This window comes from Capsicum annuum, chromosome 4 (assembly GCF_002878395.1).
Source record: "Capsicum annuum cultivar UCD-10X-F1 chromosome 4, UCD10Xv1.1, whole genome shotgun sequence".
Taxonomy (NCBI): Eukaryota; Viridiplantae; Streptophyta; class Magnoliopsida; order Solanales; family Solanaceae; genus Capsicum; species Capsicum annuum.
In genome coordinates, this window is record NC_061114.1 from 6,238,843 (window position 1) to 6,310,931 (window position 72,089).

Genomic DNA, 72,089 nt, shown 5'->3' on the forward strand with positions numbered 1-72,089 from the left:
TGATATCTAATTCGCAGGGCAGGACTTTTAGAGAACTTTGCCTTGGGCATAGCTTGTGCCACTAAACTTATTCCCCGCAATTTATTTTGGCATTGCAATTGTTTTTGGAAGGAGGGGGTTCTCTTTCAAGGGCATTTTCGGCTACATTAATATTCCTTAAAGTGCTAAAGGGCAAAAATTTGAATATAACCGAAGATAATACATTTGTGCAAATAACTTCTTTGATATGGCTTAGTTGGATTGAGCTAAAATCAGATAATATAAAATTATATTTTGTTTAACCCTTAATATTTTGGGTGAATGGGACAGGTCATCAATTTTTGAGTCATGTTTGACACCCTTACATGTATCTATACAAAAATAATTAATTACTTGGTTTTCTGCTAAAATATTCTACTTACCTTGATGAGAACAAGTAATATGGAGAAACATTTTAAAAACCATCCAATAAGAAGTGTTTAACCAATAGGAAAACTTATAAGAAATTGTACACTTATATCTTGAGCTTCAATTCCAAGTCAAGCACTAACTATATTTATTTCATGGTCTGCCACTTAAATTTTTTTTGTCAAGTCAAACACTAACTATATGTGATTTTTACATTTAATGACATAGGTAGATTCCGGGTTAAAATTTTATGAGTTTAATCTTTAAATGTTTTAGTATTAAACCTATTGTATTTTCAAAATTATGAGTTTAGATTTACTCTTTGGTGCAATATGGCTCTTACTTGCAAGATTCCCGGGATCTTTGAAACCTCTCATTTCTTGTTTCTCTTGAAATGGGAACCAACAAATTCCATGGAAATTTGCCTCAAGAAACGACACACTTTCTTCGTCTTAAGTTTCTTGATATAAGTTTCCACAACTTCCGAGGGGAGATTCCTTCTTGGTTTGGGTTTTTGCACAGACTTCAAGTTCTTAATACTAGAAACAATAGTTTCACTGGTTCCACCCCTTCTTCATTTTCTAATATTTCCACACTTGAGACTTTGAATCTGGATTTCAATTCCATAGAGGGCCAAATACCAAAAGTGATTGGAAACCTTAAGAGTATTAAAATTGAGGGGTAACAATCTCATAGGCTCTATTCCTCTGTCGCTCTCGAATGCCTCAAGGTTGGAGACTTTACATATATCTTATAATTCACTTCAAGGATACATTCCAGAAGGGATTGGCAATCTTCACAACATGAAAGTTCTATCCATACAAGATAATCAACTTACGGGTTCTATACCTTTCACAATTTCCAATATTTCTAGAATCGAAGTCATTGCATTTAGTGGCAATAGCTTATTAGGATATCTTCCCTATGGTTTATGCAATGGTCTCCCAACACTCAAAGGGCTTTATTTATGGAAAAACAAGCTTTGCGGTCATATGCCTACAAGTTTGTCGAATTGTTCACAACTTCAAATTTCGGCTTTACCGAATAATGAGTTTGGTGGACCAATGCACAGTGAATTTGGAAGATTGAGTAACTTACAGATATTAGAACCATTTCACTGGTGCGTTCCATCTAATGAATACTAGCACTATTGTATCTTATAACTTCAGAATTTTATTTTTTTGCACATTAATTTCAGGGATAATTCCACAAGAAATTGAAAATCTTGTTAATTTGGTAGAGTTAGCTATGGAGAAAAACCAGATTACCTGCTCTGTCCAGATCTCCATATTCAATATCTCATTGTTGCAAATTTTGTTTGTGTGGGAGAACAATCTTAGTGGATTCTTACCACGGGAGATAAGCAGTCTCATTGAGTTGGAGGAACTCCATCTTGCATTTAATAGTTTTGGTGGTTCACTCCCAATGGAGATCTTCAACATATCACGGCTGAGAGTAATTGATCTTACAAACAACAATCTATCTGGAAGCCTCCCACCAAACATGGGTTCTATCTTACCCAACATTGAAGAGCTTTATATGGGCAACTTAACCAATCTTGTTGGGAATATTCCTCATTCATCTCCAATTGTTCAAAACTTACTGCTTGATTCCCAACTCACTTGGATATTTGACTCATCTACAGTATCTAAATTTAGGGGGAAACAATTTAACCAGCGACTCATCAGTAAGCTTCCTAACTTCCTTAACCAATTGCAGAAATTTAACAACTCTGGCTCTATATTTGAATCCTCTAAACGGCATGCTTCCTGCCTCCACGGGGAACCTTTCCACATCTTTGAGAACATTTGTTGCCTACAGTTTCAAGATCAAAGGGAGAATTCCAAATGATTTTGGGAACTTAAGTAGCTTATTATACCTTGATCTTTCAGCAAACAGCTTGGCTGGATCGATTCCCACAAGAATTGGAAACTTGAGAAACCTTCAGCGCTTCAACTTGAGTAACAACAAACTTATAGGATTTATTGGTGATCATATATGTAAATTGTAGCATTTGGGTGATATTTACTTGGGTCGAAATCAACTTTCAGGATCTCTTCCTAACTGTTTAGGGAATATTACTATCCTTAGGGAGATACATCTGGGTTCCAATAAATTGAGTTCCAATATACAACCAAGCTTAGGGAACATTCTAGATCTAGTGGTTCTTGACGTATCGTCAAACAACATGGCAGGTTCTTTACCTCTAGAAATTGGAAATCTAAAGGCCGCGACACTGATCGATCTGTCAATGAATAAATTTTCAAATAGAATTCCAAGAGAAATTGGAGGATTGCAGAATCTGGCACACCTTTCTTTGAGACGCAACCAGTTGCAAGGAGCTATGGTAGGTTTGGAATTCCTAGATCTTTCTCATAACAATATTTCTAGAATCAGTCCTAAGTCTTTGGAGAAACTTCAAAACCTGATGTATTTCAATGTTTCTTTCAATAAATTGTATGGTGAAATACCCTCAGGAGGTCCTTTAAAGAACCTCTCGAGTCAGTTTTTCATCTACAATGAAGCATTGTGTGGTTCTTCATGATTTGGTGTCCCTCCATGCCCCACTTCATCAAAGCATAGATCTAATAGGAAAAAAGTGCTTGTTGTTTTTCTTTTGTTGGGAATTGCACTAGTATTTGTTCCTAGCATCTTTGTGTTTTTATGGATAAAGGTATAGAAGAGGTAAAAGAGCTCCTCAACAACCTGATTCATTGTCTTTCATAACAAGAGAAAGAATTTCATACTATGAACTGCTCCAAGCAACTGATGCGTTTAGCGATACTAATTGGATTGGTTCGAGAAGTTTTGGCTCTATTTGTAGTTAAAGTGTTCAATCTGCAACTAGATGCGGCATTCAAGAGCTTTGATACAGAATGTGAAGTTCCACGCAGCCTTCGCCATAGGATAATCTCATAAAAGTCATAACTAGTTGTTCCAACCATTATTTTAAGGCTTTAGTGCTTGAGTATATGCCAAATGGAAGTATTGAGAAGTATTTGTATTCGCACAACTACTTCCTCGACATCAAGAAGAGACTAAGCATAATGATAGATGAGGCATGTGCTTTGTAATATCTTCACCATGTTTTACCAAACGGTATTTACAAGAGCACAAAATAGTCCACAAACTCACAAAAACAGTCCACACATACAAGACACCAAGCGGAAACAACAAACACAAACTTGAAAGATAAAGAAGATAGATAACTTGACACAAAGAGAATACGAAATGTAGCAACTAAAGAGTATCAAACTCTAAAAACTCTACAAATCACATTAACAAGCACCAAGTTCTTACGCAAACACAAGAGGAACTCACTTCACTCAAGCACTCACGTTTCTAGCCATTTCACAACATAAGTGGAACCTTTCGCTTGTGATGTTCAAAGTTGGTGGTCTACTCTCTTCTTGAGAGGAAACTGGAGTTTCAATGTTACAATCTTCATTCCAACAATAAGCTAATGAAGCAAATAAGAATAAGGGATTCTACTTATAGTCTATTACAAAAGAGATGGGAAATGACACCTTTACCCTTAATGAACAGGGTGGGTTTGGAGTGTATAAATGGGGCTGCCTTCTAGTGTTTTTATGACACTCAAGGCATGTCTTCACACTTTAATACATACACTCCGTTGGACAAAATTAAGACATGCTCAAACACATCCATCTTCATGAATGTGCCTTGAAAATGTTGTAGTTCCCGAGCTTGGCTCCTAGGGAACGGTCTTGAGCTCTCGATACCTATTTGCCGCTTTTTTTCAAAGATCTTCACACTCTTCCCTATTGGATATGGTTCGAGTATGGATTCTTGTGCTTATACCCTCTTTGCACTCGTATCACTTGTAATCCTTGTTCTCTTTACGTTTGTATCATCCTCTCCATCTTGAAAGGAATTTGTCCTCAAATTTACACCTTGCAAAACAAAAGAGAGGGACCCAAGCACACAATCCTCATGGTATGAGGGTTAGCATTGGTCTCACAAATTATTTAATCACGTCAAAGGGGTACACTTTTGGAATACATCCAACAATCCTTTGTTATGATCATGAAACACTTACTACAAGAATCATAAAGGACTTAGCTAAGATAGACATCAAGGGAAGAGGAGTGCAACTGGAGACCATCACATATATCAATAAGCCAAGGTTTTTCACATTTGAAATACATTCAAAGGTCCTTTGTGTGTGACAAGAAAATCTTAGCATGAATGGCACAAAGGATGTGGTTTTGGTAGATACCAAGAGATAAGGAAACCACAATGGTCTTGATGGCCTTACTATACCCAAAAGGTAAGACTAACTTTGGCTTAGGAACCATAAGATACTTTTTTTTCATTACCTCCACAAATAACCTCATCAAATATGGTGCCACTATTGATCCTAAGGTCCACCTTACCCACATATCATTATCATTCAAACAAGGAAACCAGCCACCAAACTTACTACCTCTACACAATACACATTCAAAATTAACATGGTTATCATCATAGGTAAAGAGGTAGTATAGGAAGGAATCACGTGTGAAGACTTCATGCTGAGGGGGTACATATTTAAAATACAACCTGCAATCCTTTGTTTTGACAATGAAACATTTAGTATGAGCATTACAAAGAATAGGTATAAGGCAAACATGAAAGTGGAGGCAAACATGAAAGTGGAATGAGCACAAACTGAGGCAATTCCTTTCCCACCCCACCAATGCACCGGGATCAATTGGATGAAGTAGCCAAGGTCATAAGCGAAGGATACTCATTCCTTTTACTAGAGAATCAAGCCCACAATCACCCAAGGCATTACTCATAACTTTGACATACACATGGTCATTATGAACAAGACTAATATCATGGCTTTCAGCCCACAAGTTCAAAGGACCATATTCATTATCTAGATCAACATTACAAGCATCAACAGTAACTTGAAAATTTTTAATCATACCATTTACATGTTCAAGTAGTGAGCTATTCTTAGGATCACATTGATCATTATACACACCCGAAATACTACCAAGGAAGGATACTTGTACTTCTACACTATCTATACCCAAAACCACATCAACTTGGCTACTAATATCCATATCACAACTTTTTAAACTTAAGGGAGTGTAAAGTGTACCAATTTTACCTTGGTTTGTACTAGGGCAGCCTACTTGGATTGAATTCTCGGCCAAGAATGCAATTGGAACACCAACATGTTTGGGATGGATTTCTTTTGGATTCTCCTTTGGGAATATATCATCTTTTATATGCACATAAGAAGAATCAATTCTAGGCAAAATGCTAGCACTTGGATTAGTGAGTAACAAGGGTTCTTTGTGTACAAAATCCACAATCAAGCATTTTTTCCCCTTTCAACTTCACTACCCATGGATTCCCTTTCGCTTTCCCTCTTTTCTTTACATTCTTCTTGTACCTCACCATCAAATTTCTCTCTATCTTGAGGCTTGGCCTCATTCTCCTCGGAGTCTAACTCTTCCTTTTTTTATACTTGGACGGGGTATTTCCGGGTTAGTGTAGCTTGGGAAGGAGACATTCGATTTAGTGGAGTGTAGGGTCTTTGAATTAGAGGATTTTAGAGTAGAGAAATCAGGTTTAGGGATGGAATTTTGGTTCCAAATCCTCTTTGTGGAACTTGGTGGAGTGAGGAACGACTAAGTCCATCTTCTTCTCGGCTTTGGGAGTAAAGATTGACTTGGTTTGTAGCACTTGGTGGATACAATCATTGGTGCAAGGTCTTGGGAGTAATAGTAGGTGAGATGTTTTGAGGGGTATGAGGTTGAGAACTCCTTTGTCTTTCCACCCTCTTCAACCTTTCACTCATTGAGGCCACATCCGACCTAACTTCTCAACATTTTCCTTCATCCTAGCCATACCTTGAGACTAGGTTTCAAGACTAGCAAAGAGGACATTAATAACATTATTTTCCATGGTTGGAGCATTGGAATTTTTTGGCTCCATCTACAATTGTACCTTCAAAAAAAGGAAACATTAGTTCAAAATACGGTCACACATTCTTCACACTCGGCTTCCTCACTTGGTTTTTCAAGTGTTGTAAGCCAGCTATCAACATGTGAGAACTTGGGAATGAGTCTACTCTTGAGTTAGAATGGATTTTGGATTTGAAGACTCAAGGAAGTTTCATACGCACTTGAACCAAGAACAACTACGAATTGTAAACGAGCAAAGCACCACAAAGAATGTTGACACGAAGACGTACTCGAAAACTAGTTCACAACTTAGTAGGTTGTTACTTAGTTGCCAACTAGTGTGGGAGTCAATAGAAAGAAAACTAGAAGAGACAAGGAAAGAAACTTGGAAGGTCCTATGACTTGAGTTTTGTTGTTGATGTGGCCTACAATTTTAATTTTTGGCCGTTTGGTGCTGTTGTTTTGTTGATATTTGATGTTGTCCAACTTGAATGATTCAATTTTGTTTGTTTGGTGAGGCTTTTTCGGTTTTTGGAATGAAATACAAGGCCTTGGACTCTTTTTTCAAAGGCCAAAAAGGTTTCAATAAACTTTTCACCAACTTGCACCAAAATGGCAAACACCTTTTTGCTTTGGCTTTGTCCCTTTCCTCTTTTGGTTCTTCTTGAAAAAGGTTTTGACACTCTTTTGGTAAGGGGAGCTTTTGGGAGGTCTTTTGTTGATTTGCTTCTTTGGGTGTTGTCTTGAAACTATTTTCAAGACAAACACAAGACTGAACCTCTCTCTTCCTCTTTTCAAATCAAACACACTTTTTGTTGAACATTCACCTCAAGAGCATTATGAACAACAATAAGAACACTTATGAACAACAACAATATTCAAGCCGTCCAACCCTTCAATAACACTAAACAAAGGCACAAATCTTGGACCTTAGACTTAAGTGTGATAGGGAAACAACAAGATAACACATGAAACTACTTAAGACAAGCAAAATAACACATAAATCTATGCTTCAAATTTCGTCCAAGGCACACAAACAAGACACAATTTTTCAGCCAACGTACAAAAATGGGGACAACTCTTTTTTTGAGAGATTTTCTATTCTGGACACCTCTTCTAGTGTTAGTAAATAAATATCTAACACTATAACATACAAAACACACAAAATTCAAGACCAAAATTTTGGCCAAGAACCAAAAAAAATGGGATAGCTTCACTATTTTTGAGTTTTCAAGCTTTTCAATACCTTTTTTAAAAACTTTTCAAGTGAACAAGCCCAAGATTGATCTCATGGGAACGAAATCAATGATGGATATGATACCAAATGATACCAAATGGTATCTACAATAGCACAAAATAGTCCACAAACTCACAAAAATAGTCTACACATACAAGACACCAAGCGGAAACAACAAACATAAACTTGAAAGATAAAGAAGATAGATAACTTGACACAAAGAGAATATGAAATGTAGAAAATAAAGAGTGTATCAAACTCTAAATCCTCTACAAATAACATTAACAAGTACCAAGTTCTTATGCAAACACAAGAGGAACTCGCTTCACTCAAGTACTCACGTTTCTAGCCGTTTCACAACATAAGTGGAACATTTCACTTGTGATGTTCAAAGTTGGTGGTCTACTCTCTTATTGAGAAGAAAATGGTGTTTCAATGTTACAATATTCATTCCAAAAATAAGCTAACTAAGCAAATAAAACTAAGTGGTTCTACTTATACTCTATTACAAAAGAGATAGAAAATGACACCTTTACCCTAAATGAACGGGGTGGGTTTGGAGTGTATAAATGGGGCTGCCTTCTAGTGTTTTTATGACACTCAAAGAATGTCTTCACACTTTAATACATACACTCCATTGGACAAAATTAAGACATGCTCAAACACATCCATCTTCATAAATGTTCCTTGAAGACGTTGTAGTTCCCGAGTTTGGCTCCTAGGGAATGGTATTGAGCTCTCTATACCCGTTTGACACTCTTTTTAAATGGTCTTCACACTCTTCCCTCTTCTTGGATATGGTTCGAGTATGGCTGCTTGTGCTTGTACCCTCTTTGTACTCGTATCACTTGTAATCCTTGTGCTCTTTATCTTGTATCACTATGGGTACTCGTTGCCTGTGATTCACTATGACGTAAAGCCTAGTAACGTCTTGCTGGATGAGGATATGGTTGCCCACCTAAGTGATTTTGGCATTTCAAAACTACTTGGTGAAGATCAAGGTGATTTGTACACTAAAACCTTAGCAACATTTGGGTATATTGCACCGGGTTCGTCTCTCTGTTTTGCTAATTATTTGAACATTGATTATTCCTCCTCTTTTCCCTAATAAAGAAAAATTACATCTTTAAATGAATTGTTTGATTGTAGAGTATGGACTGGAAGGACTAGTGTCAACAAAGTGTGATGTCTACAGTTACGAGATTATGTTGTTGGAAACGTTTACTAGGAGAAAGCCTAATGAGTTTGAGGGAGATCTTATCTTGAAACAATGGGTGAGTTATTCACTTCCATATGCTGTAATGGAGGTCGTAGATTCCAACTTGTTAACGTCAATCGGTAATCACTTAAAGAAAGAGCTAGATGTTGTGGCATCAATCATGAAAGTTGCATTAGATTGTTGTAATAAATCTCCAACAAGAAGGACTGACATGTAAGATGTAAATAGGGATGCTACAGAAGATCAAGATTCAACTTCTAGCATGTTGAGGATATTATTGGAATCTGTTGTCCCAAATAATTTTTTTGCTGCAAATATTTGATTAGTTTTAGATTCCTATAATATTTGTTGAAACTTATTATGAAGTTAGTAGGTTCATATTAGTTGGTTATCACATTTTTCTGGTATAAGCAGTTAGTTATCATTGACACTGTTACATTGATTTGTTGGTTTGTTAGTTGAAGTTGTTAGCTGAGTGTAGAGTTAGTTAGTAAGCTGTTAGTGAGCTGTCAGGAAGCTTCTAGATGCTCATGTGCTGAGCATCTGAGTGAGTCTATAAATAGAAGAGATCACCTCACATTGTAACTAACTTTTGATACATACAATTCCCATCTTAGCTAATCTCTCTTCTATTGTCTTCTTCTCTTCTTCTCTTTGAACTCAGTAGCTGCTACAATGGCAGCTCTGTACGAGTGTGTAATTTTATGATAGCTATTTAACATGGTATCAGAGCCACGAAGGTCATGGAACTGGAGAAACAACAATTGATTGTAATTTTATGATAGCTATTTGTCTGTGATTTTTGGTTGTGAGCTAATAAGCTGAGAAGAGATAGATCTTCATTTGTGAGTAATAAATATTTGATTACAAGTTGCAAACTTTGATATTTTGTGATCATTTCTGATTTCTACATAGTCGTAACCTGTAAAGTAGACATGGCACCTAAAATTGATCCTAGTGATCCTCTGTTTCTGGGAGCATCAGATGTAGCAGGAGCTATACTGATTCCTATTCAGTTGACTAGTTCAGAGAATTATGGAATTTGGTGTAGATATATGAAAATTTCCCTTTTGGGAAAGAGGAAATGTGGTTTTATAACTGGTACTTGCAGCAAGGATACATATAAAGAGGAGTTACATGATCAGTGGGAGACATGTAATGAAGTGGTTTTGTCATGGCTGATAAGCTCAGTCAGTGTAGAGTTACTTAGTGGTATTGTGTATGCAACAAATGCCTGTGAGGTGTGGGAAGATCTTAAAGAGAGATTTGACAAAGTGAATCATATGAGATTGTATCAGTTACACAGGGAAATCAACAACTTATACCAAGGCACTGATTCAGTTTCAACCTACTTCACTAAGTTGGAGTGAACATGATGCTGTGATACCAGCTCCCTTATGTAATTGTCCTAAGTCTAAGGGGTATTCAGAAAACTTGTATCAGTTGAGGTTGATACAATTCCTAAGTAGACTAAATGACACTTATTATCAAGCAAAGAGGCAGATACTGATGAAGGGAACAACACCTACACTTAACCAAGCATATAAAATGATCATTGAGGATCAGATCCAACAACTTTCTTGTGCTGCAACTATTAGTGACAGAACTGATCCTATTGCTATGCATGTACATAGAAATTATGCAGACTCCGGACATGAAAGCAGAAATCAGGCATCAACAAGTTATGGAGGACAAGGGTATAAAGGTAAGAGGTCTGATTATTGCAACTTTATTGGGCACACAAGAGAAAACTGCTACAAGCTACATGGATATCCAAGTGATTGGAGAAACAAGAAGAAGAGCAATTATAATAATCCAAGGGGAGTGTCAAACCAAGCTTTCTATAATGGTGTAGGTAAAGGTGATGGATATGGCTATGGACACTAGTCAAAGCAATAGCTAGTTATTAGCTCACAATTTCATTGGATCTCAGGTAGAGAAAACATGTTTGGCTGATCAACCAAGTAACTAGGGAGAGAAAAAAGGACAACAATAATGTTGGTCTGGCAAAGGGACAAGGATTTTTAGAAGATGAATACAAACATATCATAGAATTAATCAACAAAGAAACACATGACTATGAGCTGACTAATATGACAGGTACTGTTACTTGTCTTTCTAGTCATGTTGTTCCACATGAATGGATAGTGAACTCTGGAGCCATACACCATGTGACAGCACACAAGGATGTACTATCACATTATCACAAAATGAGCAACACAGTATGTGATAAAGTAAACCTGCCTACTAGAGATAAGGTTAATATATCACATGTAGGAGAAGAACAGGTGCTAAATAATGAGGTTGTAAGGGATGTATTGTATGTTCCTGATTTCAAACTGAACTTTTTTTCAGTATCTAAGATGACTAAACAACTCTCTTATTTTGTGTCATTCTATCCTAACTTTTGTGTGTCTCAGGACCTTCAGTGTCAAGGTGAAGGAGATTGGTAAGGAAAAGGGAGGATTGTACATCCTCAAGAGTGTAAGTGGAATAAATAGACTGCTTAATAATGTGGCTCATCAAAATCAGGTTGCAGAAGTAGAGATGCATGAGTGCAGTTTGTGGCATATAAGGCTGGGACATCCCTCTTCCCAGGCATTAAGAACACTCAATTTGTTAAGACACAATATTGATGTAGATATTCTGAATAAGTGTAATGTTTGTCCATTAGCTAAACAAACTAGACAAATCTTTCATGTTGAGCTACAAAGTGTTTTGATATTGTGCATATGGATCTATGGAGGCCATATAAGACACCTACTTTTGACAAGAAATACTAATTCTTGACTGTTTTTTATGATCATAGCAGATATACCTAGTTGCATTTGCTATAATTAAAGTCTGAATGTGTTGAAGCCATAAAATCTTTTTCTACTCTAATTCAGAATCAGTTTGGTGCTCAAGTGAAAGTACTGAGGTCAGATAATAGTACAGAGTTCATTAATTCTAAGAGTAAAGAGTTGTTTCAATCTTTAGGTATAATAAATCAAAGTAGATTCCCATACACACCACAACAAAATGGTATAGTTGAGAGAAAACATAGGCAAATATTAAATGTTGCAAGAGCCATCAGGTTTCAATCACAAATGCCTATTAGGTTTTAGGGTTTGAATGTTAAGGCTATTGTGTATCTTATTAACAGGTTACTATCTTCAGCTATTGAGGGTAAAAGTACTTATGAAGTGTTTTTTTCCAAGGTCTCCTCATTGACACACCTGAGAGTTATTGGTTGCAAGTGTTATGCCTCAATACTACCAAAAGCTGATAATCTCTCAGAAAGAGCTAAGGTTACAGTCTTAATGGGTTATTCTACTACTCAGAAGGGTTACATCTTGCTTGATTGGTGTACTAACAAGTTGTTTACCATAAGAGATATAGTGTTCAAAGAAGATTCATTCCCTTTTGTAGAGGAGCCTACCTCATAATCATCTGCAGATTTCCTTAAGATAAATTTACCCATTCATGTTGAGGCAGAAATAGAAGCTTACACAGATGCAGATAATCAATCATATGAACCACAAGAGGAAGATACACTTTCAAATAATACGGATAATAATCATGATGAAGACACTCACAACTTATCCAGTATAAATGAGTTATCCTTATCACCTACAGTTGCTCCAAGAAGATCATCAAGAGTCATCAAATAACCTGCTTGTTTGCTAGACTATACATCACCAGAGAAAAGAAGGGGAACTAGATATCCTATGGAAAACTAAGAAAAGAAGGGGAACTAGATATCCTATGGAAAACTATCTCTCTTATGCAAATACTAGTTCAAAATACCAGAGTTTCGTGTCTAGTTTGTTAGCAGAAGTTGACCAGAATCTTACAATGAGGCTAGTAGAGACAAAAGTTAGATTGAAGCTATGGAACAGGAAGTTAGAGCCCTTGAATACAATCACACTTGGGAAGTATTTGATATTTCTCTAGAAAAGAATATAATTGGATCAAAATGGGTGTACAAGATCAGTACAAAGCCAATGGAGAGATAGAAAGGTTTAAGGAAAGGCTAGTGACCAAAGGTTATAGCCAACAAGAGGGAATGGACTACCATGACACTTTTTCTCCATTGGACAAAATGGTTACAGTGAGAAGTGTCATTGCTTTGGCAGTATCAAGAAGATGGTGCATGTACCAGATGGATGTTAATAATGCATTTCTACAAGGTGATCTAGAAGAGAAAATATATATGGAGATGCCAGATGGTTTCAAGAAGGGAAGGAAACACAAAGTTTGCAGACTGATTAAGTCATTATATGGACTTAAGCAAGCATTAAGGGAGTGGAATATAAAGCTTACTGCAATATTGCTCAAGGTAGGATTTATTCAAAGTAGCTATGACTATTCACTCTCTACCTTAAAGAAGTCAGAAGGAATGGTGATAGTTCTGGTTTATGTGGATGAGCTTCTGATAACAGGTGACAATGCAGAAATGATAAATACAGCAAAAGACACTCTCTATCAACAGTTTAAACTCAAGAATCTAGGTGAGCTTAAGTACTTCTTAGGCATTGAAGTGTTGAGGTCTGCTAGTGGAGTTATATTGAATCAAAGGAAGTATATATTGGAGCTTATATCTAACACAGGACTAGCAGGTGCTAAGCCAGCTCTCACTCCATTAGAGACTAATATCAAGTTAACTTCTGTTGAAATGGATGAGGCTACAGGTGTTAAAGGAGGTGTAGTTTTAAGGGATATCACATATACCAAAGACTGGTTGGAAAGCTGATGCATGCAACTATAACAAGACCTGATATCAGCTATGCAGTATAAACATTTAGTCAGTTTATATAACATCCTTAAAAGTCATATTTGGAAGATGCAAATATGGTGATAAGTTATCTAAAAGGTACTATAGGACAAAGTATATGGCTCAAGGCACATCCCACTGCAGAACTGGTTTGCTGGAGGCTGCATGTCCAAATACTAGGAGATCTGTAATAGGTTATGTAGTAAAATTTGGTGGATCTTTGATATCTTGGAAGTCTAAGAAACAACATACTATTTCAAGAAGCTCAACTGAGGTTGAATATAGGGGCTTGGCCTCAGCTTTGGCAGAAGTAACATGGTTGGAAGGACTATTTGCAGAACTGGGGGGTCCCTATTGCTAAGCCTATTACCATCTATAGTGATAGTAAATCAGCTATCCAACTGGCTGACAATCCTATATTTCATGAGAGGACCAAACATATTGAAGTGGACTGTCACTTTAATAGAGACAAGATCAAGGAGGGGTTGATTCAACCCATGTATGTGCAGAGTACAGAAATTCTCACCAAGAGTTTGAGCCATCATCAGCACTCACATTTACAAAGCAAGCATGGTGTGCTTAATATTTTGCACCATGCAGCTTGAGGGGGAGTGTTAAAACTTATTATGAAGTTAGTAGGTTCATATTAGTTGGTTATCACATTTTTCTGTTATAAGCAGTTAGTTAGCATTGACACTGTTACATTGATTTGTTGGTTTGTTAGTCGAAGTTGTTAGCCGAGTGTAGAGTTAGCGAGCTATCAGGAAGCTTCTATATGCTCATGTGCTGAGCATGTCAGTGAGTTTATAAATAGAAGAGATCACCTCACATTGTAACTAACTTTTGATACATACAATTCCCATCTAAGCTAATCTCTCTCCTCTTCTCTTCTTCTCTTCTTCTCTCTGAACTAAGTAGCTGCTACAATAGAATCTCTGTACGAGTGTGTAAGTTTATCATAGCTATTTCAACAATATTGCTTCTTTCTTTTTTCTTTTAGCACTTTATTTGTGCATGATTATGTTTTCAGAAATTCTAGCTGGTTGAATAAATCTCACTATTTCCTTTTTACAAAAACTAAACTGATCATCAAAATCTTGAAATAGAATGATTTATTTTTGTAAGTCTTAAAGAGATATTAACATGTTGGAGTGTGAAATATCCCAATTTCTGCTTCCTCTCCCGTTATGTTTGTCCCTCAGTGCCAAATTACAAATAAAATGTCTTCGGCACACGATTTACAAGGAGAATGCTCATCTGGAATTTACATCTTGCAGCCTTTTGACAGAACTTCACACAAGTGAGGTCTGGGACCTTGGGAGATTGATATGTTGTTCCCGATAAATCCTCGACTGAAGGAAAAATAAAAGAAATTCAACGGGGGGGGGGGGGGGGGGGGATTAACAGGAGGGAAAAATAATTGCTGAAATAAAGAGACCATTTTGAATAGCCTACAGTATTTGTATATTTCCATGCCTGTTAATAGGGACAAACCTAAAAAGTCGAAGGCAGAGGGATGAAGAAGATAAATCAGGATACTGAAAAAAAAATCTAGCAGAAGTGAACTGCCCTTGGTCGTACGACTTAGCTCTTTCTTTCTAATCAATGACATTTTGAGATGGAGGTCTGTTTTTCTCGATCTTGGTACTTTTTGTAGTAGCTAATTCTTCTTGTATACACAATTTTACTGACAATAAACAGTCTTAGATCATTATTCTCATGAGCAGGATGCTAGCTTAGTCGTCCTTTTGCACGTCTTCATTAACTCTTTAGGAAGCATCTGCCCCTGATAATTTGATAAACGATCCAAGAAATTTGTAATGATTGTTGTAGGATCAGGATTTATCATTGTGTATTATCACTTTTCAACAGTTGTATTTCCTATCAAAATGGCTTATGGACTGTTTCCTAAGACGCAATCATGATTCCATTTCAAAAGCTCCTCTTTACCAGCAGCACAAACTAAAAATATAAGCTAAGTGAAAAGCAGATCAGCAACATAAAAAATGCTGAAATATGATAGCTCAAGAGACAAAAAAATAAAAAGATTAAGCAGAATATCTGACACTTAGAGACATCGGCCAATTTTAATATGGATTAGACAATTAATCAGCGACAAAATCAATAGTTGAGTTTATCTTCATAGTGACCCTATATTCCTGTCAGAGGTTGTCGCATAACTTGAATCTATAACCTCCTTAACAGCTTTACTCGTCTCAGTTCAAAATTACACTACTGATATCTCGAAATTCAAACTATATCACATAAATTGACACAAAACGAGTATATTCAATCCGACCGTGTATTTCTGTCAGAGTGTAGGTCGAATTGATAATCGATCTGTCCATTTATAGGTCGGATCGATAATTGATCTGTCGGATTGTTAATCGATCTGTTCATATATAGGTTAAATCGATAATCGATTTGTCGAATCGACAATCATTTGTCGGATCGATTCTGCTCCACCCCCCAGAAAATAAATAATAAATAAATAAATAAATAAATTATTAACTATTTAATTAAAAAAAAGACTTGAAAAGTCATTTAACAAAGAATCCCAAAATTATAAACAACTTTTAATAAATGATAATCAGGATTATTATATTATAGCATAATAATAAGTTCAAATCAGAAATAATTTTTGTTACAAAAAAAAACCTTAACAATATGATTGGGATCAACAACATTAGCTTTGATGGCAAATAAATCAGCAGTCAAATGCAGCCCCTTCTTAACCAAGTAATCATGCACATACTTGTCAAACCTGAAAATTTCCAATAGAGAATCATAAATTATTTTATTATGTGGCGTAATTGAAATTTCGAGATTTAAACTTAGACATAAAAATTTAAGTTTTACGAAATAAAATTTACATAATTAATAAATTTAAGTATTTAAAAGCTAGATAAAATATTTCAATGAAAAAATAATTTAATTCACTCTCAAAGTTGTGCCGTGCCACGTAATTTGAAATGGAGAAAGTGAAACGATTATTATTAAAATTGGCCCTTGTGTTATTTTAAATTGGTCAATTTTATCATTAATTAGATTTTTATGTCTATTCATTGCCTTGAAATTAATGAATTGTGTCATATTTGATCCTATCATTAATTGAGGTCTTATCCGAATAAGTGGACTTTTAAGTGTCCAAATTATTTTGGGAAAAAGTAGTTACTCCTATTTACTCTTTAAAATTAGATTAAAATTTAATATTATCTCATTACAATGATAATAATAATAACATATATTTAGTGTAATTTTATAGATGGAGTCTGAGAAGAGTAATGTATACTTTATCTTATTTCTTGGTCAAAAATTGAGGAATTAAGATATTTTGGTCACTTATAAATAAATAACATAACATAAAATGATCTTTTCAAATCTCCTTTGAGTAAATATTAAGATCTTTCATAAAAAAGACATAAAATTAAAGAAATTGTAAGTGACCTAAAATATCAATGCACACACAAAACAATTGAACAAGTTTTAATCCTATTCATTTATAAATCCGGCCCAATTTAATCCTTTCAAATGTAACCCAATTTTTTTCTTAAAGACCCCCTACTAAGACTATTTATTCCACTTGTTTCAATCAAAATATATACATTTTCCCTACTTTTACAACTTAAAAATAGCTATCGAAGCAAAAAAATTCTCAAAAAAAAAAAAAATCAAGATAAAGCTTGTTTTTATGTAAGTTTCTTTGATTAAAAAGAACATTTAAGCCTATGAGAACATAAAAAGAGAAAGGAATGCATATCACTAAAGAACCATACAACTATTAGAGTTAAAAATAAAAAAAACTAAAATCATGAGAACAAAAGTAGAAAATAACATTACAAAATTTAATTAGAAAAATACTTTTTTTTAGCAACTTACATCACTTGATTGCTCCACGAACCCATAATAAAAAAGTGAAAGTGAAGAAAAGAAGAAGAGAGCATAGTGGAGAAAGAGGAAAAAAAAAAAAGATAACAAGAAGAGAAAATAAGATTACAATTATATATTGAAGAGAAGTTAGTAGCATGCAAAATCTAAATAAAAGAGAAGATACAATCCAACAAGAAAAATATGACTTGAAAATAATAAGAGCAGATTACAAGTTACAACTAAGATTTTCTCTAAAATTAAACAACTTCATTTATTACTAATTAACTCTAATCACATTTTCTTTTCACACAAAAAAAATAAGAAACTTTCATTCAAAGATATCACTTAAATCAAAAAAGAAGAAAAAAGAAGTGAATTCTACTAAGTATGACTTTTGCATAATTGGACAATTACCTAATTAATTTAAAAAAATCTCTAACACTAGCACTTACCATGCAATATGTTTGGTATTTTAAGCGTGCACTTAAGTTACTAAATTTTTGCTTCAAGCCCATAAACGTTATTGCTTTTTTTGTATTTTTTGCCTTTGAAACATTGTAACCTCATGGGTCTAAGCTTGTTTGATGGTGTGATCACCAAAATGCCGAATCAACAATGATAAAAGTGGGCCAATTAGACTAATGTTTTTATATGGAAGGCTTCGTGCTTAAAGCGCAAGACCTCATCAGATCTAAAAGTATAAGGAAGGTGACTGGCAATCAATCACAACGGCATACAACAAGGAGTTATACAAGTAAAGAAGATCACATCCTCTACATGGACATATCTGATATGAACATGTATGGTTTTGAGCTCGTGTTTGAGAAAAGAAGGATGCCTTGCATGCACGGACATATCAGATATGGACGTATCATATGGTGATGGTGCAATTCCTCAATCAAGAAATCAATTCAAATCCTTGATTGTGAAGAAATCCCTTGGGTTTCCTTATAGAGCAAGAAGCCAAATCAGCTGAAGGCTGTAAAAGAGAAGATTGAAGACCGAAAAACCCACGCAACTTCACGAGAAATTCTTAGTGTGTCAATCTTAGTCTCAATAAAGCTTTGTACTTCTTAGTTTGCAATAGTTACAAAAGAGAAAGATCGAGTCAACTTAGTCATACCATTTGAGGCTCTGTCACAAGATCTGAATCACAAAATAAGCTTCAGAACTTGTTTACTACATTTGTACTCCGGCTCTACTTTGAAAGACTCTAAGGAAATCATTGAAACCCAAGGGGACTGGAAGTAGGCACCACATCGGTGTTCCGAACCACGATAAATCTTTGTTATTTACTTATTTATCTGCTTACAAATTTAATCATAATCTGTTGTGTTCAGTACTCTCTTCTGTAGGGAGTTGACTGTCAAGGTGAATCAGTCGACTCACCCACCCCCACCCCCACCCCCCGGTCACTTGAATTTCAATGAGGCAAATTTCTAATAATTCGTGATACGAATCTTGTTGTGTTGGTCTTTGTTTTTCGAGCTTCAGTAGGGATGGGCTAGTAGGTGATAAGGAACTCAAAAATTAATTGGGCTAACATTCTTTTCCCCTTTACCGATATGGGATCCCCTTCCTCGTTTACTCTCCCTCCTATACACTCTACTATACACTCTACTCTTGAGAAAATCTCTGCAGGAAAAGCAGGCACAGTCCCTTTCCATTTTTATCATTTTGACGGTAAGAAGGGGAGCCTTGAAGCAACTGTAAAGTTGCCTCCGTGGTTTCAGCCATTAATGTTTGCATCAAGACGGCGGCCCACCTACATTGATGGAGAAAGGCCCTTGCCTGGATCCAACAGAAATGCAAGACGCTGCTGCATGCATCAGGCTGCCCTCATCATTTCGACACTAAATCTGTAGATTTGATTGATTACGCTCCTCGCTAATCTAATAACAGCTTATTAACGAACTAAATATAAGCCTAATAATGGACTTGAATACAAGTACCATCAACATATGTTTCTTCAAACACTAAGGATCTTTAAAAACTATTTGGCGTCTAATTTGCGAAAGCTTAACAATCATTAGTATAATGTTACTTCAAGCATGTACGATCAAGGCCGCTAATATGAATACCAAAAGTTGCAGGTGACCTTAACCTTTTACTGAATCACTAATGCCTAAAGCCATCAACGTTATAACCTTATCCTAAATCACTAATTCTTAAAGCCATCAACGTTATGTTCTCTCAGCATTGAAACCTAAACCCTCTATGCCTCATCTCAATGTATTAGCAGCTTAACATTCACCATCAAGACACTGAACTTCAAGGCTGCGTACACATCACCCCTACCTGGACACCACTTCGGGGATTACACCGGGGATGTTGGGGTTGTTGTACACTGCACTTTAACTTGTGCACTATAATGATATTCTCATTCTTCCCACTTGTAGGAGAAGTAACAGGATGATTCTTAAAGAACCATTTATCCTAAATCTCCGTGTTGATTAAAAAAAAAAATGCAACAAAAACGGATATGGCCTCCACTCATGATCGGTACTCATGAGTAAATCTTGGATAACAAAAAAATAAAATTCTTAAAACTATCAAGAAGTAATATGACTCATATTAATAGCAACGAATTTGTAAACTTTCTCAGGATATCACCTTCTTAATTCTACGCCAAGAGGAAGATCTTGTTTTGATAACGGAGTTTGATGTATCGCAGAGCAGGAGCCGGTGGAAGAGCCTAATAGAAAGATTAGCAGAGAATCTGGTATGAGTTTCCCCTATAATAGAGAACTGTTTAATCTTCCTTGAAGGACTAGTAACCGACCAAGATTTCCATACACTAGCAAAAATGAACATTCTTATTATAGGTCAAAAGACGTTCTCGGAAAAGCAATTCTTTTATTCACTTCCGCAATTATTAGATAATCTAGGCTGTAGATACATTCCGTTACGTATCAAGAGATGTATATGTTATTTTATTTCTTGGTCAAAAATTGAGGAATTAAGATTTCTTGGTCACTTATAAATAAATAAATAGCATAAAATGACCTTTTCAAATCTCATTTGAGTAAATATTAAGATCTTTAATAAAAAAGACATAAAATTAAAGAAATTGTAAGTGACCTAAAACATCAATGTACACAAAAAAAATTGAACAAGTTTTAGTCCTATTCATTTATTAATCCGGTCCGATTTAATCCTTTCAAATGTAACCCAATTTTTTTCTTAAAGACCCCTAGTAAGACTTTATTTATTCGACACTCATCTCATATCACTTGTTTCAATCAAAATATATACATTTTCCCTACTTTTACAACTTAAAAATAGCTATCGAAGCAAAAAATATTCTCAAAAAAAATATCAACATAAAGCATGTTTTTATGTAAGTTTCTTTGATTAAAAACAACATTTAAGTCTATGAGAACATAAAAAGAGAAAGGAATGCATATCACTAAAGAATCATACAAGTATTAGAGTTAAAAATTAAAAAATTAAAATCATGAGAACAAAAGGAGAAAACAACATTACAAAATTTAATTAGAAAAATAATATTTTTTTTTTAGCAACTTACATCACTTGATTGCTCCACGAACTCATAACCACTAAAGAAGAATACAAGAAAAGAGAACTAAAAAGTGAAAGTGAAGAAAAGAAGAAGAGAGAATAGTGGAGAAAGAGAAAAAAAAAAAAAAGATAACAAGAACAAAAAATAAGATTACAATTATATATTGAAGAGAAGTTAGTAGCATGCAAAATCTAAATAAAACAGAAGATAGAAATCAACAAGAAAAATTTGACTTGAAAATAATAAGAGCAGATTACAAGTTACAACTAAGATTTTCTCTAAAATTAAACAACTTCATTTATTACTAATTAACTCTAATCACACATTTTTTTCCAAAAAAAAAAAAAAAGAGAGAAACTTTCATTCAAAGATATCACTTAAATCAAAAAATAAGAAGAAAGAAGTGAATTCTATTAAGTATGACTTTTGCATAATTGGACAATTACCTAATTAATTTAAAAAAATCTCTAACACAATCACTTACTATGCAATATGTTTGGTATCTTAAGCGTGCACTTAAGTTACTAAATTTTTTCTTCAAGCCCATAGACCTTATTGTTTTGGGAAAAGGATATGGAGTGACCATTTTTTAAAAAAATTGACACAATTTGAAAAGGTGGACAAATATAACTGTCGGCTAAATTTAATTTCTTTTTTAGCCATTTAGCCCAATTGGGTACATGCAGTCTCTATACTCAATTGATATACTTTTATACCAAATTGATACACTTTTATATTATATTGAAAACACTTTTTAAAAAAGAGAAAGGAAATTCTATGCAAGCACATGCAGTCCCTATATCCAATTGATACTCTTTTATACCACATTAATACACTTTTATACTACATTGATACACTTTTATACTACATTAATATACTTTGATACCGCATTGATACACTTTTATATTAGATTGATATTCTTTTATATCACGTTGATACAATATATATACCATATAAAGACAGCCTTTACAAAGAAAATTTGTGCAAGCATATATAGTAATTCATTATTCATGAATTTGTAACTTCACCTATATTTTTGTGAAAATTTGTGCAAGCATATACAAAATTTATTAAACCCTATACCTTTATTGTCCAAACATTTTTTAATTTTTTTGATTAAAAAGCGAGAGATAGAGAAAAAAAATAAGTCAGTGTCACTGTTAACTCATATGAAAAGAGATAGAATAATTATGGGTGGACTTGTATTTTATGTTATTATTTTCGTGATCGCATCTGAAAAAATAAATGAATGGACAGAGTGGACTTTTTCACAACAAAAAAAATAAATTAACAACATTAAAAGAAAAATTAGTGAAAATCGAACAAAAAAAAGTTAGGAAGAAAGAGAACATAACATGTAAAATAATTGACATTAAAAGTTAAGCAATAAATAAAGAAAAGACAAAAAAAAAAAGAAAAGAAAGAGGTAGTAGCAACAGAAAAGCCTAAATAACTATTTATTGGAATTGCCAAATCAATGACTATATTAGTGGAAATATTTTGAGTGAACTGACATTTGTGTCCTTTCCCCATTGCTTATTTTGTATTTTTTGCCTTTGAAAAATTGTATCCTCATGGGTCTAAGCTTGTTTGATGGTGTGATCACCGAATCAACAATGATAAAAGTGGGCCAATTAGACTAATGTTTTTATATGGAAGGCTTCGTGCTTAAAGCGCAAGACCTCATCAGATCTAAAAGTATAAGGAAGGTGACTGGCAATCAATCACAATGGCATACAACAAGGAGTTATACAAGTAAAGAAGATCACATCCTCTACATGGACATATCTGATGTGAACATGTATGGTTTTGAGCTCGTGTTCGAGAAAAGAAGGATGCCTTGCATGCACGAACATATCTGATATGGACGTATCATATGGTGATGGTGCAATTCCTCAATCAAGGAATCAATTCAAATCCTTGATTGAGAAAAAATATCTTGGGTTTCCTTATAGACCAAGAAGCCAAATCAGCTGAACGCTGTAAAAGAGAAGATTGAAGACCGAAGGATATTGTTTTGATAACGGAGTTTGCTGTATCGCAGAGCAGGAGCCGGTGGAAGAGCCTAACAGGAACTGTTTATTAGAGAACTGTTTAATCGTCCTTAAAGGACTAGTAGCCGACCAAGATTTCCATACACTAGCAAAAATGGACACTCTTATAGTAGGTCAAAAGACGGTCTCGGACAAGCAATTCTTTTATTCACTTCCACAATTATTAAATAATCTAGGCTGTAGATACATTCCGTTACGTATCGAGAGATCTTCTATACACCAAACAAAACCTCAACTTAGGGGAAATATTTCATATCCTCAAAGCTGGACAGAAACGAGGCTGTAACCTACTCCATATAAGTACTTGGTGTTCAGGATCGGAGATACAACGTTAAACTGAAATTCATTTAGTGTTGGTAATTGCAATACCCATACAAGAATGAGTATACAACTGATTCCTCCATCAAAGAAGCTTTTCTTGCAGAATTTAGTTACGATGTTAAAGCATGTTAAGTCAACATATACAAGTAGTACTTAAATGAGCTTACATGTGTTATCAAGACCAAAGACGAGACATTCTGAAACATAAAGGTAAGTTATTTGAAATCAATACAAACGAACCTGCTTCAGAAGGATCTGGCATTGGAAACATGGCGTTTAGCTCCATCTCCACAGTTTGTTCAAAGTAAATACCATGTCCCGCTCCCTCATCCTGGAAACAATTAAATATTGTCAGTTATGTCACAACTTAAAATAAACAAAATTTTGTCGTCTCGGAAATGTAAGCATACTCTGGCCTCCCTCTGTTGACGCATACTAGGAATCTGCTCCATCAAGCGGCTGTATGACACATGAAAATCAAAACGAGTTATATAGCTTCTCATCCGAACTTCAACAACCAAATTGATGCTTTCACTAATGCAATATCATAGAAATAACTAGTTATCCAAGGAAATTAACACAACGAATAGGATAAATTCAATTTTACAGTCATAACTGTGTCGGACAAAAGCTAATGGAAACATTATTTTGTTCAGAACAAAGCAGCATAATATAACATTAAGTTAAGTTAAAAAGGAAACACTATAAAATACATCAAGATGTTACCTAGAATTGGTAACAAAATTCGATGTCACTTCGCCCTCATCCGTCCTTGAATGACATTACTCTTGCAATCTCTCAGGACGAAATGCCGGCACCACGGGAAGATTTATAAGTTAAATTTAGCTTCTTTCTTTTTTCAATTGAGACTGCTATAATATAAATGAATGAGTTTTAAAAAAAAAATCTCAGGCTGCACAAACTATGGACAATGTGGTACCTCAAGTCCCATATGCTATGCCAGTTAGCTCTCTTACTATGCATCGTTTGGTCCTTATTTTATAAATTACAATGTCTCCATTATGATGTCACTCTTTTGTCACAAATATAGGCACATAACATATCACCTACGGTGCCGGCCTTTAGACCTGAGAGATCGCAAGACCAATGCCCTATCGATCAAATTGTGGAGATGGAACCAAATCCTCGTGCCCTTAAAAAGATTAAGCTTACGGTGCTAGAACCTTCAGAAGCAGGTTCGTTGTATTGGTTTCAAATACGTTGCGTTCATATTTTAGAATCTTTTATCTTTGATCTTGATAACACATGTGAGCTCACCTAAGAAGTTTGTGCTCTTATACATCGACTTATCATGCATTTCGAACCAGAATACCAATGTCAATTTTTGTTAGTTTCTGAAAATGTCATGACTGTGTGGATGATCTGTTTGTCAATTATATGCTGTTCAAGGACAATTAAATAGTTCTCCATTGTAATGTAAACTCATATTAGATTCTTTGTTGATGATCGTTATCAGTTGTTCCGACGTCTCCAGCTCTGGGATGCAACAAACTCCCTAGTCTATTCAATATCTCGCGATTTTCCGATCTTCCTCTTGGCATAGCATTAAGAAGGTGATAAGTTTGAGAAAGATCATAATTCGTTAGCTGTTAAACCATATATGTAGGCTATGTGCGTCATGAACTAAGACAGATGAATTTCTTTTACTTAATCTTGATGGTACTACCATCAATATATTGTTGCTTCAAATTAAGTAAAAGAAATTCATCTGTCTTAGTTCATGACACATATAGCCTACATATAAGGTTTAACCACTAACGAAATATGATCTTTCTCAAACTTATGACCTTGTTAATGCCATGCCAAGAGGAAGATCGGAAAATCGCGAGATATTGATTAGACTAGGGAGTTTGTTGCATCCCAGAGCTGGAGACGATAGAACAACTGATAACAATCATCAACAAAGAATCTAATATGAGTTTCCGTTACAACAGAGAACTATTTAACTGTCCATAAAAAACTTATAATTGACAAACAGATCATCCATACAGCCATAACATTTTCATACACTAACAGAAATTGACATTAGTATTCTGGTTCAAAAATGCAAGTTAAGTTGACATATAAGATTGTAAAATTCTTAGGTGAGCTCACATGTGTTATCAAGATCAAAGACAAAGATTATGAAACATAAACGCAAAGTATTTGAAACCAATACAACGAACCTACTTCCGAAGGTTCTAACACTATAAGCTTAATCTTTTAAAGGGCACGGGGATTTGGTTCCATCTCCACAATTTGATCGATAGGGCATTGCTCTTGCGATCTCTCAAGACTAAAGGCCGGCACCTTAGGTGATATATCATGCCTATAATTAGGACAAAAGAGTGACATCATAATGGAGACATTGTAATCTATTAAATATGGACCAAATGATGCATAATAAGTGAGATAACTGGCACAACATATGGGACTTGAGGTACCACATTGTCCATACTTTGTGCAGACTGAGAATTTCAAAAAAATCATTCATTTAGATTATAGTAATCTCAAAAAATTAAAAAAATAAGAAGCTAAATTTAACTTATAGAAGTCTAGAAAACACCTTAGCATAGGGCTCTTCGGCATGCTCGACCCAATTCAAATTGAACATACTGAAGAACTCATACCACCAATCTTCTAGGAATACCTCCTGAGATTCGACAACCGAAAGAAATTGCAGAATTAAATAATTGTACATTAGCACAACACCACAAAAAAAATGATTAGCTACTATGTTTTGAACATCCTTCCAAAATAAAGATTAGCAATTAATGCAAATTTAGAAACACATATCAATCATTCCATTCAATCTCTTTTCTATGGGCAGTCTTTTCTTTTATACCGTTTAAAAAATAATAATAAGAACAAGAACAACAAAATTCTATATCTAAATTTTTTAATAATATTTTCATTTTAATGATATGGTAATATAAGAATTGACATGGCATGTTGAAACCTACTACTATATATCAAGGATACTTTTAGTATGTTAACACTCCTTTTATTCTATGTAAACTTTCCTTATTAGTTTGCCCTCATCAAAATGAGTCAATTATATATTTCAGAATAATTTAACTTTAAAATTCTCATTTTACTATAATAATTTATAGTCACATGTCTAAAGTTTATTTTAGCCGTCATGTTTCAAAAACTTCCTTTATTTCTTAATATCACTCCCTATGACACATAGATTTTAAATAAAGAATCAATAAATTTGTGGTGAAAGACTTCCTTTTTTCCTTAAACGCACGACATTTGAAACCAATACAAACAAACCTACTTTAGAAGAATCTGGCATCGGAAGCATAGCTGTAGTAGGAGCATCGGAGTTTGATTCCATTAGTGTAGTTTGTTCAGTGTAAATACCAAGTCCCTCTCCTTCATCCTGGAAGGAATAAAACCAACAGTTATGTCGAAACTTTAAAAAAAAATGTTGTTGTCTCGGAAATGTAAACACATTCGCTGGCCTCCCACTATTGAGGCATATATGGAATCAATATCGTCGGATGGCTGTATGACACATGAACATTAAAAAGAGTTTGAAATCCAGAGATTCGAGAACTTCAACAATCAAATCGATGCTTTCACTATGTAATATCTAAGTAATAACTAATTATCAATATGCAATATAAGTAATAACTATTATAATTAGAAAAGGAAAAAAAAAAGCAACTTCGTGGACTATATTTATTTGATCTTGCCAGCATAGAGACGATAGTCATGGACAAACAAGCAAGACAACTTCTTTTTTGGACCAAGAAGACCGATAACAAACACGTATTGTCTTTCATATTGTTTTGGAACATACACGGCTGCCTATTCCATTGATGTGTAATACTAAAAGGAGTAGGTGTTCAACTAGTTAGTAGCATATTGCTGAGTTAGCTGTATAACTTGTTAGAGGTTGTTAGACAATGATTAGTTAGTGGAAATGAGATGTCAAATAGAGTGTTCTAGAACAATGGTAGTTATTAGATATTTTGGTGTCTATATAAGGCACAACAATCAGATTGTAACACAAGTTGAAAAAAGGCAGCTATAATTTTGATATTTCTTCTCTTCTTATCTCCATCAATGGAGTCTTAGCAAGTATTTTCACATGGTATCAAAGGCATGAGTTCAATAATAAGTGTTTTTGATCAACACTAAGTGGTTTTCGATCACTTTTCACTAAGTTTTCTACGCATTTTGAATCACTAAGTTCAGTTTTTTTTGTTTTGCAATTCCAATTTACATTGTAGATACATTCTATCAATCATGGCGCCTAAAATAGATCAAAGTGATCCACTTTTCATTGGTGCATCTGAGAGCTCCAGTGCTGTACTTGTTTTAATCAAGTTAACTGGTTCAGAAAATTATAGCTTATGGAGTCGATCGATGAGTATTGCTCTCTTAGGGAAGAGGAAGTTTGGATTTTTCACAGGTGCCTACAACAAGGAATCATATAGATAGGAACTTCATGAGCAGTGGGAAACATGTAATGCAATTGTACTTTCCTAGATCATGAACACTGTGAGTGAAAGATATGGCATTATTTATGCCACGAATGATTGTGCTGTTTGGGAGGATTTGAAGGAAAAGTATGACAAGGTCAATCGTATGCGTATATACCAATGGCATCGTGATATTAATCTGCACTCTCAAGGTACAAATTCTATCTCAGCCTATTTTACAAAATTGAAGAATCTATGGAGTAAGTATGATGTACTAGTGCCAAATCCTAGTTGTGCTTTGCCTACGTCTAGAGAGTACTCAGATCTTATGTGTCAACTTAGACTTTTATAGTTTTTAAGTGGCCGAGTCCTATGACCAAGCTAGAAGACACATATTGCTCAAAGGAGTGACTCCTACTCTTAATCAAGTGTATGCTATGCTTATAGAGGATGATCCAACATTCAGCATATATGATGACTGTGAATGATAGATCAGAACCACTTGCTATGCAAGTGAATCGAAATTATGTTTTTAAACAAAGTAACTCTAACTATAGAGGCAGAAAGTATGATTATTGTCATCCATTGGGTCAGACCAAGGAAACTTGATATAAATTGGTAGGGTATCCAAATGACTGGAAGAACAAGAAGAAACAAGGCTACAACTCTAATTTAAGATCACAGTATATTAGCGGTAACAACCTATCCGCAAACAATGGTGGTAACAACTTTGCCAACACTGGTCATAGGTCTATATCTCAGGCTTCAGCTATGTTAGTTGGTCAAGTTGATGCTGATAGTTCTAGTCATGAAGTAACTCACACACCAAAGGCCAAGCCTCACACACTCACTGAGGAAGAGTATACTCAAATTATAACTATGTTGAACAAAGACACAACAGACATGAAACAAGTCAATACGACAGGTTTTGTTTCTTGTCCAAAGAATATTCTGACAGTTGGATTGTAGAGTCAGGTGCTACATATCATGTGTCTTCACATAGACACTTATTCAAATAAGGTACTATATTAGACCCCAAGCATGTGGATAATTTGCACCTTCCAATAGGTGATGAAGTGAAAATCTCACACACAGGAGAAGCCCACATTTTTGCAGATGATGAGATCAAAGATGTTCTACATGCTCCAGACTTCAAATTCAATTTGTTTTTTGTTGCCAAGATAACCAAGGAACTTTCATGTTTTGTATCCTTTTATCCTGATTTTTGTATATTTCAAGACCTCTTCAATGACAAGGTAAAGGGGATTGGTAGAAAAAAGGGTGGACTATATGTTCTTAAAGGTGGTTGGACAAGAGTACTAATCAATCAAGATCAGAAGCTAGCAGATTCATTGCAAGTCTCCACTTCCAATTGCAGCTTATGACACCAAAGGATTGGACACCCTGCTGCTCAGGTTCTCAAGTGTTTAGACATTATGATGAACCCTAGTAATGTAAATGTGTTGAATAAATGTTCTGTTTCCACTAGCTAAACAGACAAGGTTGTCATTCCCATTAAGTACTACTAGATGGTCTACATGTTTTGAACTTGTACACATGGATTTATGGGGTCCATATAAATCTTCTAATTTTGAAAACAAGTACTATTTCTTGACTATGGTAGATGACCATAGTAGATACACTTAAGTGCACCTGTTGCAACTAAAGTCTGAGGCCATAGTGGCCATTAAGACATTTTTTTCCATGATTAAGACTCAGTTTGGCATAATGGTCAAAATCATTAGATCTAATAATGACACTAAATTTATCAACTCTCAGTGTAAGACATTGTTCCAGTCCCTGGGCATACTACATCAGACCAGCTATCCTCACACTCCTCAACAGAATGGAGTTGTGAAGAGGAAGCACATACACATATTAAACATAGCTAGATCACTTAAGTTTCAGTTTCATTTGCCCATTAAGTATTGGGGAATATGTGTAAAGGTTGCAGTATATCTAATGAACAAGTTGCCATCTTCCATTCGAAGTGGTAAGAGCCCATTTCAGTTGATGTTTTCCAAGGATCCCAAGTTATCACATCTCAGGGTATTTGGATGTTTATGCTATGTCACTATTCTCCCAAGAGGTGATAAGTTCACAGAAAGGGCAAAACCTACAGTCTTGGAGGGATATTCTGAATCTCAGAAGGGGTATTTACTGCTGGATATCACCTCAAAGAAACTATCAGTCAGTAGAGATGTTGTGATTCACGAAGATGCATTTCTTTTTGCTTCCTCACCAGCACAAAATACACAAGCTTCCTCATCTGTAAAAAATGTTATTGAATTTTTGTTGATCCCCACAGATGAAGAAATACTTTATGAAACAAATACTGAGAGTGTTATTGAAGTAGATCCAGTTGAAGATGGTGGAATTTCTGATGCTGCAGTCCCTGGTACAGCTTCCCCTGGCACCAACCATGAAGAAACATGTCAAGATGAATGCTCCCTGCCTCAACCCTCTTCCAGTAGACAAATAAGAACAAGAAAACCACCAGTTTGGATTCATTATTATGTTGATACTTACAGAAACTAGAGATGCAAACATCTATTAGCCAACAACTTATCTTACAAAAATCTGAGTCCTAATTATCAGTGCTATTTAACCAAATTCTCCACCTTGATTGAACCTCAGCACTATAAGCAAGCCATAAAAGATGAAAGATGGGTGGAAGCTATGAAGTCAGAGATTCAAGCCTTGGAAGTTAACAACACATAGATCATTGTTGATCTACCTAAAGGGAAGAATACTGTTAGTTCCAAGTGGATTTAAAAAATCAAATATCTAGAAAATGGTGATGTGGAGAGGTTCAAAGTAAGGTTAGTAGCCAAAGGCTATATCCAACAGGAGGGGTTAGATTATAATAAAACCTTTTTACTAGTGGCTAAGATGGTGACCGTTAGGTATGTGATTTCAATAGCTGTATCTAAGGTTGGAATCTTTATCAAATGGATATGCATAATGCATTCCTCCAAGGGGATCTTAAGGAGGAAGTCTACATGGAAATGCCAGAAGGATTTAGAAGACACGGGGAGCACAAGGTATGTAAGTTGATCAAATCCTAGTATGGTCTTAAGCAGGACTCCAGGCAGTGGAATCTTAAGCTCACTTATGCCTTACTTGATGCTAGTTTTACCCAAAGTGCACATGATTATTCCCTATTCACTCTAAATCAAGGTAATGATACTATTATAGTTCTTGTTTATGTTGATGATTTTCTAATCACTGGAAGCAGTGCCTCTTTGATCAATGCTACCAAAATCAAATTGCATCAGCAATTTAAGATGAAGGACTTGGGGGATCTCAAGTATTTTTTGGGCATTGAAGTTTTAAGATCAACATTAGGGATCATTCTGAACCAAAGGAAGTATATTCTAGAGTTAATTGCTAAAACATGTCTTAGTGGTGCTAAGCCTGCTATTACTCCCTTAGATTCTAATGCCAGGATCACCTCCATTAAGTATGATCAAACCACAGGTGCACAAGGTGATGAACTGTTGTCTGACATTTCCTCTTACCAAAGACTAGTTGGTAAGCTTATGTATGCCACTATTACAAGTCCAGACATTAACTTTGCTGTCCAGACTCTTAGCAAATTCATGCAACATCCCAAGAATTCTCACTGGGAAGCAGCTACTAAGGTAGTCAGGTACCTTAAAAATTCTGTTGGCCAAGGTGTCTGGTTAAAGGCTGGACCTGTTAATACTTTGACTTGTTGATGTGACTCTGATTGGGCTGCTTGTCCAAACACCAGAAGATCAGTTATTGGTTATGAAATTCACTTTGGTGAATCACTCATATAATGGAGGTACAAGAAGCAACACACTGTTTCCAGGAGTTCTGCTGAAGCTGAGTACAGAAGCATGGCTTCAGCAGTTTCAGAACTTACTTGGTTGGTTGGGTTATTTCAGGAACTTAAGGTCACTGTCACTCTCCCCATTTCATTTTATAGTGACAGTAATTCAGCCATCCAGTTGGCCAACAACCCTGTGTTCCATGAGAGAACCAAACACATTAAGATTGACAGTCATTTCATTAGGGATAAAACCAATGATGGCTTGATTAAGGCTCTATATATTCAGTCTCATGATCAACTTGATGATCTGCTTACCAAGGGCCTAAGTCTTTCTCAAGATGATCACTTACTTAGCAAGCTTGATGTGCTAAACATTTTGCGCCCTGCAGCTTGAGGGGGAGTGTTTTGGAACAGACACGGCTACTTGTTCCATTGATATGTAATACTGATAGTAGTAGGTGTTCAAATAGTTAGTAGCATATTTTTGAGTCAGCTGTATAAGTTGTTAGAGGTTGTTAGAGAATGATTAGTTTGTGGCAATGATCTGTCAAATAGAGTGTTCTAGAACAAAGGTAGTTATTAGATATTTTGTTGCCTATATAAGGCACAGTAATGAGATTGTAACACAAGTTGGAAAAAGGCAGTTATAATTTTGATATTTCTTCTCTTCTTAGCTCCATCAATGGAGTCGTAGCAAGTATTTTCACACATAAACTTCTTATCTTGAAAATAAGCAGTAGCAAAAACGCCCTTGATATTCGTCTCCATTGTCCTTAGCTTAGTTACAACATGGAACCTCAGTAATCACAGTTTCACTTTAAGTCATCCCGATAGCCTATTATCCCCATATTCCTCCACAATCATAGAGTTCCAAAACATATCTATCATAGGGTCTATGTTGCTCAGAATCTTCCAAAAATGTCATTGGGTGCGTGTCGGATCCTTCAAAAGTAGTGCATTTTTGAAGGATCCGACATCGGTACAACCACAATTTTTGAGAGTCCGAGCAACTTAGCATAGGGTTAATCAACCCCTAATTTTGCGTTACTTTCATAGCCCTAAACTCTATTCTACTATGATTTATATATACTTTGGATGGAGAGGAAGTTCATCAGCTGATGGCACCATGTTACTAGTCTTACCACCCTTTTGTCCTAGCCGTGTCACTTAAATATACCCTCTGCTATGTCATCATATAATCTTGAATTTATGCCATTATCGGTAAGCATTGTACAATTATCTGTTTAATCATGCAGAAGGAATGAACTATTCAACGCATGGTTATTTAGTTGCCATTTCTATCAAATACTCAAATCAGACAAGAAGTAGCATTCGTTTTACTGTTTCTTGAAATGAACGAAACGGATCATATGAGACTTTTGTCATGTCAATCATCAGCAAACAGAAACCCAATGAGCAAAGTCGATGGTCAAAAAGTGCATATTTTAAGCATCAGCTTAAGATTCAATTTCAGCTCCTAATAACCACAGTTCTTCACCTACTTATAGGAGAAAACTAAGTGTATATGCACATCGATGGCTCACTCTCTTTTTTTTCCGATAATTGTGGAGTTTGGGCTAGCTTTCACGTACCTCGATTAAATCCATGGGATACCTCCCACCTCCCACTAGCAATAGATATTAGGTGACTCTGTCCACCAGGACAGATGGGAAGAATTAGCTTCTTGTGGTGCGAAGGTATTTGCCCGGAAAGTGGTATATCTATGATGCGATACCACAGTTTATAGTAATTATTGCAGGCACTCGTATAATAACTTGACAAACCTGAAGCACCTGTAAAAAATGAAAAGAAGCACATTAAAATTCTCAGTATAGCAGTAAGATCTTTTAATTTTTTTGGAAGAATTACACAACGAGAATGAAACAGTTCATTCAAATTGTTGTGCGTAATTTAAATTTGGTAAACAACAAATATGGAGGAACATATTTTTTCCCTGGTCGGATACAATGGTATTTTTAACTAATCCACCCTTATGTTGGCAAGGGATGACGTAGACCATAATATAAGCATGAAAACAGTGTGCCACAAGATATGTTTAAATGTATATTATTTCTTATAGGATTTTGTAGAAAGTAATCAGAAAGCATGATAGGGAAAGTACTGGGTGCAGATGAACCCAGGGCCACAACACTATACCTGCCTCTTATGGAAAGACACACTTTGTATTCGAACAACCTTGCCCAACAACCACCCATTCATTAGAAAATAAAATGAGATTTGAGCCTTTATTGTTTATGCATTTATGATGATTTGTTGAATTGAAAACTGTAAAAAAAAAAAAAAAGGTTTCTATTTTATTATATATTTATATCTTTAATTTATGCTCTACCCTATGATGATTTTAAGGGAAAAGAGAAAGGAAATCGCAAATAGAATATTTCTATTTAGTTTATAACATTCTCGAATACAACAGCCTCTGGTATTAACTTGCGGAAATTGGAATGTTCGAGGTAGAATTGTTTTAGACTACTTACAAAGATAGGGTAGTTTAAAATATATTCAATTTATAGGTAGCTACTTGAAGGATATAGAAACCGATCAATGTAAAGGGAAACGAATTTCAGACATGTTATGATGGCAAGATTTTTTATACAATCTTAGGAGAATCACACCCCGAAATCTAGCTATTAAGGTGGGAGAGCTCATGGTTATATAAGCCCAACATCCATTCCCTATATAACTAATGTGGGAATTTTAGCAATAGGATCATAATAAACCACCACACTCCGCATCTGTCGTCCTTAACGGTTCCACTCGTGGTATTTTTCACTTTATTTGTGTACGTAGCTCTTTCCCAAATAGCCCTTTTTGAGTGAGGTGCCAGGCGCCTTGACGGTTGTGCTCTAGACATTGCTAGCTCTGGCCGAATAGTGCCACACCAGTTTCACCATCCAAGGCATGGTGTGCATGGAGGGTGATGGGTGGCTCTGATACCATTGATACAAACTTAGGAGAGCCACACTGCAAAAGTTAGCTATTAAGGTGGGAAAGCGCATGGTTATATAAAACCCACATCAGTTCCCTATATAACCGATGTGGGACTTTTGTAACAGGACTATAACAACGAAAAGCAATCCACGCAAGGATTTTTTGCTTTATGAGCGAAACAATGCGCTTCAGATGAAGACACACAAAAAATCCTTACCATAACTTAATTATAGCATTAAATTCATACATGTATTGTTCTTATTTTATTTTCCATAACTTGTGCGTTTTACTTAATTGTGTACTTTATATTCTATATTATGAAAATTATAAGGAAAAGAGAAAGGAAGTCACAAATGGAATGTTTCTATTTAATTTATACCATTCTCCAGCACTATTTGTACTAGGTCGGGACCCCCTAGTAATAACTTGTTGAAATTGGAATGGCCTAGATAAAAAGGTTATAGACTACTTGCAAAGACAAAGTTGTCTAAAATATGTTTGTTTTATACCAAGCTATTTGCACAAGAGATCAAAGTAAATAACAACTTTCGGACATGTTATGATGGCAAGATCAGCTAAGACACATAGTACTATTAAGGATCAGGGTTTTGCTGTTTAAAACGATAAATCAAGCCAAGGGAGGAGTTATCCCTTCATGAGCGAAGCAACGAAGCTTAGAGAAGTGTGCGTGCGCTCCAATGATAAATGGTTATATTTGGCTTAACTATGACGAGTTGGATTGATATTAGCTTTAGTGTAGCATTAACTTCATATATATATATATATATTAGCTACTTTTTTTTTTGTTTTGCATAACTCGTGTGCTTTAGTTCACCAAAGCATGCGCTTTAGCTCTCACTTTTTGCTTAAAGCCATAGATCTTATTGCTTCTTTGTGTGATTTACTTCAAAGAAGTATGCTCTTTAATTCTATCTTTTCACTTCACGCCCATAGATCTGGTTTCTTTTTTATGCTTTTCGCTTTTCAAAACATTGGAGCCTAATGGTCTAAGCTTGCTTGACACCGTGATCATTACATCAATAATGACGAGAGTGGGCTAATCAAACTAGTGTTCCCATAGGGAAGGCTTCGCGCTCAAAGTGCACGGGCTAGGAAACGATCAAGGCTCTACTCTTTAAATGGAGTTCATCCTTTTCTTATTCCAAGAAAGAATTCTCGATCTTCTCCAATGAGGAAAGGCAGTGAGGTGAATTTCCAATACATAAACGAAACAAATCTTATGGAACTCAATAATTGAACTAACATTCATTTCCTTTTTCACTTCCCCTCCTACCATATCCGCCTGATGATGCACAATGAGAATGTCTTCCCCCTTCCATATGTGAAATGGATATCACAATTTAAAAACTTTCCTAAATCTATGCCCTCTACTCCTGAGGTAATTTCAAGAGATCACAGATACAAATCATATGTTATAGAAAATTTTAGCAAGAATGGTAAAGTTTTCTGTGTGACCTCCAGAACATAGGTTCGAGACGTGAAAGCAACCATTAATGCTTGCATTAGTGTAGCTTGTCTACATCACAACCCTTGCAATGCAGCCTTTCCCTAGACCCTTCTAACATGGAATGCTTGGTGCACCAGTTGCCGCTGTGTCACTTTTAGGTCACAACTTCGAGCAATGGAATCAGCTATTGATGCTCGCATCAAGGTAGGCTGCCTACATTGTATCCCTTGGGATATGGCCCTTTACCGAACCTTGCATAAACACAAGGTTTGATCACAATCTTCACCCCTTGGGATAGGCACGGGAACTTGGTTCCATCTGCACAGTTTGATAGAAAGGCCATTGCTCTTGCGATCTCTCAGGACTAAACGCCAGCACCGCAGATGATATGTTATGTGCCTATTGTTAGTACAAAAGATTTGACATCGTAAGGGAGACATTTTAATCTATAAAATAAGGACCAAACGATGCATAGTAAGAGAGCTAACTGGCATAACGTATGGGACTTGAGGTAGCACGTTGTCCATAGTTTGTGCAACCTTCGAATTTATAAAAAATCAATAATTTAGATTATAGTTGTCTCAAAAAAAACATCAAATTTAACTTAGAAAAGTCTAGAGAACACCACAGCATAGGGTCTTCGGCATGCTCGGCCTGATTAGAGCTTAACGTACTGTAGAACTCATACCACCAATCTTGTAGAAATAAATCACAGAATTAAATAATTGTATATTAGCACAACACCACAAACAAAATGATCAGTAAGGACGTTGTGAACATCCTTCCAAAATAAAGAATAGAAATTAATGCAAATTTTGAAACACAAAAACCACTTTCCAGAAAAAACTAACTTCCGATAAGTGCACCAAAAACTTCAAAGAATGACATTATCAATCATTCCATCCAATCTTTTTTCTATGGATAGTCTTTTCTTTTTAGACCGTTTTAAAAGAAAATAATAAGAACAACAAAATTCTATATCTAAATTTTTTAAATAGTATTTTCATTTTAATGATATGTTAGTATGAGAATTGACATGGCATGTTGAAACCTACTACAATATATCAAGTTTACTTTTTGTATGTTACACTCCGTTTATCTTAATTTATATGGCAAACATTCCTTATTAGTTTGTCCTCAACAAAATGACTCAATTATATATTTAAGAATATTTTAACTTTAAAATTCTCATTTTACTATAATAAAAAGTTTATTTTAGCCATCATGTTTCAAAAGATTCCCTTTCTTAAATAAAATCGCTCCCTATGACACATAAATTTAAATAAAGAATTAGAAATTTAATTTGTGGTAAAAGACATTCTTTTTTTCTAAAACGCAAGGCATTTGAAACCAATACAAACAAACCTGCCTCAGAAGTATCTGGCATTGGAAGCATAGCCGTAGCAAGAGCATCGGAGTAATTTGGTTCCATCTGCATAGTTTGATCGGTGAAAATACCAAGCCCCTCTCCTTCATCCTGAAAGGAATAAAACCGACAGTTATGTCGCAACTTAAAAAAATATGTTTCTGTCTCGAAAATGTAAACACATACTCTTGCCTCCCATTGTTGAGGCATATCTGGTATCAGCTCCATCGGGTAGCTGTATGACACATGAACATCAAAAAGAGTTAGAAATCTACAGATTCACGAACTTCAACAACAAAATTGATGCTTTCACTATGCAACACAGAATTGGATAAATTCAATTTTACAGTCATAATTGCATTGCACAAAACCCAATGGAAATGTGATTTTGTTCAAGAACGAAGCAGAATAGATATAACATGAAGTTAAGTGAAGAGTGCAAATAATATAAAATATATCAAGAGCAGAAATGTTGGTACGGAGAAGCAATAAATACATGTTACCTAAAATTAGTTTCAAATGGCACCAGCTAAGTTGGATGATGCATATCAACAAAGCTTAAATCATACATCAACGCATAGTCAGGTGTCGTCAGGTGGAAGACTAGCACCATAGGAGATATATTATGCTCAAACGATAGCATGGTAGAATGAGGAGAAATCGCTGGCAGAGCAGAGGGGATATTAGATACAATATTGTCAATAGTATGTGCTGCCTGAGAGTTCAAAAAAATCATACATTTAGATTTTAATAGTCTTTGAAAAAGATGAACTTAACTTGGAAAAGTTTAGGCAACACCTCATTCTTGGGCACGCTCAGCCTGTGAAATGTGTATGTATCATAGAAAAAATTCCACCACTCCTTTAGAAACCCCTCCGGGGATTTGATTGCTGAAACAAATCGCAGAAATCAAATAATTGTACATTAGCACATCACCACAAATAAAAGTATCAGTCTGTACATGGTCCACATCCCTCCAAAATAACAAATAGCTATTAATGCAATTTAGAAACTCGAAAAGTACTTTCAAGAAAAATTGATATGGCACACTTTCCTTATTAGCCACATAAATAAAACTAGTCGGGGGTCTATCGGAAAAAACCTTTCTACTTCTTCTTAGGTTGTGGTATGTAGTGCGTACACTCTACCCTCCTAGAACCCATTCTATGGGATTACACTTGATATGATGTTGTTGATGTAATCATACGTAAAAAAAAAAAAAAGGACTACCCAGTGCACTAAAGCTATCGCTATGTGCGGTGTCCGGGGAAGGGCCCCACCACAAGGGTGTATCATATGCAGCCTTACCTTACATATCTGCTAGAGGCTATTTCCAAGGCTTGAACCCGTGATCTCCTGGTCACATGACAACAACTTTACCAATTATTCCAAGGCTCCCCTTCGATGTACTCATACGTATAAAACTAAAATGACATCAAAGTAATAAACAGAGTTCTTAAATTAGTTATTGATGCTTGAGTTAGAGTAGGTTGTCTAGGTCACTTTGGGTTAATGTAGGATGCTTAGTGCCTCGAGATTATCATTCATTTGAAGTTGACTATTGATTCACATCCCTTTTTTCGAAGACTTAGGATGAATGCATGATGCTCCGTGCCTCGAGATTAACATTCATTTGGAGTTATCTATTGATGCTTGGGTTGGTGTAGCCTACCTAGGTCACATCCCCTTGGGCTATAGGCCTTTCTTCAAGACTTTGATGAATGCACGATGCTTCATGCCTCAAGATTCTCACTGATTTGAAGTTAGCTATGATGCTTGGGTTAGGATAGGATACCTAGGTTACATCCACTTGGGCAGGGGGGGGGGGTCTTTATCCCGGACATTGCGTGAATGCACAATGGTTTGTTCCTCGAGGTTACCATTCATTTGAAGTTAGATATTGATGCTTGAGTTAGGGTAGCCAGCCTAAGATATATCCCCTTGGGTTGCAAGCCCATTTCCTTATTTGAGTGAATGCAGGATGCTTCGTGCATCCAGATTATCATTTATTTGGAGTTAGCTAATGATGCTTGGGTTAGTGCAGGTTGAATTGATAATCGACCTGTCCACATATAGGTCGAATTGATAATCGATCTATCGGAATGATAATTGATCTGTCCATATATAGGTCGAATCGATAATCAATTTGTCAAATCGACAATCGATTTGTTGGATCGATAATCATTCTGTTTATATATCATCGGATAGATAATAGATAATAGATCTGTCTCAAAAATGGGTCATTTCCCCCATAAGAAAAGCTTATATTCTATTTAATTAAAAAGAAGACTTGAAAAAATCATTTAACAAAGAATCCCAAGATTATAAACAACTTTTAATAAATGATAATCAGGATTATTATATTATAGCATAATAATAAGTTCAGATATGTAATAATTTTTATTAAATAAAAAAACATACCAACATGATTGGGATAAAAAAACATTATCTTCGATGGCAAGTAAATCAGCAGTCAAATACAGCCCCTTCTTAACCAAGTAATCATGCATATACTTGTCAAACCTGAAAAATTCCAATAGAGAGTCATAAATTATATTATTATGTGGCGTAACTGAAATTTCGAGATTTAAAATTAGAAATAAAAAATTTAAGTTTTATGTATTTAAAAGCTAGATAAAAAATTTCAGTTAGGAAAAATAATTTAATTGACTCTCAAAGTTGTACCGTTCCACGTAATTTAAAACGGAGAAAGTGAAACGATTATTATTAAAATTTTTCCTTGTGTTATTTTAAATTGGTCAATTTTATCATTAATTAGATTTTTGTGCCTATTCATTGCCTTGGAAATAATGAATTGGGTCATATATGATCCTATCATTAATTGATGTCTTATCTGAATAAGTGGACTTTTAAGTGTCCAAATTATTTGGGAAAAAAGTAGTTACTCTTATTTACTCTTTAAAATTGGATTAAAATTTAATATTAGATCATTATAATGATAATAATAATAATAATAACATATATTCAGCGTAATTTTATAGATGGAGTCTTAGAAGAGTGATATATACGTTATTTTATTTCTTGGTCAAAAATTGAGGAATTAAGATTTCTTGGTCAATTATAAATAAATATATAACATAAAATAATCTTTCCAAATCTCCTTTGAGTAAATATTAAGATCGTTAGTAAAAAAGACATATTATTAAAGAAGTTGTAAGTTCCCTAAAATATCAATGCACACACAAAAGAATTGAACAAGTTTTAATCCAATTCATTTATTAATCATGCCCGATTTAATTCTTTCAAATGTAACCCAATTTTTTTCTTAAGACCCCCTGGTAAGACATTTTATTTATTCCACACTCATCTCATATAACTTGGTTCAATCAAAATATATACATTTCCCTACTTTTATAACTTAAAAATAACTATCAAAACATAAGCAAAAAAAAAAAATTCCAAAAAATCATCAAGATATAACATGTCTTATATAAGTTACTTTGACTAAAAAAGAAAATTTAAACTTAAAATTATGAGAACATAAAAAGAGAAAAGAATGAATATAACCAAAGAATCATTAAAAAAAAATAGAGTTAACAACAACAACAAAAAACTAAAATCATGAGAACACATATGGGGAAAACATTAAAAATTTAATTAGAAAAATAGTTTTTATTCAAAAGCTTACATCACTTGATTGCTCCACAAACCCATAATCACTAAAGAAGAAAAAAAAAGAGAATAAAAAAGTGAAAGTGAAAAAAGGAAGAAGAGAGAATAGTGGAGAAAGAGAAAAAAAAAGATAACAAGAAGAGAAAATAAGATTATAATTATATATTTAAGAGAAGTTAATAGTATTGTAAAATCTAAACATAAGAAAAGATAGAAACCAACAAGAAAAATTTGACTTGAAAATAATAAGAAAAGATTACAAATTACAATTTAGATATTCTCTAAAATTAAAAAACTTCATTTATTACTAATTAACTCCAATCACACTTTTTCTCAAAAAGAAGAAAGAAAAAAAAATTTCATTCAAGGATGTCACTTCAATAAAAAAAAATTAAAAAAGAGGAAAAAGAGGTGAATTTTATTAATATGGCTTTTGAATTATGGACAATTACCTAATTAATTTAAGCAAATATCTAACACTAACACTTAATAATAAATTTCATTATTTATTTTTACACTTAGTTTCATAATAACATCACTCACCTTAATTGGGTAGGATGTGGGTTGGATTTTATTTATTAGGTTAGATTTTAATTTTAATTAATATTGATTAATTTAGATTTGGTGACGTATATTTCTAATAAGAGGTCATGTGGCAAAAATGAATTTGCAAAACCATCTCTAGAAAGTAATAGCATGAATAAACCTTTTCTATAACGTCAATGATATCGACGAGTTAGACTTTTTATGACGGAGACATAAATGAGCCAAACTTTTAATAGATGACATAGATGAGTCATTTCTAATAATTCAATAACATATTTAATATTTTTTTTTAAACATATACTATAATTTCAATGAACTTGCTCTCCACTTTATGAATTAGTCAAAAGTGTCAAAACATAAAAAATTATCTCAGGAAAATTGAATTAAATTAAAAGGTAAGTTTGTTATGAGTAGAAAAAACAGAATTAATGCATGTGAGTGAGAAAATGCAAAAATCTTTTAGGAAAAATGTAATACACTAAATAATTAAAAAAAACTTATCTTAATGTACTCATCGGTTCAAATAATTTGAATCATATTTCTAAAGAAAAAACTATAACTCATATATATATATATATATATATATATATATTTACTCCCACCGTCTTATATATGTGGCACTCTTTCATTTTAGTTCTTCACGAATTACATATATTCGTTCAGGAAAGGAATTTGCAAAGTGAAGTTGTCTATTTATTGGATGATTTTTATTTATGTTTTTATCATACATAACGTAGTTTCATTTGATATCAGATTTGGGAGTTTCCAAATCATTATGGTATATGTATGATCGTGAAGTAAACAAGTACCAATTAGTAGAATTGAAGGATAAGTTGTACAACCAAATCGAAAGATTACACTGTGTTTGTAGATTTCCTGAGATACTGATGAAATGTAGGGATCCATCCACCAAGTAACATATGACCAGGTCCCTTAACGGACAAACACAGTATTACAATTATAAAAAAAGACAACGCAAAAGATAAAATATAAGTGATGTTTACTTGGAAACCTTCTTTCTCAAGAAGAAAAACTACAACCCTTGACACAGGATTTTTCAACTCTCCACTAACTTCAAGCAACAAAGTGATTACAAATTCAAATAATCACAAATGATTAAACTCTCAATCCTAGCCTTTTGTAATAACTCTACTACAAGACTGATGTATCAACTCTATCACACTCCTTGTCGACTAACTCTAGCCGACAGTCCTAAGTAACTCTACCCAAGTGACTCGATCAATTAACTCTAATTGAGGCAACTCAAGCTAAGACTTAGATAAGCCATTGATTTACTATTCTTTATAATTCAGGAGTATATTTACTAGGTAAGAACAAATACATAACAATACTTAGTCAACACTCGATCAGGTCCCTTGTTGGTGGAGTATGAGTAGTGTTCTTGTGAAATGACTTTTTGCTTTTGAGAGTAATCATCATTGAAAAAATAGGGTTTCGTTCCTTGTCAATGTTCCCTTCTATAAAAGGGAACGAAACATAGAACGCATGTCATTGGTTGAGGTTGGCTACCTCTACTGCAACGCCACCAACTCTCTGCAAAAAGTGCAGTCTCCAGACTCCAGTTGTACTCAGTTGTCATCTTCTAAAGTCAACTTCCTATGGGAACAGGTCCCATATATACTAATTTAGCAACTAATCAAGTCCTTTATGGTATAGTTTGTAGATCATCAAAATTCCAGTAATACCATCAAAACTCCAGTAGTACGACTGATACACATCATATTGCAAAAAGATGAAAGGCATATACGTCTCCCAATCTGCTATAAATCCCTCTCAAGAACTGATAGTTTTTTAAAATATCAAGAACCCCCAGCAATGCTAAATTACATTTGAAATTTTTTTCAACAATCAATTTCCAGGGGATAGCTAATGGAGTAGTAGGACAAGTTCTATGATATATTCAAGGCATACTACATAAATATGACCCTAAACTTGACACCAAATTATAACATTAACCTTAAACTTTGACAGTGCACGAATAGGACCTTTAGCTATTCAAAACCTGAACAAATAAATACCCCGATCCTATGTGGCAAAACGCGTGATGTACATGCAAAACGGTGCGCTTCTGAGTTGGAATTGAAGGGTTTTTTTTGTTCAACTCTTTGTATAGTTAAAGGGCCTATTTGTGCACCGACAAAGTTAAAGGTCATACTTATAATGTTTTTTTTTCATTAGGTGGTACCATATGAGTGGACTAGTAATCCACGTCAGAGCAAGTGAGGTACACGCGTGTAGTTGCAAAATCAGATTATTTTTTTGTTCAGGTTTTGTATATTTAAAGGGCATATTTGTGCTCTATCAAAGTTTAAGGTCAATGTTATAATTTGATGTCAAGTTTAGGGTCAAATATTTATGTATTATGAGTGTTGTTGAGGGATAAGGTATACCATGAGATACACATGAAAACGACACAATTCCAAAAGCCTTCAATTGCATAAGTTTGATTAAATCATGTCAACTGAAAAGTTGATATTCGTAGTTACATTTTCTTGTGTTACCACCTTCCACTAAGACTCGGTCAAATGGGAAGAAATTACCTAGCATTATTCGTCTATGCTTGAACTCAAATCCTAGTATTCTATGATTTTCACTCACTTTATTGACTGCTAGACTACACCCTTGGGCGTAGAATGATGAAAGTGTAACATGGCTTGAGTTCATTATAATGTAGCATCCATTTAGTCTATATGTATATTACTTCTTATGGGATTTTGTAAAAAATAATTAAAAAGGCATGATGGAGAACTATGAGATTTTAATGAAAAGGAGAGGCAAATCCAGAATTTAAACCCTATAAGTTCAACCTTTAAGGTTCGTCGTATTGAACCTATTGTATTGTTGAAACTATTTATCCCTACATACTAGAGATCGAAATTTTAGTAGATTTTTACACATAAATTCATATTTTGCATTGAAAGTACTGAGTGCAGTAGGTCTACGACGCTATACTCGCCTCTTATGGAAAGCCACACTTGCTATTAAGACCAAGTCTTCAATCAATCGTGTGCAACATATTACACCCTTGGAGTTTTGATAAATCACAAACTATTCCACAAAGGACCTTATTGAAGCTTAAGTCAGTATCCATAGGTGTCATATGAAGTTTCTCTTTGAAGATGACAAGCCTACTACAGCTGGAAGATGTACTTTCCTGCAGAAAGTTGGTAGCACAGCAATAGAGCTATTCAACCTCGATCTATGGGAGAAGTTCTAGGCTTTGTTGTCTCAAATGAAAGGAATAGTTAAACACAATAAAAGCCAAGTTTTTCAAAATCAATATTTCTTCTTCATAGCAATAGCCGTCTCTTTGAACACAACTCATACATCATCAAGGGACCTGATTAAGTGCTCATTTAGTCATATGGTGTCTTGAGTTGTTTGCGTTTTTCTCTCATATTGTAAATCTACTCTTGATATATAAAGGATAATAATATTTTAGCTTGTCTAGGTCTTAGTTCGAGTCGCATTAGTTATAGGTAATTGATTGAGTCGTTTGTAAGTTGGTCAAGTTTAACTTACCATTTTGGACGTGTTGAGTCCTGGGTAGAGTTACTATACTTGTATTATAGTAGAGTTTTTGCAAGAGGTAGTGATTATAGGAGCTTGTCATAACTTGGTTGCTTGAAGATTAGTGGAGATTTGGGAAATCCCGTGAGACGGCTCGTATTTTATTCCTCCCTTGAGCAAGGAGGTTTGCATGTAAAACATTGTGTGTGCTTTACATTATTGCATCATTTTTCTTTCAATTGTTATCCTATTACATCTGGGGGAATAGGGACCTGGTCCCAATGTACTTGGTGGACTCATACATTTCATCACAACAACTACCCATTCATTAGAAAATAATATGAGATTTGATCCTTTATTGGTTATGCATTTGTGACGACTTGTAGAATTGAAACCTAATACCTCAATGTTGCATCTAACATTCATCATCAAGACACTGCACTATAACATATTTCCTACTTGTATCGATTATTTTTTCTACGTTGATTAACAAACATGCAAAAACCATTAAGAATTGGAGAAAGCAAAAACATCAACTAGAAAAAGTTAAAATTCCTAAAATGAACAAGAAGTAACAAAAATTCATCTGTGTTTGTTCATGGCATATATAGCCTACATATACTGTATAACAGCTAATGAATTATGATATTTCTAAAGTTTATCACCTTCTTAATGCCATGCCCAGAGGAAGATTGTAAAATTGCAAGATCTTGATTAAACTAGGGAGGTTACTGCATCACAGAGCTAGAGCTGGTGAAACAACCTGATAACGATCCCCAACAAAGAATCTGATATGAGTTTCCGTAATAACAGAGAACCATTTAATCATCCTTGAAGATCTTATAATTGACAAATATATCATTCAAACAACCATAACATTTTCATACGCTAACAAAAGTTGATATTGGTATCAGGTTCAAAATGCATATTAAGTCGACGTATAAGACTCTAAACTAACTTAGGTAGTCTCACATGAGTTATCAAGATCAATGATAAAATATTCTAAAAAATGAAAAGCTAAGTATTTGAAACCAATAATAATACAACAAACCTACTTCAGAAGGTTCTGGCACTGAAAGCCTAATCTTTTTAAGGGGACTAGAGTTTGTTTCCATCTGCATAGTTCGTTCAAAGATAATATTATCTCCCTCTCCCCCTTCCTAGAAGGATAAAACCTTGTCCGTTATGTCGCAACTTTAAAAAACAAAACATAAAAAAATTACTATTGTCTCAGAAATCTAAACATACTTTGCCCTCCGACTATTGAGGCATACTTCTGATTGTAGACACGTAATTTTGTGCCTCCGAAAGATATTTTTTGCCTATTTACCTTATTGTACCGTGTATTCTCATCCGTATGATAATCCCTCTGCAAAAATACAAAACTAACCAACCAACAACCTACCCTATCAAATGGCAACACCTCACCACCCCTCCATTTCTTGTCCACAAAGGCAAAAAGGATAAACATACACTAAAAAGAGGGTCCCATGAAGGAACCAAGAACCCTTGTGTTTTCATTTTTTTATATATACAGAGATCACACCACAAAGCGGGAAGGGGGGGGGGGGACAATTTTTTTCATTTTTAAACAAACACACAGAACCCCATTTTCTTTTTTTTCTTCATCACTCACATCTCACACACAGGAGAAGACACAGAAAGACGGCACGCTATTTTTTTTGAACACTCCATTTTTGCTTCTTTTTCTTATTTTTCTTCTTCTCACATAGAGCACACAATTTACTCCCTCACAGATACATGCCCACTTGAAAGGAAAAATAAAGCACGCACGCACACACAGAGAGCTGCGAGGGAGAGAAATCTGCGAGATAGAGAAATCTGCGAGAGAGAGACAGTTATGAGAGGTCGAGGGAGGAGAAAATAAATTGTCTCTGTTCGTCTACTATTCCGGTGACCTTTGTTGTCATCGAAAAATGGCGTAAACCCATCAAAAAACTAAGTAAATCGGTCAAAATTAGTGAAATCAGTCCCAAATCATCTAAAACTGATTGTTTACGGTCTGGTGACCTTGGACAGAAATAAATGAGATAGGGCCAGGTTTACGGTTCTCTATTTCAAGCTGGTTTGGTTAATTTTTGAGTTTTTTCCGATTGGTTTTAAATCTGTCCCGATTGCATTTCCCGATATCGAGCTGGTGTTGTTGAAATTGAGGTTATAGATTTGAGTTGGTGGATTTTTGCATTGAGGTTCGATTCAGGGTCTTTCGAGATGCAGCTCTATCTTTGATATATTAAAAAGAGACATCAAGTTTTGGGTTCCATATTGAGGTCTGTTCGGGAGTTGTATTTAAGTTGGGTTTGTTCGATTGAGTTTCGATTCGAGGTTCTAGGTGCGGACTCTCTTTATTCGAATAGCATTGAGTTTGAAAGCTTCAAATTGAGGTCTAATTCTGCTCTCTTTCACTTTTATTTAATTTTTTATTATATTTGGTATTGAATTGAATATTGATGTTATTTGGTCCTTGTTGGTGATGAATGCGTGTTTATTTTGACTCGCGGTTGGTTTGCTTGATTGTGGTTGTGTGAAATGGTATCTCGTTTGAGAATTAAAAACTTGACATAATGGTAGAATTTTGGTTAGTTTGATTCATTGGTTGTTTGACTTTCAAATGAAAGTTATTTGAATTTGGTAGTATCATAATACGTTGATTGGTTTAGGTGAACATAGGTTGGGTAGGCAAAGTTTAGAATTTGTGTCTTTCGTTGAATGGTGAAAATTCCATGGAATTTTTGAAATTTTATTGAATAGTTTTATTTTCCCGCACTAAAAATTTATTCATTTGGTCGGGGAATGCCTCAAGGGATTTGTATTGATTTGGCCGGGGAATGCCCCGAAGTATCTGTATATATTTCTTTGTCGGGGAATGCCCCAAAGTATTTTGTACCCAAAGGACGTTCATGACGAAGGCCCGAGGCAGCGGGTTGGAGTTTAGTTTAGGACTAGCTTAGAATAGAATAGATTTTACCTTTCCGTATGTTTTTATTTTTGGACTGTATAATTGGACTGAACATTATTATTTTGGTTTTGGATTGTTTTTTGACGTGTTTGTTGCTTGTTTATGTGTTTTAATGGTTTATACATTCTTAGTGTCAAAGTTAGCCGATATGTTCCACCAATCGATCTTGGTCGAACATGGGATCGAGGGGTGCCTAACACCTTCTCCTCGGTCAACAAAATTCCTTAGCCAGAATCTTTGTTGGCAAATTAGTCTTAAAGAGTCAAATACTTTTGAAAAGGATTTTTCAAAGGTGACTTGGCACACCGGATTATGCGAAGTGGCGACTCTGAATAAAAAATGTAAATAATATTTTTTCAAAATAAATTTTCATTTTTCGTCACTTTGATAATAAAAACCCTTTCGAACGTAAAATCAAAACTTTCTAGTCGAAAAAGGGGTGTGATAGCTCTAGCGACTCTGCTGGGGATCTTTACAGAATTCGGTCTTATTTTTGGAGTCGTATCAGCTTTGTTTGACATTATGGGTGTATAAACATTGTTTGTGATTATTGTTTGTGTTATTATTATCACTATTGTGCGTTTTCGTGCTCTTTGTGTACAATATTTATTCTATATGTTACCGCTTTTATATCTTGCATCATGTGTCTACCCCCAGGCCTTCTTTCTGCAATAAGTCCATAGTACACGTGTTGTACATGACCTCTAGTTGAGTCACCCTTATTTTAGGGAGGAGCCGTTGGTGTTATGGAGTAGGTGGAAAGCAAAGCAGCCACTATCGACCATACGCTCCTCCGAACATCCTTTTTAGTGAACCACAACGTAGGTCAACCTTTAGGTCCAACATGGAATCCCTACATGGCCCTTTTTCGGAGACTCACCTCTAAAGCATGCCTATGTGCTAACTGCTGCATATTTAAGGGTAACGTGGTCATTTGACGGACTGATTTGAAAAAAAACATTTGTTAGGAGTAAGGTGCGTGAATGAATCAAAAGGAGTGTCGTAGTTTATTTTAGAATGGCTTTTGTTCTTCACTATCCAAAAACTCAAAAAGATTTTTTTTACATTTTGCATTTATCTTCTCAAAGTACCGTAAGTTCAACAAAAAAAGAAAAAAAAAGGGTTTTGTTTGCCTTTTCTACTTATTTGTCAAAAGCAAAAATACCAAAAAGATTTTTTTCATAATTGGTGGTGTCAATCTTAGTTGAAGTGTCTCGTTGAAAATCCAAAAAGTTTTTATTCGTTTGTTTTTGGTTGTGTCTCTTATGTTAGGGTCAATTTATTAGTTAATCATTAATTGTCCAATCTAGATGAACTACGCATACCTGATTCCCTTCCCTTAGGTTGGGATACGTAGGCAACCCTTGGTGGATTCGATAATCTTTGTGTTGACCTTTGTCTTATTATTAGCCTAGGTCTCTCTCCCCATAATCTAGAGTTGTTAACCAAGTAGACTGATTTTCCTTAGTACTTATGTTCGACAAATTGGAGTCATGAAGTGGTCTGTCCCATCGACATATATTTATGTCAAAAATCCCAAGGGTTGGGAATCTTCTACTCCTGTCGAATTTTTGACATAACGTCTTATGTGTTATTATAGGATGGATTTGTCCACCAAGTTTAGAGTCCTGATGGTTGTCAAGGTGCCCAAAAAGTAAATCAAGTGGTGGGAAATGTGTAACTATGTTGATCAGCAGAAACTGATTAAAATATTAGGTGATCTTACAGAACTTCTGCATGTTACCCCTCGTCCAAATTTAATAGAGGCTGTGTTGACCTTTTTGGATCCATTTAGTTTGGTGTTCAGGTTTACGGAATGTGAAATGACTCCTACTTTGGCAGAAATATCCGGTTTGTTGCATTTGCCCTATATCGAGAAGGATATGATTCGAGCATGAAATCATACTGGCGTGAGGTTTTTGCAGTCTTGTGGTTTAAAAAGTTAAGGTATGTATTTGGGTTATTTAAGTGATTCATGGGTTTCCTTAGATTTTTTGTTCGCTAGATTCGGGCCCTCGCAAGGTTTTGATTGCTTTTGGGATGAATTTCACGTGACTAAGGAGAAGTGGGAGAGAAAGCGTCTTGAAGTCTTCACCCTCGCTTTGTTAGGTACTTTAGTGTTTCCACTAAAAGAAAGACGTATTAATACACGTTTGCAATCTGTGGTGATGGCTCTATTTCACAAGGATCAAAATGACAAAGGCACTAATCAAAAGGGAAAGGTCGTTAATTAAAAGGGAAGGTTCACTCTCATACCCATGATCTTAACAGAAATATATAAGGCATTAACCGAAGTGAAGGGGGGGATGAGTTTTTTTAGGGAAGTAACCTGATAGTGCAGTTATGAATGAGGGAGAATTTTCATGCACCTTCTTTAGTTAGACCAGACGTAGTTGATCGTTGTATTCCCAATCGAGTGAAAGCCATTGACCTCAAGTTGCGTTTTGATAAATTCTTGCTACCTGTGGGAGTCGACGCTTGGATTGAATTTCTTGAGTCAAGAACTGGGGATAACATTTTATGGACTTGTCTGTGGCTTCAACCAAAGATAATCTTGTTTGGTTGTCAAATGCAGCTCCTTCTAGTTATGTTAGGGCTCAATTGCACTAGACCATACAGTCCTTCTAGGGTAATGCGCTAGTTGGGTAGGCCGTAGGACGTTCCACCAGTAGTGGATCTTCTAAAGGATGTTGAGTACTTCAAGGACCAAGTCTTAGGTGAAAGAAAATACGAGCAGTTCTGGAACCATGAAACAAAGCTAGGTGTGGACACTCTCAAATAATGTTTGGATAATCCGGGGTACACTTAGTGATATGGGGTCTGGCTTTAATCTATCCCTCGGGGTATCAGCCAACCCTTACCAGCGCGGCTTAGGGGAAGAGTACAGGAAGAATTCATAGTTGACGATCATCAAGATGAAAGTTTGGGGTCCAAAGTGGAGACACTGAGAGTTTAGTTAGAAGATTTGTTCAAAATGGTAGAAAGGTGTCAGAATAATCTTTCCAAGTGCACTCCTCATGAGGAAGGAATACGGGCTCGAAGCTTCTTCCCTAATATCAGGGTGTCTTTACAGGATATGCTACAAAGGTTGAATGGGAGAAAGAGAACTTCACAGGCAGGTCCATCTCAGTCTGAAAGAGTATTCCTTATCTTTATTCAGTTTGAGTCTTTTATGTTTCTGTCATTGTAGGGTGGTGTCTTCTTTAAGTCGAAGTCGAGTTTTTTTTTATATTAGGGTCTTTATTAGTAATTTCACGTATGTTGTATTAGGGGTCTAGAATGTTGTTTTGTATTTTTTGTTTAGTTTTAAAGTGGTCCTAAATTCTTTGTATGTTTTTGTTGTTTCTTCCATCAAATGTTATGATGTTACATCTTTCTTTTGTTTTTTTTTTTTCATTTTTCACAAAAAAAAAACCTTCAATTATGTGATGTTTATGCATATGTAGCCCGAACTACGCAAGATCTGATTCATGTACAACATGATACGTAGGCAACCTACTTTTGGGTTTGATCTAATCATTTTGTTTGGTTGTTTGTCATTATTTTTCCTCAAAAAACAAAAGCCATAAAGAATGATAAAATGAAGGTAGATAGCGAGAGAAGAAAAGAAAGAAATGATGATGAGACAATAAAGGAAAAGAATAGAGACTTATATGAAAAAATAAGAAGAAAGAAGGAAAGGAGGGCGAAAAAAATAAAAGAAAAATAAGTGTAGATAAAAATTAGGATGATGTTAAAATGACCTCGCTACCCTCAAAAGATGGTAAAAATGAACATGAATTTAGGACAATTTTACCAATGTGATTCCCATGCTTGTTGTGTGCCCTAATCCTAACAAATGTCATCTTTGACGAGCATGTTCTTTCAAATAACAATAGTAGGTTTGCAGCACTCTGGCTAGTCACCCATACTTTACTAGATCTAAAGCAAAGCTCACCATGGATAGAAGGGAGATTAAAAATTCGCTCATTGACCCGGATCAGGATCAAAGGGAAGAAAGTTCATAACACAATGATGAGATAGTAAGGCTCAGGCAACAATTGATAGATTTGCACCGGGCATGGTCTAGCGGAATGCCTCCTCCTCCACTCCATGAAGGTCTTGGGAATATTTTTAATTGCCCACCACTCTCTTAGGCACAATTCTCTACTCCTACTAAGTCACCTGAGTACGTGACAGGATTCACTCCATGACATTATTATCCTGGCAGTTCTAATGTGCCCTTGGCAGCTCCCTAATCAAGACCCGCTGCTCAGCCGGCGCCACCGATCACACTAGTATTTATGGCTCTACAACCACCTAAAGATCCCACATATGTTGTCCGTCCGGCAATGGGGCTTCCTCGGTCTGCCAGTGAGCCAGTATTGAAGGTTCCAGATAGTCAGTATTATGGCCCGAAGCTTACTTTGAGAATGAATGAACCGTATGGGTACACTTAGCCACCTGCATTTCCATTTGATACGGAGAAACCTGTCGCAACAGAGGAACAGGAAGTCACAGCACGAAAGTTGAAAAGTTTAGAATAGGCCATGTGGAATTTGCAGGGAATCAGAGGTTATAAGAGTGTTTCCTATAAAGATCTTTGCATGTTCTCAGACATCAAACTTCCCCTCTGTTTTAAAATGCCCATGTTCGAGAAATATGCAGGGCACGGTGATCCCGTGGCATACTTGAGATGTTATTTAAACCAATTGAGGGCTGCAGGAGGAAGAGAAGAGTTGCTCATGGCTTTCTTTGGCGAGAGTCTTTCTGATCTGGCTTCAGAATGGTTTATTGATCAAGATATCGACAAGTAGAATAGATGGGATGACTTAGCTTCTGAGTTTGTGCAACATTTTCAGTATAACATCGACCTAATTCCAATTGAAAAATTCCTGGTCAACATGAAGAAGAGAAGCACTGAAGGATTTAGGGAATCGCGATAAGGTGGCGTGAATAGGCTGCTAGGGTAAAGCCTCTAATGAAAGTAAGTAAGTTGGTAGATCTTTTCATTTAGGCACAGGATGAGACCTATTTTCAACATTTACTTTCGACAATGGGAAAGTCTTTTATTGATGTCTCAAAATGGGGGAAATGATAGAGGACGGAATCAAGACCGACCGAATAGTGAGTTTTGCCGTATTGAAAGCCACCACACAAACGATTCAACGTGGATCTAGTGCATTCAAAGGTAAAAAGAAGAAAGAGGACATGGCGACTATCATACCTAGAACCCATTCCTATCCCAAAAGACCATATCGCCCCTATTCCCAAGCCCAAGCCCAAGTCTATGCCCAAGCTCCATATATTCCTCCCCACCATTACTACCCTCCATAAAACCCTTTATATTCCATTCCACCCCCTCCCCTCCCCCCGTACCCAGTATATAGCACACAACCATATGCCCAAACCTCTCCTTACCTGCAATAGCACACATAAGCTCCATAAAATTTCCCATCCGCTCCACTGAATTACCAAAACCGCTTCAGACCTGATTTTCAACCTATGCCCGAGTATAATAAAGAGAATGTGATCAAAAATCAATTAACACCTCTTGGGGAGTCATATGCTAGCTTGTTTGATAGGTTGAGAAAGTTGAAGGTCTTAAGCCCAATTCAAGAAAGGCTTTCAAATCCACTACTGAGGAATCTCGATTATTCTTTAAGGTGTGTGTACTATTCTTACATACCAGGCCATGATATCGAGAAATGCTGGCATTTAAAAAGAGCTATCCAAGATTTAATTGACACAAATCAGATGTTGGTCCAGGCCCCGAAAAGTCAAAACATTAACCAGAATCCGCTGCCAACCCATGCTGAAACCAATATGTTAGAATTGATATATGACGGTAAAGAGTCATCAAGGTGTTATAAGACTATAGTCAAGATACAGAACATTAAGGAGAAATTGGTGAATATAGCAGAGTCTTTGAAATCCATGACATTGAGCCAGGGAGGAATGGGAGAAGATAAAGGCCAAGAAAGCACAAAGAAACCCCTGATCACGGTGCAAGGTGCTAGAAGGTATGTTGATTTAAGTCAGGATAAACCTAAGTTGAAAGTGGTAGGAGCTCTGAGTAAGCCCATCTTGACGGTGAAAGGAGCACTGGCAGCGCCTATTATCCTCAAACCGATGATCCAACCTACAATAGTTTATATCAAAAGGGTTCCCTAGAATTATGGGCGGACTGTGATGACCTATCACGGGAAAGAAGTAGTGGAAAATGTAGATGAGGTAGGGGGTTTGACTAGGTCAAGAAGATGCTTCATGCCTGAAAGTTTAAGAAAGTCCAAGCCAATTGTGAGTGGACCTTCATCTATCAAAAGCCTATTACCGAAGAAGAAGCTGAAGAATTTTTAAAAAAGATAAAATTGCCAGAGTATTCAATAATAGACCAGTTAAAGAAAACCCCTGCTCAAATTTCCCTCTTATCTTTGTTGTTGCACTCCAAGGAGCATCGTGATATTTTACTGAAGGTATTAAATGAATCATATTTTCCTAGGGAGATTACAGTAAATCAGCTTGAGAAAATGGTTGGAAAAATCTTTGAGGTCAATAGAATTAGCTTTTCTGACAATGAATTGCCTATTGAAGGTACAGGGCATACCCGGGGCCTTTATATTAGAGTGAAACATGAAGAGTTCTATGTCACTCATGTCATGATTGACGAAGGTTCAGGTGCAAATATTTGCCCTATTTCTACTTTGCAAAAGTTGAATATTGGTGCTGAGAGGATCAGGCCCAACAATGTATGTGTCAGGGATTTCGATGGTGCAAAATTAAAATCCATTGGCGAAATAGAATTAGTGTTGATCATAGGGCCTATTGAGTTCACCATAGAGTTTCAAGTATTGAATATAGACTTCTCTTATAATCTATTGTTGGGAAGGCCGTGGATCCACAAGGCCAAGGCATTTGCATCTACACTACGCCAAATGATTAAGTTTGAGCATGACAGGCAAGAAGTGGTTATTCACAGTGAAGGAGATTTGTTCACCTGCGAAGATTCTCCCTTGTCTCTTATTGAAGAAACTAACGTAGAGGAGATATTCGTCTATCAAATTTTTGATACAGTACTAGTAAATCGTTTCCTTGAATGATAGGTTATACCGGGACCACAATTGTCTTCTGCTTCTATCATGATGGTGAGTGAACTTTGGAAATACAGATTTGAGCTAGGAAAGGGTTTGGGAGCATCTCTGCACGGTATAGTTTGTCCCATATGTACGAGTGAGAACATGGGCACGTTTGGTCTTGGATTTGAGCCTATGGCTGAAGATCTGAAGAAAGCCAAGGGAAGGAAAAAGGAAACATAGTCTCTCCCTCGCCCAATGCCACTACTCAGTGAATCATTTGTTAAGAGCGGTGTCACGAAGCATGTGGAATTTGAAGCTGAATTGGTTGATGACTGCTAGAACCTTTTTATTGAAGTTGATATGGTCGAAGTAGGAGAAGGTACCAGTATGGCAGACGTGAAATTCATAGGTCCAGCTGTCCGGCTCAATAATTGGGAAGTCACTCCTGTCCCCGGGGAGTTTTGGTAGTTTATTTTGTTTTTCTTTCTATTTATTCGAGTTATTTCAGGGTTGTAATTCAGATTTTAGTTTGTTTATGTTATGTTGGCATCTATGTTTAAACCCTTCTATCTTTTTATTTAATGAAATGCAATGTCCTTTTTGTTTCGTGTCTAATATATTTTGTTTTTCTTTTTTTATATACAGTTCTCTTTATGCTAATTCTAATGACTTGACATGCATGCGGAATTTTCAGCCTGATCTTAAAATCCAAACTAATCAACATGTAATGAAGCAGGATGAGGAATATGATGAAGAAGAAGCACTAGAAGAAATAAGCAAAGAGTTCGAACAGTTTAAAGACAACCCGAATCCTAATTTAAATGAGACTGAGCCAATAAGACTAGGGAATCAAGAAGATGTTAGGGAAACTAAAATCAGTGTACATGTTTGTCCATAGCTATAAGATGGAATGATTCAAGTATTAATTGATTATAGGGTTTTTTTTGCATGGTCTTATGATGATATGCCTGGTTTAAGCACTAAATTAGTGGCTCACAAATTGCCAACTGATCCCGTATTCCCTCCAGTCAAACTTCTTGAGGAATTTTAAAACTGATGTAAGTATTATAATCAAAGAGCAAATCATATAACAACTTAAAGCCAAAGTAATTCGAGTGGCTCGTTATCCCATCTGGTTATCCAATGTTGTTCCCGTACCAAAGAAAGATGGAAAAATTCGAATATGTGTTGATTACCTTGATTTGAACAGAGCAAGTCCGAAAGATGATTTTCCACTGCCCATTATCCATATTTGGCTAGACAACTATGCTAAACATGAGGTATCTCTTTTATGGATTGCTATGTCGGATATCACCAGATCATTATGGATAATGAAAATACGGAGAAAACGTCTTTCATCACACCATGGGGGACCTATTGTTATCGAGTGATGCCGTTTGATTTGAAGAATGCTGGAGCAACATACATGAGAGACATGACCACTATGTTTCATGATATGATGCATAAAGAGATTGAGGTATACGTGGATGATGTGATTATTAAGTCAAAAAGTAGGGCCGACCATGTTAAAGATTTAAGAAAGTTCTTTGAAAGGCTTTGCAGGTATAATCTCAAGCTCAACCCAGCAAAATGTGTCTTTGGAGTTCTTTCTAGAAAGCTGTTGGGGTTTGTGGTAAGGCGTCAGGGGATTGAATTAGATCCCTCGAAAATCAAAGTCATTCATGATTTGTACCCGCTCAAGAATAGGATAGAGGTGATGAGTTTGCTTGGTAGACTGAACTAGATTATCAGGTTTATTGCTTAACTCACAACCACTTATGATCACATATTCAAGTTTCTGAAAAAGAGTGTTACGGTAGAATGCATTGAAAAATGTTAGGAAGCATTCAACAAAATCAAAAGATCTTTGTCAAACCCACCCGTGCTGGTACCACCGGAGCCTGGTACGCCTTTGATCTTATATTTATCAGTCATGGACAATTCTTTCAGTCTGGTCCTGGGTCAATATGATGTCACAGGCAAAAAAAAGTAGGCTACTTATTATCTTAGCAAGAAGTTCATCGTATATGAGGCCCAGTATGCTCTTCTTGAAAGGACGTATTGTTCCCAGACTTGGGTAGCACAGAATTTGAAGCATTATCTCTCATCCTATACTACTTATCTCATATCCCACATGGATCCTTTGAAGTATATCTTTCAGAAGCCTATGCCAACAGGTCAATTAGCAAAGTGGCAAATATTTCTTATCGAGTTCGACATTGTATATGTGACTCGAACCGCCATGAAATCCCAAGCCTTGGCAGATCATCTTGCTAAGAATCCCATCGATGAAGAGTACAAGCCATTAAAGACATATTTTCTGATGAAGAAGTGTCGTGTGTCGATGAAGTCACTATAGATGCTGATCCAGGTTGGAAGTTGTTCTTCGATGGAGTTGTCAATATGAAAAGAGTCAGAGTAGGTGCGGTTCTTATCTCTGAATTGGGATAACATTTCCCGATAATAGTACAACTTTAACTTTACTGTACTAACAACATGGCAGAGTATGAAGCTTGCATTCTTGGTTCGAGGTTAGCTATTGATATGGGAATCCAGGAATTAATAGTGTTGGGGGATTTGGATTTGCTCGTCCATCAAATTCAAGGTGATTGGGAGACGCGATATTTGAAGCTCATCCCGTATCGACAATGCTTGCAGGATCTATGCCAACAGTTTGTGTTAGTAAAATTTAGGCATATTCCAAGGATTCATAATAAAATTGCTGATGCTTTAGCCACTCTATCTTCAATGCTCTAATATCCTGATAAAGCCTACATCGATCCAATGCATATACAGAGTTGTGATCAGCGTGCTTACTATAATGCAGTTGAAGAAGAGCTCGATGGAGAACCCTGGTTCTTGGATATCAACCGATACATTCAGTCAGGAGAATACCCAACATATGCCACCAACGATCAAAAGAGGACTATTAGGCGTTTGGCTAGTGGATTTTTCTTAAGTGGGGGGATCTTATATAAGAGAACCCCAGATCTGGAACTTTTGAGGTGTGTAGATAAAAGAGAAGCCTCGTCAATTATGGTTGAAATACACTCTAGAGTATGCGGGTCGCATATGAGCGGTCATGTCATGTCAAAGATAATTATTTGAGCAGGTTATTACTGGTTTACTATGGAGAGGGATTCTATTCGATTTGTTCGAAAGTGTCATCAATGTCATGTACACGGTGTTCTGATACATTCTCCTCCTACTGAGTTGCATGTAATGGCCGCTCTGGCCGTTTATGGCTTGGGGGATGGATGTCATTGGACCGATTCAGCCGAAGGCATCAAATGGATATAGATTCATTTTGGTAGCCATTGATTACTTTACAAAGTGGGTAGAAGCAGTAACTTTCAAGTCAATGACAAAGAAGACTGTTGTAGATTTTGCTCATGCCAACATCATTTGTACATTTGGAATTCCTAAGATGATCATTACAGACAATTCTGCCAATCTCAATAGTCATTTGATACAAGAAGTGTGTCAACAGTTTAAGATCGTACATCGAAATTGTACTCCATATCGCCCAAAGGCCAATGGTGGTGTAGAACCCGCCAATAAGAATATAAAAAAGATACTATAAAAAATGGTACGAAGTTCTAGATAGTGGCATGAAAAGTTGCCGTTTGCATTGCTAGGTTATCGCACCACTGCTCGCACTTCAACAAGGGCAACTCCATATTTATTGGTGTATGGGACAGAAGCAGTCATCCCAACAGAAATTGAAATTCCCTCTCTTTGAGTCATTGTATAAGTAGAGATTGATGATGAAGAATGGGTCAAAAACCAACTGGAATATTTGAGTTTGATTAAGGGAAAAAGGCTAACATCTGAGTGTCATGGCCAATTGTATCAAAGAAGGATGGCTCGAGCGTATAACAAAAAGGTCCTTCCAAAGAATTTTGAAGTTGGTCATTTGGTATTGAGATGTATCCTTCCTCACTAGGTTGAAGCGAAAGGCAAGTTCTCTCCTAATTGGCAAGGACCCTTCGTTGTGAAGAAAGTGTTGCCCAATGGAGCCTTATATTTGACAGATATTGAAGGCAAAATGGCAGAAATGACTATCAATGCTGATGCAGTCAAAAGATATTATGTATGATATTTTTTCCTTTGTTGATTTTATTGCATGTTTAGTACTTGCATTTTTGAAGATTGATATGATAAAGGAATTTTATTCTTCTATCCAAACATTGTGTCATCCTTTGTATACCCGTTTTATTTTTTCTTTCATATCCCTCTTTTGGAATCAAAATAGAGTCAAATATAAATGTCAAGAAAATAAGAATAAAAGAAAGAGTTTGAGAAAAAAAAACAAAGAACAAGCTTATGGAATTACGTGCGACCTGATTCTCCTCTCTCGGGAGTGAGATATGTAGGCTGCCCTATTTTTGGATCGATCCAACCAAATAAAGATTTTAGAGTCATCCAGTCAACAAAAACTAGGGCATGAGTTAATTTGTTGTTTGAGTCGATTCCAAAAATTGTAAGTCCCACCCCCACTTCAAGTGTCGTGTGAACCTCTTGCCTTCCTTTTCTAACCTTATCCGAAAGCCAAGTTACAACCAAAGAAAATCCTTTAGATAAATTTTTGATAATGTTAAGGCTAAGAAAACCCCCGTGGGCATCATAAGGCGATGGTGAGTTGAGACAAATGGAAATGAGAGAGTCTTATTGGTGAAAACCCTCACGGACACCGTAAGGCGATGGCGAGTTGAGGAGAAAAGTAAAAAATGAAAAGAAAGAGATTTGTTGGCGAAAGTCTTTTAAGATGTCGACAATTGAATATGATGTATGAGTCCAATGGATTTTAAGAAACGGCTCAGCGGCAAAGGCACGAACTCAACAACAAATGGGGAGTTTGGATAGGAAGATCAGGTAGCTTAATCCAAAATGCATGTCATACTCATTGGAGTGGGATGCCATTTCAGATAAGTTTTCTTTTTGAATATGGGACATTGCCCTTTTCTTTTATTTACATATTCATGCTTTTTGTCTTTTTATGTCATTAATCAAAATAAAAGTCACCATCATTTCTTTAACTTTTTAGTCAAGTCTGTGTCAAAACAAGTGAGAAAGGATTTCAAAATTTACTACCAGTCTTTCCAATTATATGAGGAAAAGCCAAGGACCAGTACATGAAAGAAATATGATTGTAATTCTACATGAAGCAAAGAAAGTTTAACAACTGACAGGCTGTTGGATTTGTAGAAACATTCGGATTTGGGAAAAGGGTGCACCTCAGAGGCATGGTAAGATGGAAACCCATTGTTCGAGTCAAAACTCATTTCCATCAATCTGGATCCGGTCAACGATGCGGAAAGACAGGGCAAGGGTCAGCGATTTGAAACAAACATGAAAGGAACGAGTGCTGGGGCAGATACCTGAGAAGCCAAGATCTGCAAGCCACCACTAAGTTTTTAACTGACTAATTTTCTTTGTTGAAATAGGGGCAAATTCTCTTTCACTTAATTCAGCTACCATTCGAAATGCACATTCGTGGAATTTTAATTTCTCTTCAGGACCCTCCTGAAAAATGGGACTTTACTTTCATTTCAGGACACTTCTGAAAAATGAGAATTTTACTTTCTGTTCATTGGATTTGGGCGTATTTATACGTCTAAGCACCATAATTTACCCATGTTTTAGCTAAGTTTTGAGGATAAAATACAAGCTTCTTGCACTTTTAGTCCATTTTTAGTTAAGTGAGCTGACCTATGTGATTAGCATGCTTTTCAGGTACTAATGAGGAAAATTTCAGCACTTTGGGGACCTATAGACAGCAAAGGAAAACTTCACATAAAAAGGAAAGCAGCTCTTGGACTGAATGTGATGCATGGGAACTTTTTCCCGGGCAAACTCAATATTTTTAAATAGTTAAGGATGCAGTAGCAATTTATTAGAGAAGGATGTTATTAAAAACCTTATTGCTGAATTTTTAGGAGGATTCACGTTCTGTATTATTTTTGAACACGAGGAAAAGCAGCTTAGCTTGAGGATGGAGAGAGAGAAACGTATTTCTCTCTTGTTGTCGCTAGTCATCTTTATAACCAAGATTGTTCTAAGTTTTGGTAGGACGAATATGTCTATTTTGATTTCCCTTTTATTCATGCGTAGCTAAGTTTATTTGTTAGGGTTATGGAAACCTTGTAGTATACTCTCTATTGCTATGGGCTTTTGAATTTATGATGTGTTAATCTACTTATATCATTACTCTCTTCATTTTGATTGAATTCTTGTGGTTGCAAACATAGGGAATGCGCCATTATAGCAATAACTTGTTCGATAGAAAATTTACTGCTTGGAAAAGAGAGTGTGACAAGAAAATAGGGTTTCCAACCTCTATTTTACACGTTAATGCCTTAGCAGGATTAACTTCTTGGAGAGTTCGTACAATTGGTTTTACACTTTGGATTCGAGAGAAATAAGGTGAATAAATCCTTGATGGTTGAAAAACACTTGGATTTAGAATTAGAATACGTCTCTCTATAAGTGCATGCATGTACAAAATCCATATTACTCATAGTTAATAGAGAATTAGAAGATAAAAGGTGGACATAACCCTAAATTGTCATTCTCTGTGATCAAATATAATTACACATATCATCTCATCGTTACACTGATAATATTACTGTGCACTTAAACCAAACCCTCCTTTCCTTGGAACCTTCGATCAACAGTCTAATAATAATCGCAATACTTAGTGATCATAGAAGATGCGCAAGTAAATCAACAAAATGCTGATAACCCAGGTCGGGTACCAAATCTTGATGATGAGGACCTGGGTGATGATGAGTTATTAAATCCAAGGCGTGTAGATGATGTGGCTGCACCAGTGAAAAGGAATGTCAACAGAGATCATCAAGATAGAATGTGACCCGAACACCTAGCTGTGCAATTCGCTTTTGATGATGATGATGATGACTTGTATGGGGCTGGTGCCACAGGGGCTATTATTTCTCCGCCCTTGGCACCCGGAGCCAAGTTCAATATCACTAGCACTATGATCCAGCTATTGTAACTCAAAGGTTTATTTGGTGGACTTGCAGGCGACGATCCGAATATGCATCTGATTAATTTTATATCAACATGCAAATCATTTGACAATCCAGGGGTTGGACAGAATACGATCTGGCTGCGCTTATTTCCATTGTCTCTATCTGAAGAGGCAACTCTATGGTTAAACGGGTTAACTACTGACTCTATTACCAATTGGAGGCAACTGAGAGAAGCTTCCCTAGAAAGATTCGTTTTTTCATCCAAGAGAGCACAATTAAGAGGTGAGATAAGCAACTTCAGATAGATTCTAACTGAATCTCTCCACGAGACATGGGAGAGGTTTAATAAGAAGCTTATGCAGTGCCCAAATCATCAGATGACCAATGTCCACTTGATGGAAATATTATATAGGGCTTTTAACTCGGTGACTAAGCCAGTGGTTGATAATGCTGCGGTGGGTCATTCATGGACCTTACTTTTATTGAGGCATGTGATATGCTGGATCATATGAAAAAGCATAGTAGAGCTTGGCATACCAGGGATTCTGAGGTAGCAAGCTCTACTGTATCTATTGGCATGACGGCAGAACAGAGACGAAGAGAAGAGAAACGTGACCAGGATATGGCTCACATAAAAATGCAGATGGACCTTCTTACCAAGCATTTATTATCAGGGAAGACAAAAAAGGTCAAGGCTGTTGTATCACAAGGAAGAGATGACTCCAATTCTGAGGAGGAATGAAATTACTTGAATAATCAGGGGGTTTCTGAGGCAATGTCCAAGGAAACCAAGGTCGGAACTATTATGAAAAATATGGATACAAGGACCGAGACCAAGGGAATTGGAAGAATAAGAATGACAGAAGCGGTTTGTATGTCCCTCCTAGAAATTGTGAAGCTACTGCACCTAGCTCTGGGAAGATGTCCATGGAGGAAATAATGGATAAGCTGTTAAAAGGGGTGGAGGCAACCAACACGGGAGTAGTTGAGGTAAAAATGATTTGTCCTCAATGAATCAATTGGTTGACTCGTATTCCACTTCAATAAAACAGCTGGAATAACAAATGAGTCAACTATCGGTGGCATTCAATCAAAGAAAAGCTGGCACTTTATCCAGTGACACTGTCCAAAATCCAAGAAAATATGGATCATGTTTGGCTATTATAACCAGGAGTGGTAAGATGTTGGAAATCTATCCAAGGGAAAGCCTGTGGTTGATAGTATAGAGGAGAATGTTATTGAAGCAGATTGTGATGATTCTATAGAATTTGAAAATCAGAATGAGAACGTTCATGATACTAATTATAGATGCCAACAGTCTGAAAAGATTGATAATGGGAAGCACAATAAAAAGGAAGTGGTGGAGAAAACTCTTCCAAATCCACCACCACCTTTTCCTCAGAGACTGAAGAAGAAGGCGGATGACACCAGGTTCAGTAAATTCATGACCATGCTGAAGCAGCTGACTATTAATGTGCCTTTGGTGGAGGCACTGGAGCAAATGCCAGGGTACGCCAAATTCATGAAGGACCTTTTGACAAAGAAAAGGTTAGCGAGCTATGAACTGGCAGATAATTTTCATCATTGCAGTGCAATTGCCACAAGGTCTTTAGTACAGAAGAAGGTAGATATGGGAGCTTTCACTATTCCTTGCACGGTTAGATTTGTAGACTTTGCTAAGGCTTTATGTGATTTAGGGGCTAGCATTAATTTGATGCCACTAGCTATTTATAGACAGTTGGGGTTGGGCGATCCTACACCAACCAACACGCGGCTTGTAATGGCAGATAGGTCGGTAAAATGACCTGTTGGTATCTTGTATGATGTATTAGTAAAGGTTTCTACCTTTATTTTTCCTATAGACTTTGTTATTTTTGATTGCGAGGTGGATTTTGAGGTGCCCATAATCTTGGGTTGACCTTTCCTCGCAACAGGAAGTGTGCTTATTGATTTGCGAGCAAATGAGATTTTATTTCGGATGAATGACGTAGTGGTACATTTTGATGTATGCAAATCAATGAAGCAACCCAAGGATATGAATGTGTTCTTTAAAGTTGATGTTTATTATGAGGATGAGAAGGAATTATCCTTAGAGAAGCAGCTTACTGTTGAGCCATTGGCTGTTGTGCTTTTGAACTTTGATCATGAGGATGTTAAAGAGTATGAAGAAACTATCTGTGCTTTGATAGGAAGGGGGTCGTATTCGTATACCCCCAAGAAGCTGGACGATGCCTTATGGGCATATAGGACCGCATTTAAGACACCAATTGACATGTCACCATACCAACTAGTTTATGGAAAGGCTTGTAATTTTCCAATTGAGCTAGAACATAAAGCAATATGGGCACTGAAGCAGCTTAACCTAAACTAGGATGAGGCTATAAATATGAGATTGGAACAGCTGAACGAGATGGATGAATTCCATCTATGCATATGAAAGAGTAAATCTTTACAAGGAAAGGATGAAGAAGTACCATGATCGGAGGATTATCCAATGAAACTTTCAGAAAGCCGATTTGGTACTCTTTTTCAACTCCCGACTAAAGCTATTTCGAGGTAAGTTAAAGTCTAAATGGTCTGGTCCAATCAGAATCAACAAAGTTTACTCATCTAGAGTAGTGGAGTTAGAAAACGATGATGGTAGTGTCTTTAACATGAATAGCCAAAGAGTGAATCTATATATCGGTCCAACCGACTCGATAAAATTTATAGCCACCATATATCTTGATGAAGTCTGAGTAATCGAGATAACTATGTCGTGCCGCGACAATAAATCAAGTGCTACATGAGAGGTAACCCATCATTTTAATCATTTTTATTTTACTAGGAGTTTGTTTTTGATAAATAAAAATTCAAAAAGAAGAGTCTAGCCACGACCAAAACTAAGGTGCTTGGTGGGAGGCAACCCATCCTTCTAATCATTTTTGTTGTTTTTGATGAAGTGTAGGTGCATGAAGTACAAAGGAGGAGATTAGCCCCAAATTTTGCTTTGAAAGTGAGCCATGCTAATGGTGGTAAGTTTAGGAATAATGGAGCATAGGCGATAGGTTAGGCGCCGCCTATGCCAACATGGGCGATAGGCTAGGCGCCGCCTATGCCATTGTCTATGCTCACTGCCTTACATAGGCGATAGGCTAGGCGCCGCCTATGCCATTGCCTATGCTCACTGCCTCAAATAAGTGATAGGGTAGGCGCCGCCTATGCCAACATAGGCGGTTGGTTAGGTGCCGCCTACTTATGCCTAGGCGATTCTATAAGCGCCGCCTATCACCATAAATATTGCCTAATAACCCGTTTGTCAATGGACCAACCCGACCCATGTCTTATCTTTTAAATATATCCTCTACCCTTCAACACCACTCCATTTTTCTTAAACCTAGGCGCCGCCCAAGCACCCTTGCCCTCTCTAAGCTTTTCTCTTTTCACATCTAATCCTGCAGGCTCGCCTTCCCGATTCATCACCAAGTAAGTTATTCTTTCATGTTTCGTAGTTGTTTTAGTGCTACGCTTATATTGGTTAACTAGATTTTGTAGTAGTGCTTGGTGATAAGAGTATGATTAGTTTGTTATGATTTTTTGAAGAATACATCTCATTGAGTGAAAGGATTATCATAAGTAATCTTGATTTTACTCCGGCATGTATTGATTGGTATTCACTGTCATAATTTTTTATTATGGAGTTGAAATATTGAAGTTTAATGCATAATTTTGGGAGTGGTAATCTTGACTATGCAAGTGACTCGTTCATCGATGTAATGATCATGGTTAACCAAAAGCATAAGATTGTGTAATTGTTTCTATGCTATAGCATGATAAGATTTCTATGTGGTAGACTTGTTCAAAGATTGCATTGCTCCAATGAAATGAAGTTGGAAATGATAGTCAAGATTACAGGACCATTGTGTGCTGCTTCTCTATATCAAACTGAGAAAATGTTATGTAAAGTGAAGGGTTGAAAGTGTGACTGCACTAATAATGTTGTTGGCATATACCATCTAAAGGTATGTCGATGAAGTCTGAGTAATCGATAACACTCACTTAATTAGTTTGTGCAAACAAATTAAGTGTGGGGTGGTTCCATCACTATTTTTGTTTGATTATAGTGAATTTTACGAAATGAGACTAATATGACCCTATTATTGCTCGGGCCTTGTGTGGAGTGGGGGTAAATTTTGAAGAACCTCTAGATGATGGTGTGCCGACAGACGATGATCACCAGCTGCTAGACTCTGATGTGGAGGACAGCTCTGATGATGAAGACTCTGATGATGATTCTGACGCAGGGGGTATGACCCTGGATGTAGAGGAGGAGTCTGACTAACCAGGTTTTTGCTTATTTATTTACACTGAGGGCAGTGTGCTCCTTCTTAGTGTGGGGTGTTGCTGCGTACTGCTTACCCGCATTTATTCTATAGTCATGTTAATTTAGTCGTAGTTAGTTAGTTTTAATATAATTAGTCAGATTTTTGCATGAAAGTGTTCTTATAGACGGCATGGCATTATAACAGGAGTTTGTGCTGAGTCACTACTATTGAAACATTTAGGCTCTAAGTTGTGACTCATGTTGTGATAATTGTTTATGGTTTAATTCATTTATCTGTTGGGTCAAGAATCTATAATGCTCCCAATTAAGTTGACCATGTGCAATGTGTGTGTAAGGTTATTGTATATTCTTTGTTGCGGCTGATGCTAGAAATTGCCTAGTGTGTGTGAAGCGAAATAAAGATTGTGAGTTTAGGAGATGATTTGGGCATTTCTTTGGCAGCCCTAATTTTTTATCTTCTTTTTACCTACCTTTGTACATTGTCCTAGTGAACACCCATTGAGCCTTTAGCTATTTTCTTTGGCAACCCCATATGTAGCGTAATCCATTTTTTATGAAAAGACCATAATTTGATCTAAAAGCTCCTAAGCGCTTTAAATTGTAAAATCAAGTTGAGTAAAGAGTGTGGCAAAATAAGAGGAAAATGGTGAAAGTGATGCCCCAAAGTTTAATTATTGGTACATGAAAATATTGTGATCGAGGGTGGCTATCATAGGGATGCTAAAAAAAAATTAAAAAAAAAGGAAGAAAAAAAAATAATAATTAAAAAAAAGACTTGTATTTTCCCAGCATAGTATTTTTGATTGAGTAACAAAATGGGTGAAAAGGGGTTGGTAGATGAAAGAAATGTAGAGTGGTTTTTAAAAGTTAGTGTAAATGGCATAAGATAGTGTATTAAAGCGCTTAGGGACCATAGTCACCACTTCTGGCCAAAATAGTCCTACCCGTCCCTTTAGCCTACTTTACAACCTGTAAAGACCTATTTGATCCTAACCTTAGCATTCTTATATTAGTGGAGCATTACACTAAGGGAAAGCATATGGTCATCAGTTGTAATCTAAGAATTCTTTGTGAGAGTGAGAGCAAGCAAGTTCTTATACCCATATTTCTGAAAAATGCAAAACTATGAGTGATTATGGGTAACATTTTGTGTGAGCGCACATGGTTGATGATTGTTTGGTAGTTTTATATGATTTTCTTGGCTTAACTTATGTATACGAATTAACCAACTTAATGAGTCTATGTTGGAGGGTGAGTTGTTTCTAGTAATGATCAAGAAATCTACTCTTTGTTAATAATTGCAGTGTATGTCTTGTTGAAAATTTTGTGTTGCTCTTGTGGAGTGTAGTTAGGTATTCGCATGGATGTACTATTTTGTTCGAGGACAAACAAAGCTTTAAGTGTGGGGTGGTGATGTTTGGCGTATTTATACGTCTAAGCACCACAATTTACCCATGTTTTAGCTAAGTTTTGAGGATAAAATACATACTTCTTGCACTTTTAGTCCATTTTTAGTTAAGTGAGCTGACCTATGTGATTAGCATGCTTTTCAGGTACTAATGAGGAATATTTCAGCACTTTGGGGGCCTGTGGACAGCAAAGGAAAACTTCACATAAAAAGGAAAGCAGCTCTTGGACTGATTGTGATGCATGGGAACTTTTCCCGGGCAAACTCAATATTTTTAAATAGTTAAGGATGCAGTAGCAATTTATTATAGAAGGATGTTATTAAAAACCTTATTGCTGAATTTTTAGGGGGATTCTCGTTCTGTATTATTTTTGAACATGAGGAAAAACAGCTTAGCTTGAGGACGGAGAGAGAGAAACGCGTTTCTCTCTTGTTGTCGCTAGTCATCTTTATAACCTAGATTGTTCTAAGTTTTGGTAGGACGAATATGTTTATTTTGATTTTCGTTTTATTCATGCGTAGCTAAGTTTATTTGTTAGGGTTATGGAAACCTTGTAGTATACTCTCTATTGCTATGGGTTTTTGAATTTATAATGTGTTAATCCACTTATATAATTACTCTCTTCATTTTGATTGAATTCTCATGGTTGCAAACATAGGGAATGGCCATTATAGCAATAACTTGTTCGATTGAAAAGTTACTATTTGGAAAAGAGAGTGTGACAAGAAAATAGGGTTTCCAATCTCTATTTTACACGTTAATGCCTTAGCAGGATTAACTACTTGGAGAGTTCGTACAATTGGTTGTAAACTTTGGATTCGAGAGAACTTAGGTGAATAAATCCTTGATGGTTAAAAAACACTTGGATTTAGAATTAAAATACGTCTCTCTATAAGTGCATGCATGTATAAAATCCATAGTACTCATAGTTAATAGAGAAGTAGAAGCTACAAGGTGGACATAACCCTAACTTGTCAATCTCTGTGATCAAATATAATTACACATATCATCTCATCGTTACACTGATAATATTATTGTGCACTTAAACCAAACCCCCTTTTCCTTGGAACCTTCGATCAACAGTCTAATAATTATCGCAATACTTAGTTATCATCGTATTCCCTGTGGGATTCGACACCCAACCCAGTTGGGTTCTAGATTTGACAGCGACCGCTTGCACTCTCTAACGAGAGTTGTAATTTGGGCGTATCATTCATGACCCTCCTGAAAAATGGGATTTTACTTTCTGTTCAAGACCCTCCTGAAAAATGTGATTTTTTCTTTTTGTTCAGGACCAACCTGAAAAATGGGACTTTACTTTTATTCAGGAACCTCCAGAAAAATGGGAATTTTACTTTCAGTTCAGGACCCTCCTAAAAAATGGGATTTTACTTTCTGTTCAGGACCCTCCTGAAGAATGGGAATTTTATTTTCTGTTCCGGACACTCTTGAAAAATGGGACTTTATTATTTATTCGGGACCCTCCCGGAAAATGGGATTTTACTATTTGTTCAGGACCCTCCTGGAAAATAGGATTTTAACTTCAGTTCAGGACACTCCTAAAAAATGGGAATTTTACTTTCTGTTCAGGACCCTCCTGAAAAATGGGACTCTATTTTAGTTCAGGACCCTCCTGAAAAAAGAGAATTCTACTTTCTCTTCAGGACCCTCCTGAAAAATTGGACTTTACTTTCAGTACAGGACCTCTTGGAAAATATTTTTTTACTTTCTGTTCACGACCCTCCTGAAGAATGGGAATTTTACTTTCTGTTCAGGACCCTCCTAAAAAATGGGATTTTACTTTTTGCTCAGAACCCTCCTGAATAATGGGATTTTACTTTATGTTCAAGACACTCATGAAAATGGGACTTTACCTTTAGTTCAAGACCCTCCTGAAAAATGGAAATTTTACTTTCTGTTCAGGACCCTCTTGAAACATAGGACTTTACTTTCTGTTCAGGACCCACCTGAAAAATGGTAATTTAACTTTTCGTTCAGGACCCTCCAGAAAAATAGGACTTTAATTTCAGTTTAGGACCCTCCTGAAAAATAGGATTTTACTTTTTGTTTAGGACCCTCCTAAAGAATGGAAATTTTACTTTCTGTTTAAGACACTTCTAAAAAATGGAATTTTACTTTTTGCTCAGGACCCTCCTGAAAAATGAGATTTCACTTTATGTTCAGGACCCTCCTGAAAAATGGGAATTTAACTTACTGTTCAGGACCCTCTTGAAAAATGGGATTTTAATTTCTGTTGAGGGCCTTCCTGAAGAATGGAAACTTTACTTTCAGTTTAGGACCCTCATGAAAAATAGGAATTTTACTTTCATTTCAGGACCCTCCTAAAAAATGGAATTTTACTTTCAGTTCTAAACCTTCCTGAAAAATGAGATTTTCCTTTCAGTTTAGGAACCTCCTGAAAAATGGAAATTTTACTTTCTATTCAGGACCCTCCTAAAAATTGGGATTTTACTTTTTGTTTTGGACCCTCCTGAAGAACGGGAATTTTACTTTCTACTTAGGACCTCCTCAAAAATGGGATTTTACTTTTTGTTCAGGACCTTCCTGAAAAATGAGATTTTTACCTTCTGTTCAGGACCCTCCTGAAAAAAGGAATTTTACTTTCTGTTCAGGACCCACCTGAAAAAATGGGACTTTACTTTTAGTTTAGGAACCCCCTTAAAAATGGAAATTTTACTTTTTGTTTAGGACCCTCCTGAAAAATGGGATTTTACTTTCTGTTCAGGACTCTCCTGAAGAATGGGAATTTTACTTTCTGTTCAGGACCCTCCTGAAAATGGGATTTACTTTCTACTCAGGCCCCTCCTGAAAAATGGGATTTTACTTTATGTTTAGGACCCTCCTGAAGAATGGGAATTTTACTTTCTGCTTAGGACCCTCTTGAAAAATGAGATTTTACTTTCTGTTCAGGACCCTCCAGAAAAATGAGATTTTTACCTTCTTTTCAGGACCTTTTTGAAAAGTGGTACTTTACTTTCTGTTCGAGACCCTCCTGGAAAATGGGATTTTGCTGGTTGTTCAGGTCCCTCCTAAAAAATAGGATTTTACTTTCTGCTCAGGATCCTCCTGAAAAATGGGACTTAACCTTCTGTTCAGGACCCTCCTGGAAAATGGTATTTTACTTTCTATTCAGGACCCTCCTGAAAAGTGGGACTTTACCTTCTGTTCAGGCCCTCCTGGAAAATGGGACTTTACCTTCTGTTCAGGACCCTTCTGAAAAAAATAGGATTTTACTTTATGTTTAGGACCCTCCTGAAAAATGAGATTTTACTTTCTGTTCAGGACTCTCCTGAAGAATGAGAATTTACTTTCAGTTTAGGACCTTCCTAAAAAATAGAACTTTACTTTCTGTTCAGGACCCTCCTGGAAAATGGGACAATGCTTTGAAAAATGAAATACTACTTTACTATAACTTTTGTTTGGGATAATTTTTGTTCTAGTTTTAATTTTGGGTTTCAGGGAGCCGCCTGAATAATAGGGTGATGAAATAGCAAGTCAGGAGCTCACCTAGAGAACAAGGTGAAGAAATTAAAAGGCAAGCAACAAGTTGAAGAAATTGCAAGTCAGGAGCCCGCCTGAAGAATTGAGTGATAAAACTGGAGTCAAGAGCCAACAGAAGCTGTATAGATAAAATTTTGTAATTTCATTTATGTTTTAACTTGTAATTTTCATTTTTGATGTAATGACAGAGCCGCTGACCAGAACCTCGATGGAACACCACTCAACTCTCCAACTCGGTATATTCTACTTCTCTTCCAACCCTTTGAGATACCCATCATTTGATTCCTTCATAACTTGTGTAGGTAGGATGTCCTAAATCAATACTTAGTTTTCCTCCTTTATGTTTCATTTTCGAATAAGGGTCGAGACAAAATTCTATCTCATTGTCTACTTATTTTTTTGAAAACACTGCGCGTTTACAGGGATTTGCTCCATTGGTTGGTTGTATGACACATGAACATCAAAAAGAGTTAGAGACCGATCTTCTTATTCACGAACTTCAACAACCAAATCAATGAATTACATTATCAAATATCTACGCTATAACTAATTATCAATTCAATTTTACAGTCATAATTGCATTGCATAAAACCAAAGCAGAATAGATATAACATGAAGTTAAGTGTACAAAATGCAGATAAACTCCATATTAGCAATAAATGTAACGTTGTAACATAGAATCGGTTACATATGGCACCCCTTGACTCGTATGATCAATCTCAACAAACATTAAATCCGCCCTCACTTCATCCTCAGGTGTCGTTAGGTGGAAGGCCGGCCCATAT

The 72,089-nt window shown here is 36.0% G+C and overlaps 1 protein-coding gene and 2 long non-coding RNA genes across 3 annotated transcripts in view; 1 reads left to right on the forward strand and 2 right to left on the reverse strand.

Moving 5' to 3' along the window:
* The window catches only part of LOC124897899 (LRR receptor-like serine/threonine-protein kinase GSO2), a 10,236-nt gene extending 7,998 nt beyond the window's left edge, over window positions 1–2,238 (forward strand). Inside the window, exons 3-4 of the mRNA XM_047411496.1 lie at window positions 1,262–1,476; window positions 1,586–2,238. Of these exons, the coding sequence (XP_047267452.1) occupies window positions 1,262–1,476; window positions 1,586–2,238 (868 nt within the window). The remainder of the gene's footprint in view (window positions 1–1,261; window positions 1,477–1,585) is intronic.
* A 33,371-nt stretch (window positions 2,239–35,609) lies between these two features.
* Window positions 35,610–36,793, reverse strand: LOC124897619. The gene is made up of 2 exons (XR_007054388.1): window positions 36,432–36,793; window positions 35,610–36,342 (listed from the first exon to the last, which is right to left on the reverse strand). It is a non-coding gene; the product is annotated as an uncharacterized LOC124897619 (long non-coding RNA).
* A 515-nt stretch (window positions 36,794–37,308) lies between these two features.
* LOC124897620 lies at window positions 37,309–38,024 on the reverse strand. The gene is made up of 3 exons (XR_007054389.1): window positions 37,813–38,024; window positions 37,496–37,544; window positions 37,309–37,420 (listed from the first exon to the last, which is right to left on the reverse strand). It is a non-coding gene; the product is annotated as an uncharacterized LOC124897620 (long non-coding RNA).
* Window positions 38,025–72,089: the final 34,065 nt, after the last annotated feature.